Source organism: Pongo pygmaeus, chromosome 14 (genome assembly GCF_028885625.2).
Source record: "Pongo pygmaeus isolate AG05252 chromosome 14, NHGRI_mPonPyg2-v2.0_pri, whole genome shotgun sequence".
Classification (NCBI taxonomy): domain Eukaryota; kingdom Metazoa; phylum Chordata; class Mammalia; order Primates; family Hominidae; genus Pongo; species Pongo pygmaeus.
Genome location: NC_072387.2, coordinates 25,131,737 through 25,203,825, shown reverse-complemented (window position 1 = coordinate 25,203,825; position 72,089 = coordinate 25,131,737). Strand labels below are relative to the sequence as shown.

General features: G+C 38.8%; 1 long non-coding RNA gene and 1 pseudogene across 1 annotated transcript; both read left to right on the top strand.

The window, feature by feature from the left end:
• The first annotated feature begins 23,408 nt into the window (after positions 1 to 23,408).
• LOC129011857 (sine oculis-binding protein homolog) lies at positions 23,409 to 35,487 on the top strand (annotated as a pseudogene).
• A 17,100-nt stretch (positions 35,488 to 52,587) lies between these two features.
• LOC129011856 (uncharacterized) lies at positions 52,588 to 67,656 on the top strand. The gene is made up of 4 exons (XR_008493457.1): positions 52,588 to 52,652; positions 53,495 to 53,553; positions 67,191 to 67,333; positions 67,441 to 67,656. It is a non-coding gene; the product is annotated as an uncharacterized LOC129011856 (long non-coding RNA).
• The last annotated feature ends 4,433 nt before the right edge of the window (positions 67,657 to 72,089 follow it).

Here is a 72,089-nt window from a genome sequence, read left to right as displayed (position 1 = left end):
ATTTCGTTTTATTTTTGTTGTTATTTGTAAATGGGATTGTCTTCTTGATTCTGTTCTCATGCTGATTTTGATAGGAATTGGGTGGAATCTGTAGGTTGCTGCAGTAGAGAAATTCTACTGATTTTTGTGTGTTGATGCAGAAACTTACATTCTGCATCAACACACAAAAATCAGTAGAATTTCTCTACTGCAGCAACCTACAGATAAATGAATACATTATTCATTTATCAAATCTAAGGAGGTTTTTGTGGAGTCTTTAGGGTTTTCTAGGCATAAGAGCATACCATCAGTGAAGAGAGAAAATTTGATCTCTTCTTTTTTAATTTGGATGCCTTTTATTTCTTTTCTCTTTGCCAATTGCTCTGGCTAGGACTTGCAGTACTCTGTTGAGCAGGAGAGGTGAAAATGGGCACCCTTGTCTTGTTCCTGTTTATAGAGGAATGCTTTCAACTTTTTCCCTCTTCCATATGATGTTGGCTGTGGGTTTATCATATATTGCCTTTATTATTTTGAGATATGTTCCTTCTATACCTAGTTTGTTGAGTTTTTATCATGAAAGGATGCTGGATTTTATCAAATGCTTTTTCCACATGTATTGAGATGATTGAAGGTTTTTGTCCTTAATTTTGTGTGTGTGATGAATCACATTGATTGATTTGCCTATCTTGAGCCCTCCTTGCATCCCTGGAATAAAACTCATTGGATCATGATGTCCTTACTATCTTTTTGATGTGCTGTTGGATTCAGGCTGCTATCATTTTGTTGTGGATTTTTGCATATCTGTTTATCATGGATACTGGTCTGTAGTGCTCTTTTTATGTTGTGTCCTTGTTCGGTTTTGGTATCAAGTTAATATGGGCTTCATAGAATGAGTTAGTGGGGAGTCTGTCTTCGTCAACTTTTTGGAAGAGTTTCAGGAGGCTTGGTACCAGCTCTTTTTTGTATGTTTGGTAGATTTTGGCTGTGAATCCATCTGGTCCTGGGCTTTTATTTGTTCAGAGATTTTTTAGTAGTAATTCAGTTTCAGAATTCATTATTGGTTTATTCGGGATTTCTATTTCCTCCTAGTTTAATCTTGGGAGGTTATATGTTTCCAGGAATTTTTCCATTTCCTCTAGGTTTTTTAGTATGTGAGCGAATCATTGTTTATAATAAATAGTCTCTGATGATCTTTTCTATTTCTGTGGTATCAGTTGTAATGTTTTCTTTCTTATTTCTGATTTTGATTATTTGAATTTTCTCTCATTTTTTTGGTTAGTGTAGCTAGGGCTTCATCAATTATGTTCATCTTTTCAAGGAGTCAGCTGTTGGTTTTTTGATCCTAGGTATTGTTGTTTTGGTTTCTGTTTCATTTAGTTCTGCTCTGATTTTGTCATTTCTTTTTTCTGCTTTGGATTTTGTTTGTGGTTAGTTTTCTAATTTTTTAAGACCAATGTTAGGTTGTTAATTTATTCTTTGTATTATTTTAATGTAGGCATTTAATGTCATAAAATTCCAGTGGTCTTAGTATGCCATATTTCCATTGCCATTTGTGTTAAATTTTTTTTTTAATTTCCATCTTCACTTCTTTGCTGACCCAAAGATCATTCCAGTGCATGTTAATTTCTATATATTTCTATAATTTCTGATGCTTCTCTTGGTTAAGATTTCTAGTTTTATTCCACTGTGTTTTCAAAAGATACCTGATATGATTTTGATGTTTAAAAATTTATTGAGACTTATTCTGTGGCCTAACATATGGTCTGTCTTGGAGAATGATCCATGTGCTGATGAGTAGGTTGTATGGCCTTTAGTTAGTGGGTAGAATGCTCTATAAATACTGGTTAGATCGGTTTGGTCTGAAGTCCAATTTAAGTTCAAAGTTTCTTTCTTGATTTTCTGTCTCAATAATTTCTCTAGTGGTGTCAGTGGGGTATTGAAGTTCCCCACTCAGATTGTATTGCTGTCTATCTCTATATGTGGTTCTAATAATATTTGTTGTATAAATCTGAGTGCTCCAGTTTTATGTGCATATATATTTAGGATTGTTTTTATGTTGTTGCTAAATTAATCCATTTATTATAATATAATGACATTCTTTGTCTTTTTTACTTTTTTTATTTAAAGTCTGTTTTATATGATAAAAGTGTAGCTATTCCTGCTCACCTTTGGTTTCTGTTGGCATGGAGTATCTTTTTCCCTTCCACTGCTTTTGGTCTATAAGAGTCCTTACAGTTAATGTAAGATTGTTGTAAGCAACATGGAGTTCGGTTATGTTTTTAAATCTATTCCACCAATCTATATCTTTTAAGTGGAGCATTAAATCAATTTAAATCCAAGGTTAATATTGATACGTGAGATTTTATTCCTGTTGTACTGTTATGTGTTCCCTGGTTGTTTTAAAAGTTCTTTGTTTCTTGTTTCCTTCTGTCTGTGTTTGTGGTCTAAGGGAGTTCTGTCATGTTGCCATTTGATTTCTTTCTCTCACCCTTTGTGTAACTGCTTTTAGAAGTCCTGTTAATTTTATTCTATGTTATTTACTTATTTATTTTAGAGACAGGGTCACACTCTGTCACCCAGACTGGAGTGCAGTGGTGGAATCATAGCTCACTGCAGCCTCAAATTTCCAAGCTCAAGTGATCCTCTTGCCTTGGCCTCTGATATAGTTTGCATGTTTGTCCCCTTCAAATCTCATATTGAAATGTGATTCCTGATGTTGGAGGGGGGCCTGGTAAGAGGGGTTTGCATCATAGGGTCAGATCCCTCATGAATGTAAACCATTCATCCTTTGGTGAAAGTGAGTTCTTGCTCTGAGTTTACATATGGTTGTTTGAAAGTGTGTGGCACTTACCCCCTCCATGCTCTCCTACTCAACATGTGCCACACCTGCACTTTCTTTGCATTCCATCATGATTGTAAGCTTCCTGTGGCCCTCGCACTATGTTTCCTGTACAGTGTGCAGAACCATGAGCCAATTAAAGCTGTTTTCTTTACAAATTAACCAGCCTTAGGTATTTCTTTATAACAATCCAAAAATGGCCTAACACAGAAAATTGGTATCAAAGATTGAGTGTTACAATAAAAATACCAGAAAACCAGAAGCAGCTTTGGGTTTGGGCAGTGAGCAGAGACTGGCAGAGTTTGGAGGGCTCAGCAGAAGACAGGAAGATGAGAGAAAGTTTGGAACTTAGAGACTTGTTAAGTGGTCAGAACCAAAATGTGATAGGAATCTGGGCAGTGAAGGCCAGGTCTCAGATGGAATGAAAAACTTGTTGGGAAATGGAATAAAGATCACCCTTGTTATGCCTTAGGAAAAAATGTGGCTGCATTGTGTCCAAGTCCTAGGGATCTGTGGATATTGAACTTAAAAATGACGACTTAGGGTATTTGACAGAAGAAATTTCTAAGCAGCTAGGAGTTCAAGAAATAGCCTGACTGCTTCTAGCAGCCTACAGTCAGATACAGGAGAAAAGGAATGGCTTAAAGTTGCAACTTGTATTGAAACTGGAAGCAAAGTGTAAAGCTTGGAAAATCTACAACCTGGCCATGTCATAGGGAAAGAAAAAGCCTTTTCAGGAGAGAAATACAATGGGATGGGGAGCAGCCACTTGTTAGAGAGATTATCATAACTAAAACATAGCCAAGTTCTAATATCCAAAATATTGGGGAAAATGACCTGAAGGTGTTTCAGAGCTCTTCCAGGCAGCCCCTTTCATCACAGGCCCAGAGGTCTAGGAAGAAATAATGGTTTCAGGGGTCATGCCCGGGCCCTGTTAACTCTGCTCAGCCTCATGACACTGCTTCTCACATCCATGCCACTCTGGCTTCAGTGGCTCAATGGGGCTCAGGTACAGCTTGGGCTGCCACTCCAGTGAACACAAGCCATAAGCCTTGGTGGCTTCCACATGTTGTTAAACCTGCAGGTGCACAGAATCCAAGAGTGAAGGAGGCTTAGTGGCTGCCACCTAGATTTCAGAGGATGTATGGGAAAACCTGGTTGCCCAGGCGGAAGCCTGCGCAGGAGCAGAGTCCTCACGGGGAAAAAAAAAGCCTCTCCTAGGGCAATGCCAAAGGGAAATATGGGGTCGGATTCCCCACACCAAATCCCCACTGTGGTACCACCTAGCGGAGCTGTCAGAAGTGGGTTGCTGACATCCAGACCCCAGAATGGTAGATCCACTGGCATCTTGCACCCTTCACCTGGAAAAACCACAGGCATTCAACTCTAACATGTGAGAGCAGCCCCAGGGGCTGCAGCCTGCAAAGCTACAGGAGCAGAGTTGTCAAAGGCCTTGAGGGCCCACACCTTGCAACCACGTGCCTTGGATGTGAGACATGGAGTCAGAAAAAGGATTATTTCAGAGCTTCAAGATTTAATGACTTCCCTGCTGGGTTTCTGACTTGCCTGGGGCCTGTTGCCCCTTAATTTTGGCCAATTGCTCCCTTTTGGAATGGGAATGGTTGCCCAATGCCTGTAGTATTCTTGTATCTTGGAAGTAAATAACTTCTTTTTGATTTTACAGGCTCATAGGTGTAAGGAACTCATCTCCAAATGCAACTTTGGACTTGGGCCTTGTGACTTTTCAGTTAGTGCTGGAATGAGTTAAGACTTAGAGGAACTGTTTTGAATGCATGATTATATTTCAAAATGTGAGAAGGTCATGAGATTTGAGGGGCCAGAGGTGGAATGCTATGGCTTGGAAGTCTGTCCCCTTTAAATCTTCTGTTGAAATATGATTCCCAGCGTTGGAGTTGGGGCTTGATAGGAGATGATTGGATGATGGGAGCATTTGGCTCATGAAAGGTTTAGCCCATCCCCTTGCTATTAAGTGAGTTCACATGAGAGCTGCTTGTTTAAAAGTGTGTGGCACCTCCCTCCTCATGCTCCTGTTCTCACTCTTGCTACGTGATGTGCTTGCTTCCCCTTTGCCTTTTGCCATGATTGTAAGCTTCCTGAGGCTCTCACCAGGAGGAGATGCTAATGTCACACTTACTGCACAGCCTGCAGAACTGTGAGCCAATTAAACTTCCTTTTTTGTAAATTAACCAGCATCAGGTGATCCTTTATAGCAAGATAAGAATTGCCTACTAAGCCTCCAAGTCTACAGGCATACACACCACACCCAGCTAATTTATTTTAAATTATTTTTGTAGAAATGCCATCTTGTTACATAGCACAGGCTGGTCTCAAATCCCTGGCCTCAAGTCGTCCTCCTGCCTTGGCCTCCCAAAATGCTCGCATTGTATGCATGAACCACTGTACACCAGCTGTGAATTTTACACTTCAGTGTGTTTTTATGATGATGAACATTGACAGCTGTTTTCCATGTTTAGGCCTTCTTTGAGCATTTCTTGTAGGACTGATCTAGTGGTGAAGAATTCTCTCAGCATTTGCTGGTCTGGGAAAGACTTTTGTTCTCCTTCATTTATGAAGCTTTTTCTAGCTGGAGAGAAAATTCTTGGATGGCAGTTTATTTCTGAAAGCATTGTGAAGATAGGATCCCAATCTCTTCTGCCTTGTAAGACTTCTGCTGAGAAGTTGGCTGTTAGTTTGATCAGGTTTCTTTTATAGATAACTTGATGCTTTCTTCTTGATGATTATAGGATTTTTTCGTTCCTGTTGACTTTAGACAGTCTGGTATCTATATGGCATGGTATAGTCTTTCAGTGTATTCATCTGGTGTTCTTTGGGCCGACTGTGTGGGTGTGTGTGTTTGCGTGTTTGTGTGTGTATATATATATATATATATATTTCAGTGAGCACCTTCACTTTTTTGATATCCCAGGAGCCAAAAGAAAAAAGAATTATAAAAGGTGGTGGGAAACAGAATAGCTTAGTGAAGAAAGGGGAAAGCTTCCTTTCTCTTCCTGAAGCCCCAAATGTCACATCCTCTAAATCTGGCTGTTTGATGTAAAATCCAGGAGGAAAAGGCAGAAGATGACACATTTTGTGTCTTCGTCTTTTTATTTCTGTTTCTTCCCAGTTAAATGGGTGAAAATTCATATGAGGTAGCAAAGAATGGATGGAAATAAAAGGACAAAATTTAGAAGAGCCCTTTTGAAATTTTGGAAAATCCTGTCTCATTCACTCACACAGAAATGAAGCTAACTTTATACAAATGTCAGTGATAAAATTATGCTACTTATATCTTATAATTCTACATATAATCCTATATATAATGATAACATAAGCACAAAATATTTTAATGACTAAAATTTTGAAAGTTAAGCTGTGAAGCGATAAAATCAATGAAAACAGAACAATTTTTCAATGAATAAAATGATAAAAATTATCCTATCTATGAAACTTTCACTAAAGGCGGAGGGAGAAAGGAAGAAGCATGCAAGGAATGAAACAGAAGCATCAAGATACCTACATGATGTCTCCACTGATGACCATATCGATAACGGGTTAATTCAACAAGGAAAGAATGGAAAAACTGATGGTCAGCAAATTCCTAGGACAGAGGATGAAGGGTGTGATAGGTAAGACTATAGCAGTATTTAACAGTAGATCATTTCTACTGTACTATAAAAGTAATCCAAATTTGGGCAAATATTCATGATTGACAAATTTTATACTTTTACAAGGGATATTCAGCCTTGCCTGTTGATTATAAAAATGCAAAAAAAAAGAGGTGCCATTTTTTCAATTGTATCAATATTTTATTTAAAAATGATAACCAGTGTTGACAAATGTGAGGAAAAAGGGATTCTCATACGCTGTGGGTAAATGAAATTGATAAATTCTTCTTGAATGGTAATTTAGTAGTCTGTCAAAATTTCAAATATGTCATTCCTTTCACCTGACACCTTTAGTGCTGGGACTAACTAGATCCTACAGGAAGCCATGACTGGTGTTAATACGTACACATTAAGGACTTCATATTATATAATTTACAAAAATTTAGTTTCTATAATAAGATTGTTTCCTTCATTGATCCCCTTTTATTCCTGTGGAACTCAGTATTTTAATGAGTCATTACTTTGTATATTTGATGAGGATAAAATATCCTAGAGTTGAATGGCTTTTATCAAGCACAAAATACTGCCCACAAAACTTTTAGTCTTTCTGTGATATTTATTTATAAATATGAGCAAAATGATGATCAGCTTCCGCAATCTAGAAATGTTCAGGTAGTCTTTTTAGTTCTATAATTTTATGAACTTATAATACCTTGGTTTTGCATTTTTTAAATGCCATATGTATTTAATTTAAAAAATCTTCAAAATGTTAGACTGTATACTCATTATATAAGGTTTGAAAAATGCAGCTAAACCACAAGAAAATTAGATGGTTCATGATCATGCCACTTAGGTATGATGACCTTGAAAGAACTGCCTTACTCAAGGGGCTCACATTTCCTTTCCATTCACTCTAAAAGTCACTCCAGTAATTTGCCCTCCCATCACTCCTCCAAAATTGTTTTTCTCAAGGTTACCACTGATTTTCACTTTAATAAATCCAGCCATAATTTCTGAGACCTCGTTTTATTCAACCTATCGGCAACGCCTGACTCAACAGAGAACTCTCTAACTCTCTGCTCCTCAGCACTTCCCTCACTTGGCTTTCAGGATCTCGCTCCCTCACCTGGCTCCTCCTGCCTTTCCAGTCCATCCATCACAGTCTGTTTGGCTTGCTTCTCCTCATCCCCTACCTTTCACACATTGACATGTCCCACCACTCAGTCCTCAGTCTTCTTTCTCATGACTGCTACTATCCTGTATATTGAGAATGATGTCCAAATGTGTATCTCCAGCCCAGGTCTCTCTCCTTAATTTCAGACCTGAATATCAAACTGCCTCCTTGACGCCTCTCTTTGGTCACCTATTGAGTATTGCAAACTTGTCAGGTCCAAAATCAGGCTTCTGATGCTCTTCTTCATACCTTCCTCACAGGTAGTCTTTCCTACTTGGGTACATGGCAACTCATCCAGTAGCTCTGCCGATAAGCCTTGGTGTCACCCTTGACTCATCTCTCTCTCTCTTTCTCTGTCTCTCATACCTGACATCTAATGTGTCAGCATATCTTATGAAGCCTATCTTCAAAACATATCCAAAAGCCAGTCACAGCTTCCATGTTCAAGCCACTACCATAGTCTGTCTCAATGAGTGTAACAGACTAGATCCTACAGGAAGCCAATTGATCTTGTTTCTTTTTCTTAGTTCTCTGTTTATTAATTCTTAGCCCAGAGGACCTGTTAAAACATGTTATATGATGGCACTCCTCTGCTCAAAACCTAATTGCCTCTCATTTCTCTCAGAATATATGCCAATGTTCTAATATCTAAAAGGCAATGTGTGACCTGACCTGTTAGCTTTCCAACTTAAACATCTATTTTTCTATTCCTTTTGCTCTGTTCCAACCACACTGAACTTCTCGCTGTTCCTGAAGCACTCCAGACTTACCTCTGTACTTGGCAGTTCACTCTGTCTTGGATGGTTTTCCCTCAGATATCCTTCTGGCTTGCCCCCTCCATTCCTTCAGGTCTTTGCATAACAGCCACGTTCTCAGCAAGACCCTTTCTGCATTCTACTATTTCCACCAGCCCTCCTCCCTGACACATAAACCTTTCATTTCCTGCTTTAGTTTTTCTCCTCTAGCATACTATATATTTTGCCTATCGATTGTATTTGTTATTGTGTGTTTACTTCACTCTTGAGTGGGATTCCTATTCATTGCTGTACCCTCAGTGCCTAGAAAAGTGCCTAGCAGATAGTATGTATCAACTTAATAAGTATTTATTAAATGAGTGAATGGAGTTTACCCTGGGTATATTGATTAGACATTAAATGGATTCTTATTTAAAAACCAGTTTGACGTGGGTTCATTTTGACAATTTTATCTGGAAGTTATATGCATATTTTGGATTCTGTTGGCTCTTTCCATCTAGGGAGAAAAGCCCAATATTGTGGTTATTCACAAATTATTCTTTTTCTGGTAATTATGATAGTTTTAATTATGGCACTGTGGATCAAAGGAATTGCAAACTTCATTTGTATTTTATTAAGCAAAATAAAATATAGGGGTGGTAGATGTAATTGACTTGAAAACATTTTCCCAAAGCATTAGAAGCCTTCAGTGATTGAAAAAAAAAAAAAAAAAGGCAAGGTTGGAATTCATTTCCACCTATAGTAGGAGAGATGTGCTGGTCAAGCACGGTCTCTTCTGATGGAGCAGCTGCTGATCTTACACAGGGTTTTGGGAAGAGTGGAGTTGAAGAACTGGCTGAGTTTTAAAGGAATAAATGGGCTGATATCATCTGGAGCAGCATGGTTATCAGAGTGAGATTGTTGTGGATTGGTTGGCATTTCCAGGCTCACTGATTGGAGTGAGTTTGTCTCTGATTGTTTCTCTTTCAGAAGCAAGCAGCTGACATTGATTGGTTGGTGGATGAGGCCAGTGGTCATTGACTGAGTAGATTTAAAACTGGTTCTGGGTAGCTACTTGTTACCATGGCTACCGGTCAGTCCTTTCCTAAGTGGAAGGTGACTTTAACCAGATGCTTTCTGCTCATTAAAACTTTACAGAAAAGCATCTCTGTTTTTTTTGCTTCTTTCTATTTTACACTTTCTTTTCAGGTTCCTAAGAATCACCTAGATGCCATGTACCCCGTCTTTGTGCTCACATCCTGATCTCTAAGTAGGATGATTTTCGTGTACTTTTTTCCTCATGTGCTTCCCTTATATTTTGCTGCTTCTGTAAAGCCTTCTTTGTGCTCAGAAATAACTTTTCATTGATCAGCTCTTACATATTGCATTGTATTATAATTGTATATTTACCTGTCTTTTGAGGCAGAGAATATACATTTCCTTGTATTTTGTTGGTACTTCATAACAGGTTTTTGTATTAATAAATGAATTGAGATGGAAAAGAGTTGCAGTTTTATAAAAATTGGGTTTATTATTTTTTGTCCATAGAATTATTAGAAAACATTATCCTTTTAATGAATTTTTTTGAAGTAGTGTCCCTGCCTTGCATAGGAAGAAAGTAAAGAAAAATGAACATGAAGAATGGACCACAACAGAATCTGTGACTTCACTAGTATTTAAGAAGGCTGATTTAGTAACTCATGATCTGCTGCAAGTGACTGATGACAGCAGTTTAACTGAAATAGATGAGGAAGAAAGAAGGTAAAATTTATAAGTCCTTTATTTCTCTGTAAAGGAACGTTAGCAGTGATTACTTTTTCTGAAAATAGAATAAATAAATATTTCAAAGCTACAGAATACTCAACAGTAGCAATGCTGCTGAAAGATTGATTAAGATAAGGATGAGTGGGTTTGACAAGGAGTAGTTTCAATAAATGGTCACCATGGAACTCTGACTCTAGTGGATGATGGTAGACATCTCTAGAGAGAACATTGTCTGAGAAAGACAATAAAGAAATGGGTAATAAGTGAAGAGAAATATGGGATTCAAGGGTATTTTCTTCTTTTATTTTAAAATAGAAGCTTTTAGAGTATGTTTGTATTCTTTTGTAATTGATCCAGTAGAGAAGGGCATGCTTATGAGATTTAATTTGGTTTGCATGTCTAAGCATTAAAAAGCTCGATACAGTGTTATTTAAAGATTTATAGTAAACTCATTCTTTTCCCTCCTGCTATTCATGTATAATTTTATGGTAAGAGGTTTTTCCTTCAGAATTGAGTTGGAAATGGAATATTCTAATGAAATTGAACATAAAAATGATGACTGAAAAGTTAAACTATTGTAGATAGATTTTTTAAAGTAATGTAATAATAAATGTACAAACATTAGGTCATACTAAATAGTATTTACATATTTCTTGATGACTGTATATATTACAATACCTTTGACAGTAGCATCATAAATAGCTATGATTTGGTGATGTACTCAAAAATATCAGGTATGTCAACTCTATAGCTGTTTAGCTTCTGGGGAGAAGAAGATGATTTTGTTTATGTACAATAGAAAAGCAAGCTACTGATGATCTATCAAGGATTATTACTTTTAGATTATACAGTTTTCAAGTATAACAACCATATTTTCCTGGACCAACTGACATGTATTGTGTGCTCAAGAAGCAATAGTTGAATGCAGGCATAAACGGTTGAATAGATGAATGAATGCCTGTTGATGGATCTTTAGGAAAAATTGAATTGTTCGTTCATTGAAAGTAGGTTTCTAAAATTGCCTAGGTATAAGTTCTTAGAATTTTGTTTAATTGCAAGATTCAGAAAATATTACTTATAGTTTTGGCCAGAAATAGAATGAAAGTCTGGATTAATGTGCTATCATATCACTTAAAAACAGCTGAAAATAAATATTGAGTTCATGGCATGTTGTGAAACACATGTTTTGGAGTCGGAATTCCTGGGTTTGAATTCTGGGTCTGCTACCGACCAGCTGTATGGGCTAGGGAAAGTTACGTGAGTTTTCTGTGCCAGATTTCTTCCTTTATAAAATAGCTGATATGTTACCTACCTCACATAATTGCTGTGAGGATTAAAGTGCATTTTTACAAGATGTACAGTGCTTAGAAGAAAGCATCCAAACTGCTTAGTAAGGCCTGAAAAAAGCTAAGTAATGTCATTTAAGAGGAGTTTCTCTCATATAAGAGCATAAGTAATATTTTCCAAATAGCTTGTTTTCATCAAAAATGACAATAACAAAAAATGGTATATATCTTCTATCAAATAATGCAAGTAACCTGTTTTTCCTTTTGCTGTGGCTATCAGAAAGCTTACTCTAAATTTAATTTTTGGTTGTACTATTAATTAGTAGTATATTTTCTTTGTCCCTTAATGTTGCTTTTTCTGTTTGTAGTTTAATCTCCCTTGCATAAAATAATTGTATTTTCCATTCCCTGTAAAAAAATTACCTGTAGGCCGGCTGCAGTGGCTCGCACCTGTAATCCCAGCACTTTGGGAGGCCGAAGCAGGTGGATCACGAGGTCAGGAGTAAAGACCAGCCTGACCAACATGGTGAAACCCCGTCTCTACTAAAAATACAAAAATTAGCCAGGTGTGGTGGCGCCTGCCTGTAATCCCAGCTACTCGGGAGGCTGAGGCAGGAGAATCGCTTGAACCCGGAGGCGGAGGTTGCAGTGAGCCGAGATCGCACCACTGCAGTCCAGCCTGGGTGACAGAGCAAGACTCTGTCTCAAAAGAAGAAAAAAGAATTACATGTAGACTTTAAGAATAGGAGAAATACATTACAAATACAGAGATTTTATACATAAGACAACAGTTTTAGGTATTCTTTGTATTTTACGTATTTGTTGTTTGCCTGATATGAACTGTTTGTTGTTTTAGGCTCACAAAGAAAACATCTAATGAGAAGGACAAGGTATTGTTAAAAAATATGTTATCATGAATATGATTGTTAAAAAATACATTAGAAGAGGTAAAGTGAAAAAACAGAGAATCTATGATTGTAAAGACATTTACTTTGAAAAAGTAATTAGAAACAGCAGCCAGCCACCCCTCCAAAGCACTGCTGCCCAAGGAATCCCCACCTACCCTCCAAAGCATTTCCACCCCCAGCAGCCCCTCTGGAGTGCTTCTATTCGCGGCCCTCCACTGCCCCACCAGAGCCCTATCATCCCTAGCACCCAATGGAGTTCTCTTGCCAGTGGTCTGGGAGCACCTTGGTTCCCCCAGGCCATCCAGTGGTCAACCACAAGAGACCAGAGAACAAAGCCACAGGCCCAGTTGCAACCACCTAGGGTTAGAGCACTCAGCCCAGGAGTGTGGAGCTGAACTTTGGCCCTCTGAAAGCATCCAGAAATGATGCCATTTATCTATACCTACATTGCACCACAGTCAAACCCTCAAACATGAAATTGTAAAGCCAAAGGACAGCAGCTTAAAAGGACGAAAGGACATCAGCCTTCACAGATGAGAAATAACCAGCACAAGAACTCTGGCAGCTCTAAAAGCCAGTGTCTTCTTACCCCCAAATGATCATGCTAGCTCCCTGGCAATGCTGCTTAACCAGATGGAGATGGCTGAAATCTTCAAAACAGGATTCAATGTTTGTATGGCAAGGAAACTCATCAGAAAACAAGAGAAGGTTGAAACCCAATCCATGTAAAGCTGTAAAACAATCCAAGTTGAAAGATGACATAACTATTTCAAGAAAGAACCCAACTCCACTTCTGGGAGTAAAAAATTCACTACAGGAATTTCAAAATGCAATTGGAAGCATTAACAGTAGAATAGGCCAAGCTGAGGAAAGAATCTCTGACATTGAGGACTGCTCCATCAAGGCAAAATAAGCAGACAAAAATAGAAAACAAAATGTTTAATGATCAAACCTCTGAGAAATATGGGATTGTGTAAAGAGAACAAAACAATGACTCAGTAGCAATCCCGAAAGATTAGAAGAGAGCACACCCAATTTGGAGAACGTATTTTAAGATATTGCCCACAAAAACTTCCCCAGTCTCACTAGAGAGGTGAATATGCAAGTTCAAGATATTCACAGAACCCCTGTTGGATGTTACACCAGATGACCATCCCCAAGACACATAGTCATTTGGTTCTCCAAGGTCAACACAGAAGAGAAAATCTTACAGGCAGCTAGACTAGAACAGAGGCAGGTTACTGTGAAAGGAACCCCAACAGGCTAAAAGCAGACCTTTCAGCAGAAACTTTACAAGCCGAAAGGGATTGGGGGCCTATTTTGAACATTCTTAAAGAAAAGAAATTCCAACCAAGAATTTCATGTCCCACCAAAGTAAGCTTTGTAAGCAAGGGAGAAATTAAATCGTTTTCATTTGAAGTACAAACCTTGAATATAAATGGTCTAAATGCTCTACTGAAAAAACAGGGTGGCAAATTGGATAAAGAAGCAAGTCCCAACTGTCTGCAAGAGACGCGTCTCATAAGTAGTTATACCCATTGGCCCAAAGAACAGGTGAACAGAAAACAAAACAAAGGGCTGGGGTTGCTATTCTTACATAAGATAAAACAGACTTTAAACCAACAATAATCAGAAATGACAAAGAAGGGAATTATATAATGATAAAGAACTCACTCCAACAAGAAGAGTTAACTATCCTAAATACATACTCTCACCCAACCTGGAGCATGAAGATGTATAAGTTCTTAGAGATGTACAAGGAGATTTAGACAACCACACGATTATAGTGAAAGAGGTCAACCCTGCACTTACAGTGTTAGATCAAACTCGACATGTGACCAATTGTACCTAATAGACTGCTACAGAAAACTTCATCCAACAAAAATATGATATATTAATACATCCTTCTCATCTGCACATGGCACATACTCTAAGATCAACCACATGCGTGGCCATAAAGCAAGTCTCAGCAGATTCAAAAAAGCAAAATCATACCAACCACACTCTGAGGTGACAGCTCAATGAAAATAGAAATCAATACCAGAAGATATATCAAAACCATACAATTACATGGAAGTTAATAACCTGCCTCTGAATGACTTTCAGATAAAAAGTGAAATTAAGACAGAAATAAAAAATATGAAAATAATGAAAATAGAGACACAACATAGCAGGCTCTTTGGGACACAGCTAAAGCAATGTAAAGAGGAAAGTTTATAGTGCTTATTGCCTATGTATGTAGTTAGAAAATTTTCAAATTAAGAACCAATATCGCACCTGAGGAATTAGAAAAACAAGAGCAAACCAATCACAAAGCTACCTGAATAAAAGAAATATCCCAAATCAGAGCTGAAGTGAATGAATTTGAGATGCAAAAATCCATATAAAAGATTAACAAAACTGGTAATTGGTTGTTTGCAAGAATAAACAAGATTGATAGACTGTTAGCTAGGTTGATAAGGAAAAAAGGAGAGAAGATCCAAATAATGGCAATCAGAAATGACAAAGGTGACATAACCGCTGACTCCACAGAAATACAAAAAATCCTCAGAGATTATTATGCGCACCTCTATGCACACAAACTCAAAAACCACAAAAAAATGGAAAAATTTCTAGAAACATACAGCCTCCCAAGACTGAACTGGTAGAAATTGAAACCCTAGACAGATGACGAATGAATTCCAAAACGAAATCGGTAATAAAAAGTTTGCCAATGGAAAAATAAAGCTGAAGATCAGATGGATTCCCGGCTGAATTCTACCAGATGTACAAAGAAAAACTAGTTATCACTCCTACTGAAACTATTCCCAAAAGTTGAGCAAGACGGACTCCTCCCAAACTCATTCTATGAAGCCAGTGTCGTTCTGATACCAAAAACCTGCCAGGCAGACAACAAAATAAGAAAACTTTAGGCCAATATTCCTGAATAACATGGATGCAAAAATCCTAAGCAAAATACAAGCAGACTGAATCCAGCAACACATCAAAAAGTTAATACACCAGGAATGTGCAGGCTTTATTCCTGGGATGCAAAGTTGATTCAATGGTAAACCAATAAATTTGATTAACCACATAAACAAAATTAAAAGCAAAAACCACATGAGCATCTCAATAGATTCAGACAAGGCTTTAGATAAAATTTAACATCTCTTCATGTTAAAAGCTCTCAACAAAGAAAGCATCAAAAGAACACACCTCAAAATAATGAGAACCATCTATGACAAACCCATGGCAAATATTATACTGAATGGGCAAAAGGTGGGAGCATTCCCCTTGAGAGCTAGAACAAGATAAAGATGCTCACACTTACTACTCCTATTCAACATGATACTGGAAGTCCTAGCCAGAACAATGAGACAAGAGAAAAAAATAAAAGGTATTTACATATGAAGAGAGGAGGTTAAACTATCTTTTTTATTTGCAAACGATATAAATCTCCACCTAGAAAACCCCAAAAACTCTGCCGAAAATCTCCTAAATCTGATAAATGACCTCAGTGACATTGCAGGGTACAAAATTAGTGTACAAAAATTAATACCATTTTTATACACCAATAAATATCTGAGAGCCAAATCAAGAATACATGCCATTTACAATAGTCACAGAAAGAATCAAATACCTAGGAATACAGCTAACCAAGGAGGTGAAATCTCTGAAATAAAAATTACAAAATACTACTGAAGGAAATTAGGGATGACACAAACAGATGGAATAATGTTCCATGCTCGTGGATAGGAAGATTCAATATTGTTAAAAATGGCCATACTGCCCAAAGCAGTCTACGGATTCAAAGCTATTCCTATCAAACTATCAATGTCATGTTTATTTTATTTTATTTTGAAACAGGGTCCCACTCTGTCACCCAGGCTGGAGTGCAACCGTGTGATCTCGGCTCACTGCAACCTCCACCTCCTGGCCCTCAAGCCATCCTCCCACTTCAGCCTTCCGAGTAGCTGGAAATACAGGCGCATGGCACTATGCTAATTTTTGTATCTTTTGTGGAGAGGAGATTTCACCATATTGCCCAAGCTGGTCTCAAACTCCTGAGTTCAAGCGATGCACCTGCCTCAGCCTCCCAAAGTGCTGGGATTACAGACATGAGCCACCATGCTTGGCCCCAATGTCATTTTTCACAGAATAAGAAAAGACTATTCTAAAATTCAAATGGAACCAAAAAGCCTGAATCTTCCAAGCAATCTTAAGTGAACGGGACAAAGCCAGAGATGTAACACTATCCAACCTCAAAATATACTACAAAGCTACAGTAATCAAAACAGCATGGTACTGGCAAAAAACAGACACACATACCAATGAAAGAGGATAGCAAACTCAGCAATAAAGTCACATGCCTACAACCACCTGATCTTTGACAAAATTGACAATAGCAAACAATGGGGAAAGGGCTCCCTCTTCAAGAAATGATGCTGGGATAACTACCTAGCCACATGCCAAAGATTGAAACTGGACTCCTTCCTTTTACCATATACAAAAATTCACTCAAGATGGATAAAAGACTTAAATGTAAGACTGAAAATAATAAAAAATTCCAGTAGATAATCCTAGGAAATGCCATTCTCGACTTCAGCCTTGTCAAAGAATTTATGACTGAGTCTCCAAAAGTAATTGAAACAAAAACAAATATTGGCAAGTAGGTCCTATTTAAACTAAAGAGCTTCTGCCCAGCAAAGGAAACTATCCACAGAACAAAAATACAGCTTACAGAATGGGAGAAAATATTCACAAGCTATTCATCTGACAAAAGTCTAATATCCAGAATCTATAAGGAACTTAAACAATTCAAGACACATAAAACAAATAACTCCTTTAGAAATGGGCAAGAGACATGAACAAACACTTCTTAAAAGAAGACATACATTTGGTTAACAAATATGTGAAAAAGTGCTCATCACTAAGCATTAGAGAAATGCAAATCAAAACCACAATGATATACCATCTCACACCAGACAGAACGGCTATTATTAAAAAGTCAAAAAACAACAGTTGCTGGTGAGGTTGCAGATAAAAGTGAACACTTACATGCTGCTAGAGTGGGAATGTAAATTACTTCAGCCACTGTGGAAAGCAATGTGGAGATTTCTCAAAGAATGTAAAACAGGACTACCATTTGACCCAGCAATCCCACTACTGGGTATATACGCACAGTACAATAAATCCTTGTACCAAAAAGACGCTTGCACTCATATGTTCATCACAGCGCTATTCACAATAGCACAGACATGGGATCAACCAAGATGCCCATCAACAGTTGTCTGGATAAAGAAAATGTGGTACATAGCATGGAATATCACACAGCCATAAAAAGAATGAAATCATGTCCTTTGCAGCCACGTGGATTCAGCTGGAGGCCATTATCCTAAGCCTACTAATGCAGGAACAGAAAACCAAATGCCACAAGTTCTCACTTATAAGTGGGAGCTCAACATTGAATACAGATGGACACAAAGGTGGGATCAAGGCACACAGGGGAGAGGGAAAGCGGGGATAGTGTCATGGGTTGCAAGACTAACCATCAGATACTGTTCTCACTAACTGGGTGATGGGATTATTCCTACACCAAGTCTCAGTGACGTGCAATTTATCCATACAACAAGCCAGCACATGGTGCCCCCTGAACCTAAAACAAAGGCTGAAAAAAATAGTTATTGATAAAGGTATCCTTTTATCAAAAAATCAGTTCTTTTACTGACATTTTTGCTCGTATCAAAAGATGGGTGATTATCACTTCTTTACATATAGTACATGCTCTAATTATTTGTGGAAATTTTTGATATGTTGTTATTTATTTCATAGGTCAGAAACCAAATCCATTCTATGGATGGCTTTGATGACTACTTGGTCATCTGAAATAGCCTCAGAGTGTTGTGAGTTGCCTTACTCTAATTACAAAAAGTTTAAATTGCTCATTGAAGAACTTGGCGTGGATTGCAAAGGTAGGACCATTACCATTATATAAATATAAGGTCTTTTTATGTATCCTGTAGTAATGTGTGCACACTTTGCTTAGCACTGCACTATAGAGTGCTGAGGTGTTATAGTGACGTTCATCTCAGAAGGATGCCTTATGTCAAAATAGAGTAAGAATGATTGTATATTATTCACTCTCAGCCAAAGAGCTGTGATAATTCCGCTGTACTCCATGTTAAGGACTCTGCTTCTCTCCTGTGCCTTTCCTCAAGGTCAGGTTACCATTGTCCACCACCTGGAATACTGCAATAACTTCTGAACTGTTTTCCTTATTATCACACCTTCCTAAATCATGGTCTGTTAGGCAACCATAATTATATATTTTTTAAAATTCAGATCTGATCATGTTGTCCTTTGGCTTGAAAGGACCTTTTGCTTGAAACTTAGCTATTAACTTTTGCTTGAAAGCTAGCTATTACTCTCATTGCTATAAGGTTAAAGATCTCAATTTTCCAGCTGTCTGCTGCATCATTTCACACTCTTCTTTCTGTTTGTGTCCTAGCCAATGCCTTAGATGTGTGGTCCTGCTCTCAGTAGCTTTAGTGATATATAATTTATATTTGATAAAGTGCACATGTATACGATGTAGAATTTGGTAAGTTTTGACATATGTACACATTTGTGAAATTATCACTGTAATGGAGATAGTTAACATATCCATCACCCACTAAAGTCTCCTGATACCCCTGCATATCCTCTTATTAAGAAATTGCTAAACTGTTTTTCAAAGTATTTGTACCATTATCCATTCCCATCAGCTGTAAACGACAGCTCTGCTTGCTCTGTATTGTCACACACACCATGGACTTCTAGATATTTAAAATCTTTTTTTGCCTTTCTGATGGATGTGTATTGTGCATACTATTACGGTTTTGATGCACATTACCTTAATGACTACTAATGTCGAGTATCATTTCATGTGCTTATTTGCCATCTGTATCTCTGGAGAACTGTCTTTTCAAATCTATTGCCATTTAAAATATTATGCTGGTATTTGCAATGACCTGGATGAGACTGGAGACTATTATTCTAAGTGAAGTAACTCAGGAATGGAAAACCAAATATCATATGTTCTCACAGAGATGTGGGAGCTAAGCGATGAGGGCACAAAGGCATAAGAATGATGCAATGGACTTTAGGGGCTTGTGGGGAAGAATGGGAGGAGGGCAAGGGATAAAAGACAACATATATGGTGCAGTGTATACTGCTCAGGTAATGGGTGCACCAAGATCTCACAAATGACCACTAAAGAACTTACTTATGTAACCAAATACCACCTGTACTCTAATAACTTTTGGGAAATTTTTTAAAAATCAAAATAAATAAAGAAAATATTATGCTGTTGTTTTCTTATTTGTTGAGTTTTAAGAGCTCTTCATGTATTCTGGATTCCATTCCTTTGTTGGCTATGATTTTTGCAGGAATTTTTTTCCAGTTTGTGGCTTCACTTTTCATTCTCTTAATATTTTTTAAAGAGAGGTTTTTAATTTTGAAGAAGTCAATTGATCTTTGATTTTTGTGTAGCTTTTTTTCAGTAGATTGGATAAGATTTTCTCCATAGATCAAAGGTTGTCAAACCTTTTCTTTCTCGAAGTATGCTCTTATTAAAGATAGTAAATATTCTAAGATTTGCGGCAAAACAGTCTCTGTTGCAGCTAATCAACTCCTCCACTGTTAGTATAAGAGCAGCCATAGACAGTATGTAAATTAATGAACATAGCTGTGCTCCAGTAAAACTTGATTTACGAAAACAAGAAGGTGTCCCACAGGTTGAAGTTTACTCACCCCTATTATGTGATCATGGTTGTAAATACAGTTTCATCTCTTTCTTCCATTTTATTTCTTTTTCTTGCCTGAATGCACTGGCTAGAATCTTCAATGCACTGAATAAAAGTAGTGAAAGCAGACATCCCTGTGTTGTTCCCGATCTTATGGGAAAAACATTCTGTTTCTCATCATGACATGTGTTAGCTGTAGGTTTATCCTAGATATTCTTTATCACGCTAAGGAAGTTCTCTTGTATTCTTAGATTTCTGAGAGGTTTTTTTGGTCTTAATCAGTAATAAATGTTTAATTTTATCAAATGTCTCTATGTACTGAGACGATCATATAGTTCTTGTCAGTTTGTTAATGTGATGAGTAACAGTGATTTTTGAATGTGAAACCAAACCTGCATTTCTGAGATAAACCACATTAGCTTATGATATATTATCCTTTTAATATATCATTGGATTCAATTTGTTAAAAGTTTTGTTTAGAATCTTTTAAAGATCAGTTTTAGAGCAGTTTCGCGTTCACTTCAAAATTGAGAGGAAGGAACAGAGAGATTTCCCATATGCACCCCCCACTACATGCATAGCCTCCCCATTATCGATGTCCCTCACCAGTCTGATACAGTTGCAATGATGGGTGAACCTACGTGGACACATCATAATCACCCCAAGTCCATAGTCCACATTAGGGTTCACTTTTGGTGGTGTACATTTTCTGGGTTTGAACAAAGGTATAATGACATGTATCCATCATCATAGTATCACACAAAGTGTTTTCACTTCCCTAAAAATCCTCTGTGTTCTGCCTATTTGTCCTTTCCTACCCTCCTCAAGTCTTTGGCAACCACTGATCTTTCTATTATATCCATAGTCTTGCCTTTTCCGGAATGTCATATAGTTGGAACCATACAGTAAGTAGACTTTTCAAATTGGCTTCTTTTACTTGGTAATGTGCATTGAAGGCTCCTTTATGTCTTTTCATGGCTGAATAGCTCATTTTTTAACCCCTGAATAATATTTCATTGTATCGCTGTACCAGTTTATTTATTCGCCTATGGAGGATATCTTGGTTGCTTCAAAAATTGGTTGAATTTTTGTATCCATGTTCCTAAGGGAGCAGTTTTATTATTACTTTTTGTAATATAAATGTCTGATTTTGTTTAGGAGTAATGCTAGCATTTTAGAATGCATAGGGATGTACTCCTGCTCTTTACTTTTTGGGGAGAGTTTGTGTAGAATTTTTTTCTTCCTATAATGTTTGGTAAAATTCACCAGCATAGCTATCTGGGGCTGGAGTTTTCTTTGTAGGAAAGTTTTCAACTTTGATTTTATTTTCTTCTATAGATGTAAGGCAAATCAGGTTATCTATTTCTTCTTGATGGAGCTTTGGTAATTTTTGTTTTTCAAGTAATTTGTTAATTTTATCTCGGTTGTCCTGTTTATTCATATAAAGGCAATAATGTTACCTTGGGTTTTTTTTTTTTTTAGTATTTGTAGAATCTGTATACTCATTTCTGAAATTAGACAATTTTTATTTTCTCTTTTTCCTGAGTATCCTGGCTAGAGGAAGCCTTATCACTTTTATTGATCTCCTTGAAGTGTTTAGTCTTATTAATTTTCCCTATTTTTTTTGTTTCATTGGTTTCATCTTTGATGTCATAGTCCATTTGGCCCGCTATAACAAAATACTATAGGGGGTAGCTTCTAAACCACAGAAATTGATTTCTCACAGTTCAGGAGGTGTGAAATGCAAGATCAAGGTGCTGTCAGATTTGGTGCCTGTAAGGGACCATTTCCTTATTCAGAGATGCCCTTTTCTTCCCTGTGTCTTCACATGGCAGAAGGAGCAAAGAAGAGCTCTGGTGTCCCTTGTAAAAAGACACTAATCCTATTCATGAGGCTGTGGCCTCCATGTACTAACGATTTCCAAAAAGTCCTACCTCCTAATGCTATGACCTCTGTGATTAGGCTTCAGCATATGAATTTGGGGGGACACAAACATTCAGGCCATGACACAGGTTTATTTTTTCCTTTCGTCTGCATGCTTTGGGTTTAATATGCTCTTCTTTTTCTGTAGTTTCTTAAGGTAGGTGTCATGGTTATTGATTTGAGACTCTTGTAATATGACATTCAGTGTTCAAAGTGGTTATTAAGTACTGTTTTAGGTGCATTTTACAAATTCCGATATGTTGTATTTTTGTTTTTATCCAGTTTGAAATATTTTTGATTTATCTTTTTATTACCTTTTTGACCCAAGTTTATTTAGATGTAAGTTACTTAGTTTTCAAATATCTGAGTATTTTCCAGAGTTGCTTTTGTTATTGATAGAATTCTAATTTGACTACTTTGTGTTCAGGGACATACTTTGTAAGGCTTACATCCTTTTGCGTTAATCCTTTCATTGAGATGTACTGCATGGCCTGGAATGTGGTCTATTTTGATAAGTGTTCCATGGGTACTGGAGCAGGGTGATGTTGCTCAAATCTATTCTACTCTTGATGGTTTGCTGTCTCCTTGTTCTACCACTTCTTGAGCAAGGAGTATTGAAATCTGAGATGGCTTTGAATTTACCAATTTCATTTTGAAGTTCTACCTTTTTTTTTTTTTTTTTTTTAAACGGAGTCTTGCTCTGTCGCCCAGGCGGGAGTGCAGTGGCGCGATCTCGGCTCACTGCAAGCTCCACCTCCCAGGTTCACACCATTCTCCTACCTCAGCCTCCCCAGTAGCTGGGACTACAGGCGCCCGCCACCACGCCCGGCTAATTTTTTGTATTTTTAGTAGAGACGGGGTTTCACCGTGTTAGCCAGGATGGTTTCGATCTCCTGACCTCGTGATCCGCCCGTCTCAGCCTCCCAAAGTGCTGAGATTACATGCGTGAGCCACCGCGCCCGGCCCAGTTCTATCAATTTTTGCTTCACATGTTTTAAAGCCGTTATGTTGTCAGGTGCATAAACATGTATAGGATCATTCTGTCTTCTTAATCAATTAAATGTTTTCTCATTATAAAATGGCCTTGTTCATTCCTGGGAAGATTTTTTGCTATGAAATCTATTTTAGTATTAATACAGCCACTCCTGGGCCCCGGGGCTGGCGCGCCCTCCGGGGCTCACACAAAGCCGCGCACGCACAGCTGGAGAAGCTCTCGGCGCCGGCCCTCGCTCCCGGCGCCCACGCGGACGGACGGAGAGACAGGAGATAGCTGACGACTCCAAGGGGCCCGAGGATGCGGGGGCGGCGGCGGAGGCGGGAGCGGCAGGGGCAGTGGCAGCCGCGGAGGCGTTGGCGGCGGCGGCATTCCGGAGACTGCCGGAGCTACTCGGCCGCATGACAGCCACTGAAGTCTTCCGCCGCTAGAAGAGACCCCGCTTCTCCGCGGCCGGCCGGCCGCCCTCCCTCGGCCCCGCCAGCACCCTACCTCTGCCAGCCTGGCCACCATCAGCACCACCACCGCCTGCAGTAGCAGCAGCCATTTCATCTCCGCAGAAACCAGACACAAAAACATAGCAGAAATGGACAAAGAAGGGAAACATCCGGGAAATAAACGGAGCGGGAAGCCGGCTCACCCAGTGAAAAGGGAGATTAAGGAGGAGATGAAGAACTTTGCAGAAAACACCATGAATGAGTGAACTTGGCTGGTATAGCTATGATAAAGTTGAATTAAAAGGCGGTGAAGATATTGAATTCAGGAGCTACCCTACAGATGGGGAGAGCCGGCAGCACATTTCTGTTCTCAAAGAAAATTCTTTGCCAAAACCAAAATTACCTGAGGACAGTGTTATTTCACCATAAATAAAAGCACAGGTTATTCGGGGCTTGCCACTGGAAATGGACTCAGTGACTCACCCGCAGCGTCGAAGGATCATGGCAATGTGCCCATTATTGTACCTTTAATTCCACCACCTTTCAGAAAGCCACCAGCAGGAACTGTTGGAGGAGATAGATGTCCCAGCAAATACTTTCGGAATTTCCCCTCAGTCTTGGACTCCCATGAAAGTTACAAAGGGGTGGTAAATCTACAGTTTAATTGCCTGGAGTTCATTAATGCCCTACTGATTTTCTTTGGCCGCTGGTCAGAAGATGATGTGTCAAATGTACAAATAATGTGTGCCTGGTGCCAGAAAGTGGGAATCAAGCGCTATTCCCTGAGTATGGGAAGTGAGGTGAAAAGCTTCTGCAGCGAGAAGTGCTTTGCGGCCTGCCGACTAGCCTACTTAAGGCTAGAGATGAAGATGGACATGCTGAAAAATTTCCCCAGCAGCACTATGCTAAGGAAACACCAAGGCTTGCCTTCAAGAATAACTGAACTGCCTGTATGTGACTGGTGTAAGCACATAAGACACACTAAAGAATACCTGGATTTTGGGGATGAGGAAAGAAGGCTTCAGCTCTGTCTTGTAGAAAATGTCCATTTTGTATTGATTGATGTCTCCATCAAATTTCTACGTTTTCTACAAAAAGACCCAGGCCAATCTTCCAGCTGGGCTGTGCAGCACATTACACCCTCCCATGGAAAATAAAGCAGAAGGCACAGGGGTGCAGCTGCTCACTCCAGACTCTTGGAATATCCCGCTAACAGATACTCGGAGGAAGGACCCCTCCCCGGTGGCTACAGTTGGCCAAAGCCAGGGGCCTGGCCTGTCGGCGTCCACCACTGTCTCTCCACCTGACACTGCCAACTGCTCTGTCAATCCCCACGCCAGTGCCCAAGTCCATCCCCGTCAGCGAGACTCCAAATATTCCTCCTTTCTCCGTCCAGCCACCTGCTAGCATCGGGCCTCCCCTTGGCGTCCCGCCTCGCAGCCCTCCCATGGTGATGACCAACCGCGCCAGGTGCCGCTGCCCATCTTCATGGAGCAGCAGATCATGCAGCAGATCCGCCCGCCCTTCATCCGCGGGCCGCAGCACCACGCCTCCAACCCCAACAGCCCTCTGTCTAACCCCATGCTTCCCGGCATCGGGCCCCCGCCCGGCGGCCCCAGGAACCTGGACCCCACTTCCAGCCCCATGCACCGGCCCATTCTATCGCCCCACATCCACCCCCCAAGCACTTCCATCATGCCCGGGAACCCCCCAGGCCTGCTGCCCCCGCTGCCCCCGGGCGCCCCGCTGCCGAGTCTTCCCTTTCCGCCGGTCAGCGTGATGCCAAATGGCCCGATGCCGATGCCCCAGATGATGAATTTTGGGCTGTCGTCGCTGGCCCCGCTGGTTCCGCCCCCGACCCTGCTCGTGCCATACCCCGTGATCGTGCCCCTACCGGTGCCCATCCCCATCCCTATTCCTCACGTCAACGACTCCAAGCCCCCCAACGGGTTCTCCAGCAAAGGGGAGAACTTCATTATGAGCGCTCCTGGAGACTGCGGCGCAGGCGGCAAGCCAGGCGGACACTCCCTGTCCCCCCGGGGACTCCAAGCAGGGCTCGTCCAAGTCCGGGGTTCGCCCTCCGGGTGCTCGGGCCAGGCCCTGACCCTGGCGCCCATCGGGCGGAGCACGGCCGAAGCGAGGTGGTGGACCTGACGCGGCAATCAGGCAGCCCCCCCGTACCCCCGGGCGCAGGCGGCCAGCTCGGCTTCCCCGGCGTGCTGCAGGGCCCGCAGGACGGCGTCATTGACCTGACCGCGGGCCACCAGGCCCGGCTTCACAACGTGATCCACCGCGCCCTGCAAGCGCACGTCAAGGCGGAGCGCCAGGACCTGCTGCGGCTGCAGGGACGCCCACTACAGCCCGCCAGCAGCCGGCGACCCGGGCCGGGCGCCCCTGGCGGGCCCCCAGGCGGCCGCGGCTTGCAACGTCATCGTGAACTGCACCCGCGGCGCCATCGCCGAGGGCGCTAAGAACGCGGAGCCGCCTGCCTAGCAGCCGCCGCCGCCCGCGCCCCCCAAGAAGCTGCTGTAGCCTGAGGAGCCGACGGTGAGCGAGCTAGAGTCGGTCAAGGAGAACAACTGTGCTTCCAACTGCCACCTGGACGGGGAGGCGGCCAAAAAGCTGATGGGCGAGGAGGCCCTGGCGAGGGGGCGACGAGTCAGACCTGAACCTTAATGACCCCGCAGACGAGGACTATGCCTGTGCTCTGCGGATGCTGCCCAAGACCGGCTGCTGCCCAGGACCGGCTGCGTGATCCAGCCTGTGCCAAAACCCGCGGAGAAGGCTGCTATGGCGCCGTGCATCATCTCGCCCCTGCTCAGCGCCCGGCCGAGGACCTGGAGCGGCCGCTCAAAAGGAGGTGCCTCCGAATTAGAAATCAGAATAAGTAAAAGGAACGCTCACTCACAGGGTACGCTCATGGAGAGAGGGCGCTGAGCAAACCATGTCACGCCATCCAGTGACACCAGCTGGTCAGCTCACCACCCCCTCTGGCTAAAACTCAAGCAAATAAAGCCGCTTCCTGTCATTAAGCATCTCAGGGGAAGCAGCCCTCCCTCGGTGGCCTCTAGCCCAGAGAAGCGCGCGCGTCTTGGACCCACCAAGCAGGCCCAGCCTTCTTGCTGCCACCATCTCTGCTTTTCCCAGAGGAACTTAGGGATTTCACCCCTGGCTTTTAAAAATACGAAATACCAACAAGCCACAAGGACCAATGTAGGTATTCTCCCCGCCCCGTCTTCAAGGCTCAGCGGCTGAGGCTGGAAGATGATATGGATGGGAACACAAAACATCTTTTTTTAACCTTTTTAAAAACTGCTGTGGATTTGCTGCTACACTAAGAATTGTGATTTGCATTGTACGGTTTTGGACCTATACTGTTCACGTTTTGACGGCGGCGAGGGGTGGTCCTGGAGGCCCAACGCTTCAGAGTCATCTCTGTCCTGTCCGGGATGCACTTTTAAATGTAGAGTTAGAATATCTTATTGGCTAATATACTTTTCTTGTTATTTTTACAGAGGCCACTTGTATCCATTTTGATGCCATATTTTCAGTGTCACACTTTTATGGCTTTTAATTTTCGGTTTGACAGATGTAAGAAGCCGCATGAATAGTTTATACTGTGGTTTTCCAGAGACTGAATGCCAAGAGAACTCGGTAAATGTTTATTCTTCTCAGCTTTCTCTTTAAATTCCCCTAAATAGCGCCCCATTTGGGAACAGAGCAAGAGTGTTGAACTGAAGACCAAAATGCCCTCAAGGTGTAAAATAATCCAAGGGGGAATATTTGCTGGGCATCAGGAAAGACGCGGATGAAATTTCAACCCTGATGGTTTTCGGTGATCCAGGAAGTCAGTGAGACAGTCTCTCCATACGCAGAGCCCTTTCATGATAATTAGAGTGGTATGGACAAACCAATGAAAACAAGAGGGAAAGTGAGAAAAATCACCCATGATTCTGTGTCACTGTTTGCTTTCTCCTGTCATGGTTAAGAGAAATGTGCAATTCAATCCTCAATCAGTAGGTGGAGGATAACAGGGTGGATTCACTTGTGTGCACTTGTACAGTTGTAGCTGCGAGTCCAGAAGTCCTCTAGAGCATGTGTACTGGCACTGAGTTGGTGAGACAGTTGTGGAGTATCCCATTCTGATGAGTACAGGGAAAAAATAAAAAGGAGAGAAAATTAAGAAAAAAATCAAAAAAGGAAGAAAAGTAAAAAAAAAAAATAATAAAATCACCTTGTGATTCAGTGTATCTGTTTACTAACTCAAATAAAGCAATTGTTCCCTCTGGAGGGGTCCAGGTGCCCCCGCCCCACAAGGAGCCTCAGCAGGAGGGGTGGCCAGTCGCAGATGGGCAGGGCCAGGACAGTGTGGCGCCGGCCTTGAAGCACCAGGGCCTGAGGATGCGGTGTACCTACAGTATTTCTAGATTCTCCTTTGTACAGAGTCACTTCACAAGTCAAGCTACTGTTTTACAGGTGCGCCTTATTTATTACAGCTATGAGAGCTTGGGGGACACACTCGGCGAGCAAGCTCGCTTTTTAAAAATGAAATTTGGGGGCAGGGGAAGGGGAGGCGGGAGGGAGGGGAAGCTCACAAGCCTGGGGAGAGATTTATAAAAGTAATCAAAAGAAAAACTTCCAGCAACAAATTAAAAAATAATGACAAATAAACTCCAGCACCAAACCCACCCAGGCAGGAAGAAGCTGCCCCTCCTCTGGGGCCGTAATCTTCTGCTGGGTCACATTCTCCTCTCCCTGACTGGTGTCGGATTCATCAAACAAAAAGTTGGTGGGTGCAGCCCACCAGCATGGCACATGTATACATATGTAACTTACCTGCACATTGCGCACATGTACCATAAAACCTAAAGTATAATAATAATAATAATAATAAAAGAAAAAAAATAAAAAAAATAAATATCGAAGAAAAAAATAATAATAATACAGCCACTCCTGCTGAGCCTTCTTTTGTCAAGTGTTAGCATGGTCTATCATTTTCCGTTTTTAACCAATTTGTGTCTTTACATTTAAAGTGCATTTCTTAGAGGTAGCATGTAATTGGGTTTTGCTTTTTAATCCAGTGTGATAATTTGCTTTTTAATTGAGATTTTTAAGGGCAGTTTTATTTATGATGCAATTATTAATATAGTCAGGTTTGTCTGTGATCATGCTATTTGATTTCTATTCGTCCCAGCTCTTTTTTCCCTCTGCTTTCTTCTTCTGTTTTATTTTAGATTAGTCAGGTAATTTTTATGAGTCATTTAAATCTCTTTTTTGGCTTATTACCTGTAACTCTTAGTTTTGTTATGTTGGTGGTTGCTTAAGGATTTATAGTATATTATATTAACTTATCACAGTCCACTTTCAAGTAATATCGTACCGCATCATAGATGGTATACGAAAATTAGAATAGTATACTTTCGTTTCCTGTCACCAAGCCAGATCCTTCCTCTATCTGTGGGATTATAAGTTTAACTAAATTTAGAAAGTTCCTGGCCATTTTCTCTTCAAATATCTTGTTCTGTCTCTCTTCCTCCCTCTTATGGGACTTATCTATGAGCTGCCTGAAGTTTTCTCACAGTTCACTGACGTCTCAAATTTATGAATCTTGTTTTTTGTGATGTCTGATTTGTGTTTATTTCCATTCAGTTTAGTTTTGTCTCAGACGTTGTACTTTGTATTTCTGTAAGTGTAATTTCATTTTTAAAAATATCTTCCATGCCCCTACTTATCTTCTCAAGCTTTACTTTGAGCTCCAGTTCAGTTACTTATAAACAGCCAGATCCTTTTTAGTCTTATGTTTATGATTGAGCAATTGCCCAGTCTTGAAGCGAGACCTTTCTGATTATCCACTGTCCTATATAAAGTAAGAGCTTTTCCATCCTGGCTCATGGAAATGGACACTCCTCTGGCACTGTGTGACTACCAAGCATGGTTCCCTCTAATTTTTCGGATGGTTTTCTTCTTTGGTCTCGGGTAGTTTTCTAGCACCAAATACCTGAGAAGAGATTTCTGCAGATCTCCACAGTTCTTTCCCTGCACTGTGCTCTCCCGTCCAGTGTTCTTTCCCGTGGTCTCTGTCTGCTTTGGTTTTACGAGTCTCTCAGCTTCATCACTCCAACTCAAGGCATCTGGTAGACTCCACCTCAGTCTTGTTCTTCCTATGTCATGGCCTGGAAAGTGTCAAGGCAGCTTGGGGCATTCATAAGGCTTACTGTGTTTCCTGTCTTTCTGGGATGAGTGTCTTCTCTGCCTGAAGTTTTTGAAAATTGTTGCTTTTGAAAATTAATATATGTTGTCTGTTTTGTTTTTGGTTGTTTCAGGTAAGAAGGAAGATCAGTACCTGTTGCTCCCTCTTGGCTAGAAGCGGATTGCAGCAGAGCTTCAGCACATGCCGCAGAGTGGCAAGAATGCCTTTTTTCCCCCTTTGCTTAACTGCTTCCTTTTCATCCTTCGTTGCTCAGGGTAGCCATCTCTTCCTCAGAGAAATAGGTCAAGTTCTCTTATGTGTCATAAAACTCTTCTCTCTGACAACATCTATCTGGATTTAAAATTGCCATATTTTTTGTCTTTATCCTTCACTACCCTTGAAGCTAAACAAGAGCAGAGGTCTTGTCTGTTTCATTGCAGAACTTAGCATAATGTCTTCCACATTGTAGGCAATATATATTTATTCAGGGAGGAATGACTGAATGCTAAAGTGCAGTTTTTTATATCCAAAAAGTACTCATTTATCTTATGTCTATCTTGTTTTCTTTCTGATACAGATCCTGTTAACCTACTGAAAATTCAGGATGCAGTTCATTCATGGGAAAGATCAATAGAAGCTGAAAAAAATCACTGTGAACTACTTACAGTAAAAATGAAAAAAATGGAAAATGAGGTCCATGTACTACAAAAGGAGTTATCTGAAGCAATAGAAATAAAATTACAGTTAGAATATCAAAATGATGAATGGGAACGAGATTTCTACAGTTTGAGGCATGACACCCTAGTTTTAAAGAAATGGTTGAAGTATTTTCTTTATGCTAAAAATATGTAGAAGAATTCTGGTAATTACTGACTTACCTTCTGGGGCTGAACAGGGGAGAGAACTTCTGAGTCTTCTGGAGTGTGAAATTCTTTGATATGATATAACAAGTTCTTTACTGTGAATACTTCTACAAATAACTAAATGCTTAATCTTTTAAATCATCATTTTTATGACTATATAGGAGTTTACCATATGGAAATCTCATCATTGATTTAGCAAATTGAATTGGGGGTTTTAAAGTTTTTTATATTTAAATAATGTTGCAAGGAACATGTTTTATACAAATCTTTTTCTACATTTTTGGTTATTTACTTTGAATAAATTCTTCAATATAGATTTTTGTTGTTGTTCAATTATAGAAACTTTTAACAAATGGCCTTTAATCAATATTTCTTAGCTGTTCACAAGAAAATTTATATTAACTTACAGTTTAGCCAACACAGTATGAAATGTCCATTTTTTAAAAACTCAGATTCTTTTAAATTTATAGTTTTATTCTTACTATGCATGAAATAAAAGTTGAAATGGAAAGTGATTTCTGATTAGTTTATTCCACATCTCTCACTTTTCCACAGATAAAATTAATTCAGAGTTCTATGTGAAAAACACACACTGTCCAAAGTGTCACCCAAAAAAGAAACCTCAAAAGTGTGGAGCAGCGGATTAGACTCCTTAGCCTAGTTTTGCATTATAGTAATCTGCTGATACATGTGTGAAAAACAGCTGAAGGTGCTCTTTTACACTGTAAATCATTTTTAGGGATACCTGCACTATTTCATGAAGATGAACATTTATTTCCAGTGAATTTATAAACATGTTTATAAATGGCAACTTCTTTTTAATTAGCTAACTCTAAATTACTTGCCCTAATTGAGGAGCAATTACAACTGTATAGGGGAAAAAAAGTTAATTTTTCTACCTGTAATGTTGCTGAATAATTTCCAATATCCTTTTCTATAATATTTGCCAGAGTTACTAGGAACAGAAACTTCCCAGTTACCAGGATTTTCTTTCCTCATTACCTTTCAAGTATACATCCTTTGGAAGAGATGGAAGTAAGAAATTGGAAATATAAGAACTAGAAAGGAAAAACACTCACAAGCACAGACATTTTACTAAGACAGCAACCAACATGTGCAGAGCCAGATCACAAAATGAACTTTTTATTTTCTAATGAAACTAATATCAAGATAAACATATTTCACTGCAGATCTACCTTAAGACAAGAAGAAGAGAAGAGAGAAAATGCCAATGCATTGTATGAAAAAATCAGGGGACACTTAAGAAGAAAAGAAGAGCAGTACAGGAAAGAAGTTGAAGCAAACAAACAACTTCAAATGACGCTAAGAACACAAGATACGGAATTGAGGACAGTAAGAAATCATTTGAACCAGCTAAAATCATCTTTGGTAAAAAGTTTCCATTTCTAATTTTACTTCATCAGTATTACTTATAATATCCCTTTGTTTTACTATCTTAGGCTTAAAAAAATCAAAAATTAAAAATAACCTATGACATTTATAGCTAAATTTATTTATTATATCCTTGGTATCAAATAGATGCTCAGTATGTTTCCTGAGTGAAGGGTACGTTGAGTTTGATCACTAACATAAATGTTCATTTAGGCATTTTTAAGTTAAAAGACAGGCTAAATAGCTTTAAAACTGTATTGAAACTAGTTAAATATTTTGCGAAGAAATTTTACCTCACCATACTATATCTGCTTGTATTTAAAAACTGTTTTTGCTCTTTGATGAATTTAGCTGTTACTTATACCATTAAAGCTTGTGTAATTCTTCAAGGAAAAAGGTTCTTGTGGTTTTTGTTGTTGTTGTTGTTTGTTTGTTTTTTGAGATCGAGTCTCACTCTGTCGCCCAGGCTGGAGTGCAGTGGTGGGATCTCGGCTCACTGCAAGCTCCGCCTCCCGGGTTCACGCCATTCTCCTGCCTCAGCCTCCCTAGTAGCTGAGACTATAGGCGTCTGCCACCACGCCCGGCTAATTTTTTGTATTTTGTTGGAGATGGGGTTTCACCGTGTTAGCCAGGATGGTCTCGATCTCCTGACCTCGTGATCCTCCCGCCTCGGCCTCCCAAAGTGCTGGGGCTACAGGCGTGAGCCAGTGTGCCCGGCCGGTTCTTATGTTTTAATAGGGTACTTATTAAATAGTTTGTTTTTTTTTAAAGGTTCTGCTCTCAATGTTTTAGACTTCTTTTTCAATGTTTATTAGACCAAAAATCTAATGTATCTCTAGGTTGTACAAGAGCTAAATGACACCCAGAGGCAACTTTCTCGAGAACAGAACGCCAGAATATTACAAGATGAAATTCTGACCAATCACCTTTGCAAACAAAAGGAGATAGCACTGGCTCGAAGGAAAAGGAATTCTCAGGTATTTTTTTCCAGTTATTTTCAAATATGTGTGCATATACATATTTGTATGTGTATATATATTTAAAATCCAACCATATGTATCTTTGCAAATAGGGAGTATTTTAAAACCATTGATGTGTGTCTATATAGTTGGTGGGGGGAGTGGTGGTGGTGGCATTTTTGGCCGTTGGATAAAGTCATGTTTTAAATTCAACTCCATCTGTGTGCAGTGGTCAAGCAGTGACTCTCGTGATGGCCTCATCCTAAGGAGAGGCTTTGAATATTTTCCATAGGAATTGATGATCTCCCCATTATCTCCAAACCCTTGCTACTAACAACAGATGTTCTAGTTTTTGGAAGTGATTTCATCCCCTTGATTTATTAGTGGAGAGGTTAGTTTATTATTTGCAGAAAAGTACAGCCAATTCAGAGACCATTATTTTGAATGTGATTCTCCTCACTTTTCAGAATAGCAGTTTTCTCCAAGTGGTATCTTATTTCAGTACAAAAAGCTTTTCAAAACGGTAAGATACCATAATGTATACTTAGTGGTGATTTATTGATAAGTAGTATTTTGTTCCTAGTGAGATAGTTTAGTGTTTTCTCCTATTTCACATTTAATACTGTTTCCAACATTGTGAAGGAAACAAAAATTATTGCAACAGCAAGTAATCTCATGATTTTCTAAGAAGAGCTCTGTAAATTTCATCTATTTACCATCGGTGTCTTGGAGAAATAAGCTTCTTTTGTTTTTACATATTTACACCACAGAAGGAACAGTGATGTGGGGGAGGAGCACTAGAAGTAGAATCAGAAGACCGGGGGAAAATCTTGCAGCTTGCTCCTATTTGTAACCTCTCCTTTTCAGAGTTGTGGTAAATGAGTTTATTGATGTATGTAGAAGTGCTTAGTACAATGACTTGATGGATCATTTATCAGTAAATGTAACTATTACAACATTATAAAAATGATAGAAAAGTAGAATGCCTGTAGAATATTAAATGTTACAAAAGTAGAATATCTATAGAATATTCTCGGGAAAATGAACTTGAAGAACTTTGGGAAATTTCATCTGTCCAAAGATACCCAGAGCTAAGGCTCTTGCTATGGGGTGGTGTACAGGTTGGATATCAGTGTAAACCCAATTTTTTAATGGATTCAAATTTATTAATATTTTATGTTATGCCTTTGAATTTTTTGTAATTTAGGGAAAAACTTTTCTTACTGTGAGATTCTTAAACATTCTCTAGAGGTTTAGTTTTTAACTTTCACGAATTTGTTGTCTTCAAATAAACTTTTGGACATTGAGGAATTTATGTTTAATAAGGTTTGAGGTTTTGATACAACTTTTTATCCCATTGCATATCAACTGATGGCAACCCTTTCATTATATAAATGTATACGGTATGATTTAATTTCAGAGGAAACCAAGACATGTCCTTTTACTGAGTGCTAGCTAGTGAGTGCTTCCTTTGTTTCATTTAGATTTCTCACAGCCATGACAAAGTACAAGATCTGTTGCACGAAAATCACACGTTGCAGGGCGAAATTGCCACCCTCAGACTGGAAATAGACACAATAGAAAAACAGAACCAGGAAAATAAAAAGAAATATTTCGAGGACATTGGTGACCTGCAAAAGACAATAAAACGGAATGGGGAAATATTAACAGCAATGATATCCGAGTATACTGCACAGCTTGGTGTCCTGACAGCTGAGAATACCATGCTCCATTCTCAACTGGAGAGGGAAAAACAAAAGAAGGAAAGCCTGGAGACAGAAGTTGAATCACACCGTTGCAGACTGGCTGCTGCTAGATGTGATTGTGTGACATCAAAAAGAGATGTGGAACTTGCTTTCCAGAGAGGAAGAGATGAATGGTTTCATTTACAGGAGAAAATGAATTTTGATATGTCGGACCTAAAAGCTAACAGTGTCCTTCGTTCTCAGCAACTGTCTAGAACTCAAAGTAACTTGGAAAGCCTAAGCCTTAAGTTCCAACACACAAGAGATGCTCTTACAGAAAAGCAGAAAAGAGGTTTGTTTCAGAATGCACGGAAGAGACCTACGCCAAACCCAGTGTCAAATCCAGGAAATTCAACAAATGTATCAAAATAAACAATGTAACTGAAGGAATTCATTGGAAAGCAGGAATCTATAGAGGCGAGGCTGTCTCAACTACAGAGTGAAAATATGTTGCTTCCACAGCAACTGGATGATGCTTACAACAAAGCTGACAATCAAGAAAAGACAATAATTAATATCCAAGACCAATCTCGTGCTACTGTGAAAAATCTTCAAGCTGAGAAAGAAAAGCTAGAAGAGAAAAATCAGGCATTAATCAACGAATGCAATCATTTTTTTAAAAGGCTTCAACAACAGGGAAAGGAGAAAGCAGAAAGAGAAGTAAATATCAAGAAAGATAAATACTTTTTAAACTTTCTGAAAGAAAATGTAAAGTAATATCTGGTTATGGCTAAATGTTGAATGGAGTTGAATATGAAGCTAGATGGATTGTCAAGGTATTTTCTATATCAGCCTAGAAACATACCTTATTCCCAGTAAATAAAAGTTAGACGTGAGAGATGCTTTACTTTGAGTAAAGACATTCTGTCACCTATGAAATTTTAGGAGGTTGTTACAAGTTGTTAATAGATATAGACTAGTATTAATAAAGTAGTCTTATACTGCTGATAGAATAATTTTAATGTCTTTATGTGAAGACCATGATGAAACAGATGAATGGAAATGATCACTCCTAGAAGGAGTACTTCTGAACTTAAGATTCAGTTCAGGGAGTTATTTTGACAGTTAATTCCAGTTTTCCCAGGTGAACTGGAGTGTATTACTGAATCTCATAATATTTTTATATCAGTAGCTTTTTATGTATTTTATTTGGCATAATTTTATTTTTATTTATGTCCATTTGACTTGAATCTGAAAATATGTCCATCTCAAATTATGTGTTGTAATGACCACTCAATTTTTTTTTTTTTTTTTTTGAGATGGAGTCTCGCTCTTTTGCCCAGGCCAGAGTGCAGTGGCGCGATCTCGGCTCACTGCAAGCTCCACCTCCCAGGTTCATGCCATTCTCCCGCCTCAGCCTCCCGAGTAGCTGGGACTACAGGCACCCACCACCACGCCTGGCTAATTTTTTGTATTTTTAGTAGAGATGGGGTTTCACCGTGTTAGCCAGGATGGTCTTAATCTCCTGACCTTGTGATCCGCCCACCTCGGCCTCCCAAAGTGCTGGGATTACAGGCGTGAGCCACTGTTCCTGGCCAACCACTCAATTCTTTAAAGGCATATACTTTTCATTAAATCAACATTTGGGACAAATGTGGTGAATGTTATCAAAGCCTTGTTTGATTTAATCTTCTCACTGTTATGTGTAATTTACTTTGAATATTTTTACAAATAATTTGTTCATAATTTTCATCTCAAGGCTCCATGACTATCATTTGAATATCACTTTGTCCAGTACAAAGATCATTGTATCTCTATGTGATTTATTAGTTTAGCATTGGAACCCTATTTTCAGACTAGTGAGGGGTGACAGGGATACACGTATAGTGGGAAAGGAGTGGCCTAATACACGTGCCAAGTGAAAGAAGTCAGTCATAAAAAACTGCGTTTTGTATGATGCTATTTGTATGAAATGGTCAGACAGGTATAACCTACAGAGACAAAAAGTAGAGGGTGGTTGCCTAGGACCAGGCAAGGTGGAAAGACTTGAGTAGGGGATACAGCCAGTGATGGCGAAGTGAAACTAAGCTAAGGGGCTTTCATTTCAGGGAGATAAAAAATGTTCCATAATTAATTGTGGTGATGGTACACAACTCTGAATATACTGAGACGGTGAACAGAGTTGTAGGAGCTGAGGCCAGGGATGAAGGTGGAGGCCACTTTACCTAGGGCCTCGAAGGCCTTTGGAACTTTCCTTTTATTCTGAGATAGGAATCTATCGGAAAGATTTCAGCAGGTGATTGACTATGTGAGGAGCTCTGAGGTTGATTTGAGCTTCTAATAAAAAAGAGGGAAAACATTTCACAGTGCAGAACTAACCACCACCAGACCCTCCCACGTACCCATTTCTTTGTGAGACTTCAGTAGGTTGTTAGGCATTGAATATTCATCAGGGTATGAATGAATAGTGGGGTGAATCTGTTGTCTAAGTAACACAATAGAGATTTGGCAGGAAGATAACACCTTCTGTGTCCTTAACTGAATTCAGTAATGAACAGGAACGTGAACCCATGAAGAAAAAAAGGTAAGTCAATGTACATGGTGATACATTTGTTATGTATATATGTTAGAGTTAAATGTTAACATAATTTAATAATAAGGTGATTTATAAAATTAGTAGAAAAAAATATCGGGTAGTTGCAAGATAACTTCAACAAGAATTGGCAGATACCCTTAAAAACGATCTATGCCAGAGGCTTCACTAGAGGTTACATCCCATTGTCACATCCATTTAGAAGAGGGCACACAAGAGTCAAAGAAGAAATGAGGGCAAACCAGAAGTCATGTACAAAGGAAATTGAACATGTCAACAGTTAATCTACAGCTGGTTAAACAATACAAAGTGTTTTTGAAGACCAAATTCAACATTCAATAGAATGTTCTAGAAAATTATAATATTTCTAGTATGGGAGCAGTGGCTCACGCCTGTAATCCCAGCACTTTGGGAGGCTGAGGCAGGTGGATCACCTGAGGTTGGGAGTTCGAGACCAGCCTGACCAACATAGAGAAACCCCGTCTCTACTAAAAATACAATATTATCCTAGTGCGGTGGCACATGCCTGTAATCCCAACTGCTTGGGAGGCTGAGGCAGGAGAATCGCTTGAATCTGGGAGGCGGAGTTTGCGGTGAGCCGAGATGGCGCCATTGCACTCCAGCCTGGGCAACAAGAGCGAGACTCTGTCTCAAAAAAAAAATTATAATATTTCTTGTCTTTACTTTTATAAATGGATACAGACAAAACAGTATCTGTATTCATTCAGATACACAATCTGTATCCATTCACAAAAGTAAAGACAAGAAATAGGATGATTGTATATTTATTTAACGGATGTCAGGATAACTTATACAGAAAGACCATTATCCTCTTGGCCAAAATGCTAATATTTTAGATTAATTTACAAGCTATTTGAAAAGTTAGGCATTTTCTTTATGTTCCTTTTATTTTAAATATATTGTAAAAGCATAGAAATATTCAGATCATATATAGTATGTACATGAAAAATAGAGAAATAAGAATTAAGAAAAGAACTAAGATGGAAGAAAATTATCTAGATCCCACCACTGGATTTTTTTAAGACAACTTTATTGAGCTATAATTCACATACCATACCATTCAACCATTTAAAGTATATGATTCACTGTCTCAGTATATTCAGAGTTGTGTAACCATCACCACAAATAATTTTAGAGCATTTTTTTTCTCCCTGAAATGAAACCCGCTTAGCTTAGTTTCACTTAGCCATCACCAGCTGCATTCCCTACTCATGTCTTTCCACGTTGCCTGGTCCTAGGCAACCACCCTCTACTTTTTGTCTCCATAGGTTATACCTGCCTGACCATTTCATACAAATAGCATCATACAAAATGCAGTTTTTTATGACTGACTTCTTTCACTTTGCACGTGTATTAGGCCATTTTTGTGTTACAAGGCAGGGATTCCCAACTCCCAGGCCAAGGACCGGTACTGATCCATGGTCTGTTAGCAACCAGGCCACACAGCAGGAGTTGAGCAGCGCTTCATCTGTATTTACAGCCACTCCCCATCACTTTCATTACCCCCTGAGCGTGGCCTCCTGTCAAATCAGCTGTGACATTAGATTCTCATAGTGGCATGAACCCTATTGTGAACTACCCACATGCAAGGGATGTAGGTTGCACGCTCCTTCTGAGAATCTAATGCCTGATGATCTGTCACTGTCTCCTATCACCCCCAGATGGGACACTCTAGTTGCAGGAAAAGAAGCTCAGGGCTCCCACTGATTCAACTTTATGGTGAGTGGTATAATTATTTCATTATATATTATAATATAATAATAGAAATAAAGTGTGCAATAAATGTAATGTGCATGAAACATCTTGAAACCATCCCTCTGCTCTTTGGTCCATGGAAAAATTGTCTTCCATGAAACCAGTCCCTTGTGCCAAAAAGGTTGAGGTTGGCTGCTATAAAGGAATAACTGAGGCTGGGTCATTTATAAAGACAAGAGGTTTAACTGACTCATGGTACTGCAGGCTGTATGCACATGGCCACAACATCTGTTCAGCTTCTGGTGAGGCCCCAGAAAGCTTATAAGCATGGTGGAGGGGGAAGGGGAGCAGGCACATCACCTGGCAAGAAGAGGAGCAAGAGAGAGGGGGAGGTGCCACACACAGTTAAACAAACAGATCTCGCATGAATTCACTCATCGCTAAGGGGGATGGTGCTAAGCCATTCATTCCCCCATGATCCAGACACCTCCCATCAGGCCCCACCTCCAACACTGACAGCTACATTTCAACATGAGATTTGGAGGGAACATGTATCAAAACCATCTTAGAATGTTTTCAGGGTTCATTTGTGTCATACCATGCATGAGTACTTTATTTCTTTTTATGGTTGAATAATATTCTATTGTATGGACATACCAGTTGTCCATTCATCAGTTGAATATTATTGTGTGTGGACATAAGTTTATTTTTTTCCCACTGCTGTTGGATTTTATCCTCAAGTTATTGGGCTGATTTCACCATCTGTTTGCGTTACCCATGCTGTCCTTCCTGACTTTTCAGCTTCTGTTTATCTAGCCTCATTCTTTCAGACCTGGCGCCCAATTTTCCCTTTTTCATGAAGCTTTCCCTCACTGTTCTGTCACTGACCATATGACTTAGCACCTGTCTAGTCTGTGCAAAACACTTATCCCTTAATTTTACATTGCTTTTCACTTTTCTCACAGTCTCACAGATATCTCAATGATATTTTTTATCTATTTTCTTGCCGATTTGTACATGTTCTTTGGACAAATATCTCTTCAGACCCTTAGTTTAACCATTAATTGGACTTTTTAAAATTGTTGTTTGAGACCCTTGTGTATTCCAGATATTAGTCCCTAGTCAGATGAATTGTTTGTGAATACTTTCACCCATTCTGCAGATTGCCTCTTCACTCTGTTGGTTGTTTCCTTTGTTTGCAGCAGGTTTTTATTTCACCGTAGTCTCAATGGTCTATTTTGAGGATTTGGGCTGTGCTTTTGAATCATAACCATAAAATCATTACCTAGACCAATGTTCTGAAGCATTTCTCCTAGGTTTTCTTCTAGTAATTTTATAATGTTGGGTTTTATGTTTAAGTCTTTAATCCATTCTGCCTGCATTTTGTATATAATGAGAGGAAGGGACCCAGGTTCATTCTTCTGCCTATGGATATCCAGTTTTCCCAGTATCATTTATTGAAAACGGTGTTTTTCCCCAGTGTATCTTCTTGGCACCTTTGTTGACTATCAGTTGGCTGTAAATACATGGATTTATTTCTCAGTTTTCAGATCTGTTTCACTGATGTATCTGTCTTCATATCAACACTATGCTATTTTGGGTACTATAGCCTCTTAATGTATTTTGAAGTCAGGTAGTGCAATTTCTCCAGCTTTGTTCTTTTTGCTCAGAAGTGGTTTGGCTATTCAGGATCTTCTTTCAGTTCCACACGAATTTTAAGATTGTTTTTTCAATTTCTATGAAAAACAATGGTATTTTGATAAGGATTGCATTGAATCTGTGGATTGCTTTGGGTAGTATTCTTATTTTAACAGTATGATTTTTTCCAGTTCATGACCATGGGATGTCTGTCCATTTGTATCTTCTTCAATTTCTTTCATTAGTATTGTTTAGTATTCCTCATAGAGATCTTTTACCTTATTTATTCCTATTTAATCTTTTTGTAGGTATTATAAGTGGGATTGCTTTCTTGATTGTTTTCCAGCTAGTTCATTTGATGTACAGAAGCACTACTGATTTTTGTATGCTGATTTGGTGTCCTGCAACTTTACTAAATTTGTATATCAGTTCTAAGACTTTTTTGTAGAGTCTTTAGGTTTTTCTTTCTGTAAGATAAGGTCATCTACAAAGAGATATCGTTTGACTTCTTTTTTCCAATGTGGACGCCCTTTCTTTCTTTTTCTCACCCACTTGCTCTGGCTAGGAATTCTAGTACTGTGTTGAATACAAATGGTGAGAGTGAGTATCTTTGTCTTGTTCCAGTTCTTAGAGGAAAGGCTTTCAGCTTTTTGCTATTCAGTATAATGTTAGCTGTGGCTTTGCTTATGTGACCTTTATTTTGTTGAGAGATGTTCCTTGTATGCTTGATTTGTTGAGAGTTTTCCTCATGAATCTTATCAGATGATTTTCTGCATCTGTTGAGATAGTTGTATGTGTTTTTCCCTTCATTTTGTTGATGAGATGTATCATATTTATTGATTTACATATGTTGAACCATCCTTGCATCCCAGGGAGAAGTCCTACTTTATCCTAGGGTATTAACTTTTTGTTGTCTTACTGGATTCAGTTTGCTAGTATTTTGTGGAGAGTTTTTGCATCTGTGTTCATCAGGGATATTGGCCTGTAGTTTTGTTGTTGTCATGCCCTTTCTAGTCTTGATATCAGAATAATGCTGGCCTTATAGAACAAACTAGGAAGAATTTGAAGTGGTTTGAGAAGAATTGGCATTAGTTTTCCTGTAAACGATTAGTAGAATTCATCAGTGAAGTTATCTAGTTTGGGGACTTTCTTTTTTTCTGAACTTGTTATTACTGGTTCAATCTCATTACCTGTGATTCCTCTGATCAGGTCTTCTAGATTTTCCTTGTCAAATCTTGTAAGTTATATGTGTTCAGGAATTTATCAGTTTCCTCTAGATTTTCCAATTCATTGTCATATAGTTGTTCATAAAGGTCTGTAATAAGCATTTCTATTTTTGTGGTATCAGTTGTAATATCTCCTTTTTTGTTTCTGATTTTATTTACCTAGGTCTCTTCTGTTTTTCTTCTTGAGCATAAGTAGCAGTTCATTAATTTTTTTTATCTTTTGAAAAAACAACTATTTATTTTGTTGATCCTTTGTATTTTTTGTTAGTCTCTACTTCATTCAGTTCTGCTCTTATCTTTGCTATGTCTTTCCTTCTAGTAATTTTGACTTGGCTTTGTTCTTGCTTTTCTGATTTATTTATGTGCATCATTAGGTTGTTTATTTGAAGTCTTTTTAGCTTTTTGATATGGGCGTTTGTTGATATAAATTTTCCTCTTAGCACTGTTTTTGCTGTATCCCATAGGTTTTGGTATTTTGTGTTTCTGTTTTCATTTGCTTGAAAACATTTTTTTTTTAATTTTCTTCTTAATTTCTTCATGGATCCAGTGTTCGTCCAGGAGCATGTTGTTTAATTTCCATGTAATTGTATGGTTTCTAAAGTTGCTCTTATTATTGATGTCTAGTTTAATTCTTTTGTGGTGTGAGAAGATACTCTATATGATTTTGAGGTTTTATATGTTGAGCCTTTTATTGTGGCCTAATGTATGTTTTATCCTGGAGAATGTCCTGTGTGTTCATGAGAAGGATATATATTCTGTAGTTGTTTGAGCAAACGTTATTTAAATGTCTCTTATGTTCATTTGGCCTATAGAGGAGATTATGTCTGATGTTTCTTTGTTGATCTTCTGTTTAGATGTGCTGTCCACTGCTAAACATGGGCTGTTGAAGTATTCAATGATTATAGTATTGGGCTGTGCCTTTCTCTTTAGTTCTAAAGATATTTGCCTTATTCATCTGGGTGCTCGAGTGTTGGATGCATGTACGTTTATAACTGTTATGTCCTCATGCTGAATGAATCTCTTTATCATTATGTAATAACCTTCTTTTTCTCCTTTTATGTTTTTTGACTTAAAGTCCATTTTGCCTGATGTAGATACAGCTACTCCTGCATGCTTTCAAAGGTTTTCCATTTGCATGAAATGTTTTTTCCATCCCTTCACTTTCAGTGTTGTATTCAGGGTGTGGGTATGTCTCTACAGGTGACATGAGTTTTTCATTGGCACTCAGGTGAACTAACTTACTTTCTTTCTTTCTTTCTTTCTCTTTCTTTCTCTCTCTCTCTCCCTCCCTCCCTTCCTTCTTCTCTCTCTTTCTTCCTTTCTCTCTTTTCTTTCTTTGTTTCTTTCTTTCTTTTCCTTCCCTTCCTTCCTTCCCTCCTTCCTTCCTTCCTTCCTTTCTTTCTTTCTCTTTCTTTCTTTCTTTTCTTTCTTTTTCTCTCTCTCTCTCTTTCTTTCTTTCTTTTCATATTCTCTTCCCTTATCCTCTTCTCTTTCCTTCCTCTCCCCTCCTCTCTCCTCCCCTCCTCTCCCCTCCCCTTCTCTCTTCTTTTTCTTTTTGATGCAGTCTCACTCTGTTACCCAGGCAGGAGTGCAGTGGAGCGATCTCGGCTCACTGCAGCCTCCACCTCACGAGTTCAAGCAATTCTTGCACCTCAGCCTCCTGAATAGCTGGGATTACAGACATGCACCAACATGCCCAGCTAATTTTTTTTTGTGTGTGTGTGGATTTCTAGTAGAGATGGGTTTCTTCATGTTGTCCAGGCTGGTCTTGAACTCCTGACCTCAAGTGACCTGCCCACTTCAGCCTCCCAAAGTGCTAAGACTGCAGGTATGAGCCACTGCACCCAGCCTGAAGTGAGTTTCTTAGGTACTGTTTTTTGATTCACTCATCCAAGCTGTATCTTTTAACTGGAGAATTTAAGACATTTATGTTCAAGGTTGTATTGACAGCTGAAGAATTATTGCTGTTGTCATTTTGTTCGTTGTTTAATGTTTGTCTTGCATATCCTTTGGTCCTTTCTTTCTTTTTATTATTTACCTATATGAATTAGTGGTTTTCTGTAGTGGTAACATTGGATTCCTGTCTCTTTCTCAATTGTGTATCTGTTCTACCAGTGAGTTTTAGACTTTTGTGTGTTTTTATGATGGTAGATATTGTCTTTTCACCTTCAGATTTAGGACTCCCTGAAGCATTTCTACTATGGCTGGTTTGGGGTGATGAATTCGCTCAGTGTTTGCTTGTCCGAGAAAAACTTTATTTCTCATTCATTTTTCAAAGGTAGCTTTGCTGGATATCATATTCAGGCTCATAATTTTCTTTCAGCACATTGAATGCATCATCTGCTTTTCTCATGACAGTAAAGGTTTCTGCTCAATGGCCATCAGGCTTCTACTAACAGTGTCTTCAAAGTCCTTTGGATTTCCATTTTCATTCATCTCTAGATCCTTTCTCTACCCACCTGCTGGCACAAAGGTATCCTACATGTTTTAGTACTTATTATTATTGTTTCTTTAGTGACAATAACTTTTATTTTGTATCTGTACTACCTCAAAAATGTGTTCAGAATCTGCAGTTTTAGGCAAGGTTCAGTGGGGCCAGCTCATTTCTCTTCCAATTGGCAACAGCTAAAGTGACTTGAAGCTGAGGACTAGAATTATCAGGGCTTGTTCATTCACGTGTGTGACAGTTGAAGCTGGTTTTTGGCTGAGACTTTAGCTGGGACAGTCAGCGGAAGAGCTACATAAGGATTCACCGTGTACCTTGGGCTTCCTCAGAGCATATGGTGGCTGGATTATAAGGGCAAACTTCTCTAGAGAGGGAAAGTCAACTGGAAACTGTATTACATTTTCTAACCTAGCCTTCAAAGTGACACCATAGTTCCATTACATTATATTCACTAGAAGCTAGTTATGAAGGCCAGCTTGTATTCAACAGGGGGAAATTCATGGGAGAAATATATCCACCAATTAGTAGATGTGTTTTAAAACCACCACTCTCCTCACCTTTGTAAAATCAAATTCTTCAACAGAATTCATTATCTATGAAAACAATGCAAAAGAAATGTGAAAAACTTCAGAAGCATAAAAAGAAGTTGGAACAAGTAGTAGTAAATCTTAAAAGTCATATGGAAAGAAATATGGTGAAACATGGACAATTTGAACATTATAAAAGGGAGACTAAAGAACAACCAAGACAGGAGATAATAAAAAATTAGAAGAACTGAATCTATTCTTAAAGTTTAGTTTATTTATCTTTAATGTTCTTTCATTCATTTCACTGCAAATTATATTTTGGATATGTACATTGAATGTGTTTCCTCTATTTATCTTAGAGCAATTTGTTTTGTAGATTTCTAGAAGGAAGCTAGCACTTGTTTCTCTGTTTCAGTTTCTTCATTTCCATCATTATTACAACAAACTGATCTTTCAGAATAATGAGTCTCATTAGAAAATCATTTGCTTATTAAGAAGAGTTGGCACAAAACTGGAATGTGAGGAAAAAACAAATTGTTATTTAGAAATTAGACCATACCTTTGAATTGCTCTTAAGCCAGTCACATTGTTCAGTTGTTTACATTTGAAATGGATTCTGTTGGTCTTTGGATCATGAGATTACATGAGTACTCACATAAGAATGATTCAATTTTTAATAATTCAGATTATATTATCAATTTAGTTGATAGTGATGATAAATATCTTTCATTTCAGCTTCTTTTTTCACATATTTAAAACTGCTCTCTGAGGTGCTGACTCAAAACTAAAGTAAACAAACATACAGTAATCATTCAGGTCATAATTATTTTAAAATTGTATCCCTTTAACTTGTTTTAGTCACAAACAGCCTCTCAAGAAGAGTTATAATTTCTGTTCTTTTACATTTGCTGAGGAGAGCTTTACTTCCAACTATGTGGTCAATTTTGGAATAGGTGTGGTGTGGTGTGGTGCTGAAAAAAATGTATATTCTGTTGATTTGGGGTGGAGAGTTCTGTAGATATCTATTAGGTCTGCTTGGTGCAGAGCTGAGTTCAATTCCTGGGTATCCTTGTTAACTTTCTGTCTCGTTGATCTGTCTAATGTTGACAGTGGGGTGTTAAAGTCTCCCATTATTATTGTGTGGGAGTCTAAGTCTCTTTGTAGGTCACTCAGGACTTGCTTTATGAATCTGGGTGCTCCTGTATTGGGTGCATATATATTTAGGATAGTTAGCTCTTCTTCTTGAATTGATCCCTTTACCATTATGTAATGGCCTTCTTTGTCTCTTTTGATCTTTGTTGGTTTAAAGTCTGTTTTTCAGAGACTAGGATTGCAACCCCTGCCTTTTTCTGTTTTCCATTTGCTTGGTAGATCTTCCTCCATCCTTTTATTTTGAGCCTATGTGTGTCTCTGCACGTGAGATGGGTTTCCTGAATACAGCACACTGATGGGTCTTGACTCTTTATCCAATTTGCCAGTCTGTGTCTTTTAATTGGAGCATTTAGTCCATTTACAGTTAAAGTTAATATTGTTATGTGTGAATTTGATCCCGTCATTATGATGTTAGCTGGTTATTTTGCTCGTTAATTGATGCACTTTCTTCCTAGTCTCGGTGGTCTTTACATTTTGGCATGATTTTGCAGCAGCTGGTACTGGTTGTGCTTTTCCATGTTTAGTGCTTCCTTCAGGAGCTCTTTTAGGGCAGGCCTGGTGGTGACAAAATCTCTCAGCATTTGCTTGTCTGTAAAGTATTTTATTTCTCCTTCACTTATGAAGCTTAGTTTGGCTGGATATGAAATTCTGGCTTGAAAATTCTTTTCTTTAAGAATGTTGAATATTGGTCCCCACTCTCTTCTGGCTTGTAGAGTTTCTGCCAAGAGATCTGCTGTTAGCCTGATGGGCTTCCCTTTGTGGGTAACCCGATCTTTCTCTCTGGCTGCCCTTAAGATTTTTTCCTTCATTTCAACTTTGGTGAATCTGACAATCATGTGTCTTGGAGTTGCTCTTCTCGAGGAGTATCTTTGTGGCATTCTCTGTATTTCCTGAATCTGAATGTTGGCCTGCCTTGCTAGATTTGGGAAGTTCTCCTGGATAATATCCTGTAGAGTGTTTTCCAACTTGGTTTCATTCTCCCTGTCACTTTCAGGTACACCAATCAGATGCAGATTTGGTCTTTTCACATAGTCCCATATTTCTTGGAGGCTTTGTTTGTTTCTTTTATTCTTTTTTCTCTAAATTTCCCTTCTCGCTTCATTTCATTCATTTCATCTTCCATCACTGATACCCTTTCTTCCAGTTGGTCGCATTGGCTCCTGAGGCTTCTGCATTCTTCACGTAGTTCTCAAGCCTTGGCTTTCAGCTCCATCAGCTCCTTTAAGCACTTCTCTGTATTGGTTATTCTAGTTATACATTCGTCTAAAGTTTTTTCAAAGTTTTCAACTTCTTTGCCTTTGGTTTGAATTTCCTCCTGTAGCTCGGAGTAGTTTGATCGTCTGAAACCTTCTTCTCTCAACTCGTCAAAGTCATTCTCCATCCAGCTTTGTTCCATTGCTGGTGAGGAACTGCGTTCCTTTGGGGGAGGAGAGGCACTCTGCTTTTTAGAGTTTCCAGTTTTTCTGCTCTGTTTTTTCCCCATCTTTGTGGTTTTAACTACTTTTGGTCTTTAATGATGGTGTTGTACAGATGGGTTTTTGATGTGGATGTCCTTTCTGTTTGTTAGTTTTCCTTCTAACAGACAGGACCCTCAGCTGCAGGTCTGTTGGAGTTTGTTAGAGGTCCACTCCAGACGCTGTTTGCCTGGGTATCAGCAGCGGTGTATGCAGAACTGCAGATTTTCGTGATCTGCAAATGCTGCTGTCTGATCGTTCCTCTGGAAGTTTTGTCTCAGAGGAGTACCCGGCCGTGTGAGGTGTCAGTCTGCCCCTACTGGAGGATGCCTCCCATTTAGGCTGTTTGGGGGTCAGGGGTCAGGGACCCACTTGAGGAGGCAATTTGCCCGTTCTCAGATCTTCAGCTGCATGCTGGGAGAACCACTGCTCTCCTCAAAGCTGTCAGACAGGGACATTGAAGTCTGCAGAGGTTACTGCTGTCTTTTTGTTTGTTTGTTCCCTGCCTCCAGAGGTGGAGCCTACAGAGGCACGCAGACATATCTCAAAATAATAAGAGCTATCTATGACAAACCCACAGCCAATATCATACTGAATGGGCAAAAACTGGAAGCATTCCCTTTGAAAACTGGCACAAGACAGGGATGCTCTCTCTCACCACTCCTATTCAACATAGTGTTGGAAGTTCTGGCCAGGGCAATTAGGCAGGAGAAGGAAATAAAGGGTATTCAATTAGGAAAAGAGGAAATCAAATTGTCCCTGTGTGCAGACGACATGATTGTATATCTAGAAAACCCCATTGTCTCAGCCCAAAATCTCCTTAAGCTGATAAGCAACTTCAGCAAAGTCTCAGGATACAAAATCAATGTACAAAAATCACAAGCATTCTTATACACCAATAACAGACGAACAGACAGCCAAATCATGAGTGAACTCCCATTCACAATTGCTTCAAAGAGAATAAAATACCTAGGAATCCAACTTACAAGGGACGTGAAGGACCTCTTCAAGGAGAACTACAAACCACTGCTCAATGAAATAAAAGAGGATACAAACAAATGGAAGAATATTCCATGCTCATGGGTAGGAAGAATCGATATCGAGAAAATGGCCATACTGCCCAAGGTAATTTATAGATTCAATGCCATCCCCATCAAGTTACCAATGACTTTCTTCACAGAATTGGAAAAAACTACTTTAAAGTCCATATGGAACCAAAAAAGAGCCCGCATCACCAAGTCAATCCTAAGCCAAAAGAACAGAGTTGAAGGCCTCACACTACCTGACTTCAAACTACACTACAAGGCTACAGTAACCAAAACAGCATGGTACTGGTACCAAAACAGAGATATAGATGAATGGAACAGAACAGAGCCCTCAGAAATAATGCCACATATCTACAACTATCTGATCTTTGACAAACCTGAGAAAAACAAGCAATGGGGAAAGGATTCCCTATTTAATAAATGGTGCTGGGAAAACTGGCTAGCCATATGTAGAAAGCCATATGTAGAAAGCTGAAACTGGATCCCTTCCTTACACCTTATACAAAAATTAACTCAAGATGTATTAAAGACTTAAACGTTAGACCTAAAACCATAAAAACCCTAGAAGAAAACCTAGGCATTACCATTCAGGACAAAGGCATGGGCAAGGACTTCATGTCTAAAACACCAAAAGCAATGGCAACAAAAGCCAAAATTGACAAATGGGATCTAATTAAACTAAAGAGCTTCTGCACAGCAAAAGAAAATACCGTCAGAGTGAACAGGCAACCTACAAAATGGGAGAAAATTTTCGCAACCTACTCATCTGACAAAGGGCTAATATCCAGAATCTACAATGAACTCAAACAAATTTACAAGAAAAAAACAAACAACCCCATCAAAAAGTGGGCAAAGGATATGAACAGACACTTCTCAAAAGAAGACATTTATGCAGCCAAAAGACATGAAAAAATGCTCATCATCACTGGCCATCAGAGAAATGCAAATCAAAACCACAATGAGATACCATCTCACACCAGTTAGAATGGCAATCATTAAAAAGTCAGGAAACAATAGGTGCTGGAGAGGATGTGGAGAAATAGGAACACTTTTACACTGTTGGTGGGACTGTAAACTAGTTCAGCCATTGTGGAAGTCAGCGTGGTGATTCCTCAGGGATCTAGAACTAGAAATACCATTTGACCCAGACATCCCATTACTGGGTATATACCCAAAGGACTATAAGTCATGCTGCTATAAAGACACATGCATTCGCATGTTTATTGTGGCTCTATTCAGAATAGCAAAGACTTGGATCCAACCCAAATGTCCAACAATGATAGACTGGATTAAGAAAATATGGCACATATACACCATGGAATACTATGCAGCCATAAAAAATGATGTGTTCATGTCCTTTGTAGGGACACGGATGAAATTGGAAATCATCATTCTCAGTAAACTATGGCAAGGACAAAAAACCAAACACCACATGTTCTCACTCATAGATGGGAATTGAACAATGAGAACACATGGACACAGGAAGGGGAACATCACAGTCTGGGGACTGTTGTGGGGTGGAGGGAGGGGGGAGGGATAGCATTAGGAGATATACCTAATGCTAAATGGTGAGTTAATGCGTGCAGCACACCAGCATGGCACACGTATACACATGTAACTAACCTGCACAGGTGCACATGTACCCTAAAACTTAAAGTATAATAATAATAATTTAAAAAAGAAGAGTTAGAGCAGTTAAGAGCACATAATATTGCATCAATATGATATGAGAGGGAACTGAAAATTAAAAATCTAGAATCCAAGCTCTCCAATATGAAAACTGAAGGATACTTTGATAAAACAGAATCGAAAAAACACAAGCAGCTGTATTTTGAAGAATTCTAAGTTAGAGAATCCTTGTCCAGTGAACTAAACAAATAAGTCAAAACATAGAATCATGGAAAATAAATTAAGCTCATTAATTTGCCTCGAAAGCATAATTTTTAGTGAGATGGGCTTATGAGATTACTGGGAACTGAAAGCTAACTAGATTATACAATTTTGGGAAAAGATATTGTTAAATGAACTTACCTTTCAAATGTTACTCCAGGACAGTTGATGTCTCTCCCCCAGATTGTTGATTTATATGATTTTTTTTTTTTTGCTTAATATTCTTATTTAGTTTACCTGACTTATTAGTCTCTCAGCTAAGTATATTTTGAAGCTTTATAATTCAGACAGTGATATTGTTATAAAATTGCTAGTTAGCATTCCCCTAAATACAAATATTAATTAATTTACTGTTTTCTGGATGATTACAACTTAAATTGAAAGGGTCAAGTCCTGCTACTCTTGGCACATTCTGGCACTTGATAAATTAACTTTCCTTGATTTTGATCTTTGGTATTATCACAAGAGGTCACCTGGAGACAAAATATTCTGTCTAGTTTTGCCATTCTACATAAAGATATACTTGTGAAATAGGGAATGGTTAACACAGGAATAAAGGGAAGTATAATTCACAAATGGCTAAAAATAACACCTCAGTCAGCCTGAGGGGATATATGGAAGCCAGAATGGGCAGGCCCCACCTCCAATAGCTTGCTCACAATGTTAGGAGCTAATTGCCTTTGGAGCTGCTTTAGATCTCTTTGGTCACCAGCTCCACTATCTCATCCTCCCCTAGGAGGTGTTGCTCTGAATTATACCTCAGTGCCAAATGCTTAATTTTTCCCACATAATGAGTGAAATGTACAAACATGGTAAAAACAAATGCTTGAAAATGTCTTTGAGGGATTTGTTTCTTAAATCTCTACACTGGTTTACTAAATACAAGTATCTCTAGCTTATTTTCATCTAATTTATTTTATTGCATATATTTAAGGAATACAACATGAGATTTTGATACATTTATACACAGTGAAGTGGTTATAGTCAAGCAAATTAACATATTCATCATCTCACATAGTTCTCCTTTATATATCGGTATTTCTAATGGCATTCTCAGAACCAGAAGGCAGCAAATGTTATCTGTTAAGCCATATATCATTGATAGTCATTTCTCCCCACTGCCTACTTTTTTGAATTACTTATTTGTTAGAAATCCCCCTAGAAGTATATATACCTCTTTAGGACAACTTCAAAACTATAATTGCATACAGTAGTCACACTCTGACCTATTTTCATAGTTAAAACACTGTTGCTGGGAATGCCATCAAAAATGCAAATTTTGGAGGAATTATTTAGGAAAAAAAATGAAATACTAAGCATTCGTCTCTTGTACTCTTCACAGAACTCATGAGAGGGTAGTAGAGGCGACCAAGCCTCTGATGTAGAGAGAGAAGACCAGATCTTTATCCACTGCTCATAGTACAAGGCCAGTCCTAGAGTCACCTTGTATGTGAAATGTTAATAATGGCTTAGCTCTCAACAGAAATCATATTCCAAGAGGAAACCTGAGGATCCCTACCTACCTCGTGCTCGTGAACTTCAAATAACAGTGTAGACGACTGCTTGTGTAAGGTTGGCTATATAATCTTTTTCTTTAGCTTTCAGATTTCTGATGGAATTCTTGCCATTTATTTAGTGAAATATATTGAGTTGCTTAATTGCCTCACAATAGTTAAGTAAAGGTCATAATTATCTGTGTTAATAAAGGGAGGAAAAAATTTTACAGTTTAAGTCCCTGGAGCTCTCATTTTCAGGAGCGACCCATTTGCTAATTCTATTCAATAACTGTAAGTAAATGGATGCATTTAAATCCTTTAAAAGCTGTATTTGTTAGGTTTTAGAAATTGAATGTTATTGCCTAATAACTAGAGGGAAACTTAGAGATGCTTTGGCTTACTTTCTAATTGATGTTAATATAGCTGTTGTTCACAACACTTGTAAAGCTTTCCACTCCTAATCTTATGTAAATGATTGGTACCTTAACATTTAATCACAAATGGTTATTATTTAAAGGAGTCTAAGATAAACAATTTTTATGAATTAAATACACCTGTGACACTATAAAAGATTATGTTTTTAAGTTAAAAGTTTTGTCATTTTCTTACATAACAGTACATCGTTAATTGCTATTGTACTTACAACATTTTCATCTCGATTTTTGTAAAAGATGTCTATTGCTGGGCAATTGTACAACAACTTTTAAGTAGTTAAATCAAGCAAATAGTTGAATTTTTAAAAGAAAGTTCACAGATGTCTCTCTATCTTGTCATCACTTGAACGATTGGCAACTAATATGGTAGTGATATAAAGTCGTTAAATCGCCAATACACCAAACAGAATTAATTATATTCTTCCTTCCCAGAATTCCATGAAGAGCCATGCATGGTTGCCATCTGTCCTGCAGATGTGACAGGAACCTTCCAGTTCAACCATGTGATTTCACTCATAGTAAGAGTCCATTTCTGGGAATCTAAAAATAAATCCAACAATGACAAGCTATAGCAATTGTAGAGATTGTAAGGGAAAGGATAGTTCAATCATGCTTGACCCAGTTTAAGACACTTGTATAACGTTTGACCATTTTTCAAGTGGGGGAAAATTACAAAAGCCAGTCACAGTGGCACATGCTTAAAAGTCCTCACTATTCCAGAAACTGAGGCAAGAAGATCACTTGAGCTGAAGAGTTCAAGGTTGTTGCATACCGTGATTCTGTGTTTATAGCCACTGTACTTCAGCCTGGATCATGTAGTGAGACCCTGTCTCTTAAAAAAATTACAGAAACCATAAAACTTTTTTTAAGACAGGGTCTTACTCTGTCACCCAGGCTGGCTTATAGTGGCACAATAATGGCTCACTGTTGATTCAGCCTCCTGGACTCAAGCAATTCTCCCACCTCAACCTCCTGAGTAGCTGGGACTACAGGCATGTGCCACCATGCGTGACCATTTTTTTTTTTTTTTTTTGTAGAGATGGAGTCTCACTATGTTGCCCATGCTGGTCTCAAACTCCTGGCCTCATGCAATTCTCTCTCCTCAGCCTCCAAAAGTGCCAGAATTACTGGTGTGAACCACCATGCCTGGCCCCTTAAATCACTGGTTGAACAAAAATAAATAAACAGCAACTAGTTTTCTTTATGTATCAGTTACTAAAATAATCATTTCAATCAATGAACATTGGCTTATAATTTTGGTGGGGTTTTTATGACCTCCTTAATGCAGAGAAAAGTAGCATAGGCCCATGTTAAATGAAGACTCAACCTTGTTTCTTTTCTTGGCTTTATATCCTAACAGATCATAGAAGAGCAAACTGAGGGTTTCTTGGACAGCATTGCAGCCAAAGAGCTTAAAAGGTAACAAAGAAAATGATTGGTTTTGTACATATATAGGAGATTCTAGCTAGCTGATTTTATTTTCATCATTTTGCTAGCTTATTTTGTTTTTCTGAAAATATGAGATGATTGAAGTCTAAGTGCTTCAGAGTCATGAAATTTTACTACTGGGCATGAAAAGATGAATGTTATATACCTCTGTAAATTGTTAAGGATGAGGCAAATATAAAATGTTCTCATTAGTTCTTACTAGAAAAATCAGGTCATATATCTATGATTTTACCAGAGGATGATGTGTGTAAATGCAGATGTGATTCAAGTGATGATTTTTATTAACTTTAGATTCTGGGATAAATGTGCAGAGCGTGCAGGTTTGTTACATAGGGATAATTGTGCCATGGTGGTTTGCTGCACCTATTAGCCCGTCATCTAAGTTTTAAGCCCCGCTTGGATTAGGTATTTGTCCTAATGCTCTCCCTCCCCTTGCCCCCGACCCCCGGCAGGCCCCAGTGTGTGATGTTCCCCTCCCTGTGTCCATGTGTTCTCATTGTTTAACTCCCACTTATGAGTGAGAACATGTGGTGTTTGGTTTTCTGTTCCTGTGTTAGTTTGCTGAGAATTATTGTTTCCAGCTTCCTTCATGTCCCTGCAAAGGACATGAACTCATTCTTTTTTATGGCTGCATAATATTTCATGGTGTATATATGCCACATTTTCTTTATCCAGTCTATCATTGATGGGCATTTGGGTTGGTTCAAAGTCTTTGCTATTGTGAATAGCACTGCAATAAACATACATGTGTGTGTGTCTTTGTAGTAGAATGATTTATAATCCTTTGGGTATATGCCCAGTAATGGGATTACTGGATCAAATGATATTTCTGGTTCAAGAGGCTTGAGGAATTGCCACACTGTCTTCCAGAATAGTTTAACTAATTTACACTCCCACCAACAGTGTAAAAGCATTCCTATTTCTCCACATCCTCTCCAGCATCTGTTGCTTCCTGACTTTTTAATGACTGCCATTCTAACTGGAGTGAGATGGTATCTCATTGTAGTTTTGATTTGCATTTCTCTAATGACCTGTGATGATGAGCTTTTTTTCATATGTTTGTCAGCCACATAAATATCTTCTTTTGAGAGGTATCTGTTCATATCCTTCACCCCCTTTTTGATTGGGTTGTTTTTTCTTGTAAATTTGTTTAAATTCCTTGCAGATTCTGGATATTAGACCTTTGTCAGATAGATAGATTGCAGAAATTTTCTCCCATTCTGTAGGTTGTTTGGTCACTCTGATGATAGTTTCTTTTTCTGTGCAGAAGCTCTTTAGTTTAATTAGATCCCATTTGTCAATTTTGGCTTTAGTTGCAATTGCTTTTGGTGTTTTAGTTATGAAGTCTTTGCCCATGCCTCTGCCCTGAATAGTATTGCCTAGGTTTTCTTCTAGGGTTTTTATGGTTTTAGGTTTTATGTTTAAGTCTGTAATCCATCTTGAGTTAATTTTTGTATAAAGTGTAAGGAAGGAGTCCAGTTTCTGTTTTCTGCATATAGTTACCCAGTTTTCCCAGCATTATTTATTAAATAGGGAATCCTTTCCCCACTGCTTGTTTTTGTCAGGTTTGTTGAAGATCAGATGGTTGTAGATGTGTGGTGTTGTTTCCGAGGCTTCTGTTCTGTTCTGTTGTTCTATATATCTGTTTTTGTACCAGTACCATGCTGTTTCGGTTACTGAAGCCTTGTAGTATAGTTTGAAGTCAGGTAGCATGATGTCTCCAGCTTTGTTCTTTTTGCTTGGGATTGTCTTGGCTATGAAAGCTCTTTTTTGGTTCCATATGAAATTTAAAGTAGTTTATTATAATTCTGTCAAGAAAGTCAATAGTAGCTTGATGGGAATAGCATTGAATCTATTAATTACCTTGGGCAGTATGGCCATTTTTACGATATTGATTCTTCCTACCCATGAGCATGGAATGTTCTTCCGTTTGTTTGTATCCTCTTTTATTTCATTGAGCAGTGGTTTATAGTTCTCCTTGAAGAGGTCCTTCACGTCCCTTGTAAGTTGGATTCCTAGGTATTTTTTTCTCTTTGAAGCAATTGTGAATGGGAGTTCACTCATGATTTGGCTCTCTGCTTGTCTATTTGTGTATAAGAATGATTGTGATTTTTGCACATTGATTTTATAGGCTGAGACTTTGCTGAAGTTGCTTATCAGCTTAAGGTGTTTTTGGACTGAGATGATGGGGTTTTCTAAATATTCAATCATGTCATCTGCAAATAGGGACAATTTGACTTTCTCTTCCTCTACTTGAATACCCTTTATTTCTTTATCTTGCCTGATTGCCCTGGATGTAACTTCCAATACTTTGTTGAATAGGAGTGGTGAGAGAGAGCATCTTTGTCTTGTGCTGGTTTTCAGTGGGAATGCTTCCAGCTTTTGCCCATTCAGTATGATATTGGTATGTGTTTGTCATAAATACCTTTTATTCTTTTGAGGTATTTTGCATCACCACCTAGTTTATTGAGAGTTTTTAGCATGAAGGGTGTTGAATTTTATTGAAGGCCTTTTCTGCATCTATTAAGATAATCATGTGGTTTTTGTCATTGGTTCTGTTTATGTGATGGATTACATTTATTGATTTGTGTATGTTGAACCAGCCTTGCATCCCAGGGATGAAACTGACTTGATTGTGGTGGATAAGCTTTTTGATTTGCTGCTGGTTTCGATTTGCCAGTATTTTATTGAGGATTTTCGCATCAATGTTCATCAGGGATATTGGCCTGAAACTTTCTTTTTTTGTTGTGTCTCTGCCAGGTTTTGGTGTCGGTATGATGGTGGCCTCATAAAATGAGTTAAGGAGGAGTCCTTTTTCTGTTGTTTGGAATAGTTTCAGAAGGGATGGTACCAACTCCTCTTTGTAACCCTGGTGGAATTACACTGTGAATCTGTCTGGTCCTGGGCTTTTTTTGGTTGGTAGGCTATTAATTACTGCCTCAATTTCAGAACTTGTTATTGGTCTATTCGGGGATTCAACTTCTTCCTGGTTTAGTCTTAGGAGCGTGTATGTGTCCAGGAATTTATCCATTTCTTCTAGATTTTCTAGTTTGTTTGTGTAGAGGTGTTTATAGTATTATCTGATGGTAATTTGTATTTCTGTGGGATCAGTGGTGATATCCCCTTTGTCATTTTCATCATGTCTATTTGATTCTTCTCTCTTTTCTTCTTTATTAATTTAGCTAGTGGTCCTTCTATTTTGTTGATCTTTTCAAAAAACCAGCTCCTGGATTCATTGATGTTTTAAAGGGTTTTTCATGTCTCTGTCTCCTTCAGTTCCACTCTGATCTTAGTTATTTCTTGTCTTCTGCTAGCTTTTGAATTTATTTGCTCTTGCTTCTCTAGTTCTTTTAATTGTGATGTTAGGGAGCTGATTTTAGATCTTTCCTGCCTTCTTTTGTGGGCATTTAGTGCTATAAATTTCCCTCTAAACGCTCCTTTAAATGTGTCCCAGAGATTCTGATCATTGTGTCTTTGTTCTTGTTGGTTTCAAATAACTTATTTATTTCTGCCTTAATTTCGTTATTTACCCACTAGTCATTCAGATTCAGGAGCAGGTTGTTCAATTTCCATGTAGTTGTGTGGTTTTGAGTGAGTTTCTTAATCCTGAGTTCTAATTTGATTGCACTGTGGTCTGAGAGACACTGTTTGTTATGATTTCAGTTCTTTTGCATTTGCTGAGGAATGTTCTACTTCCAATTATGTGCTGAGGAATGTTCTATTTCCAATTATGTGGTCGATTTTAGAATATGTGCTATGTGGTGCTGAGAAGAATGTATATTCTGTTGATTTGGGGTGGAGAGTTCTGTAGATGTGTATTAGGTCTGCTTGGTCCAGAGCTGAGTTCAAGTCCTGAATATCCTTGTTGATTTGCTGTCTCATTGATTTGTCTAATATTGACAGTGGGGTGTTAAAGTCTGCCACTATTATTGTGTGGGAGTCTAGGTCTCTTTGTAGGTCTCTAAGAACTTGCTTTATGAATCTTGGTGCCTCTGTATTGGGTGCATATATATTTAGAATAGTTAGCTCTTCTTGTTGCGTTGATACCTTTACCATTATTTAATGCCTTTCTTTGTCCTTTTTGATCTTTGTAGGTTTAAAGTCTGTTTGATCAGAGACTAGAATTGCAAACCCGGCTTTTTTTGCTTTCCATTTGCTTGGTATATATTCCCCTATCCATTTATTTTGAGCCTATGTGTGTCTTTGCATGAGATGGGTCTCCTGAATACAGCACACCTATGGGTCTTGACTTTATCCAATTTGCCAATCTGTATCTTTTAATTGTGGCATTTAGCCCATTTACATTTAAGGTTAATATTGTTATGTGTGAATCTGATCCTGTCATCATGATGCTTGTTGGTTATTTTGCCCGCTAGTTGATGCAGTTTCTTCATAGTGTCAATGGCCTTTACAATTTGGTATGTTTTTGCAGTGGCTGGTACCAGTTGTTCCTTTCCATATTGAGTACTTCCTTCAGGAGCTCTTGTAAGGCAGGCCTAGTGGTGACAAAATCTCTCAGCATTTCCTTGTCTGTAAAGGATTTTATTTCTCCCTCACTTATGGAGCTTAGTTTGGCTGGATATGAAATTCTGGGTTGACATCATTCTTAGCAAACTATCACAAAGGCAGAAAACCAAACACCACATGTTCTCTCTCATAGGTGGGAATTGAACAATGAGAATACTTGGGCACAGGATGGGGAACATCACATACCAAGATCTGTTGGGGAGTGGGAGGCTGGGGGAGGGATAGCATTAGGAGAAATACCTAATGTAAATGATGAGTTGATGGGTGCAGCAAACCAACATGGCACATGTATACCTATGTAACAAACCTGCACATTGTGCACACATACCCTAGAACTTAAAGTATAATTTTAAAAAAAGAAATTCTGGGTTGAAAATTCTTTTCTTTAAGAATGCTGAATATTGGCCTCCATTCTTTTCTGGCTTGTAGGGTTTCTGCAGTGAGATCTGTTGTGAGTCTGATGGGCTTCTCTTTGTAGGTAACCTGACCTTTCTCTCTGGCTGCCCTTAACATTTTTTCCTTTGTTTCAATCTTGGAGAATCTTATGATTATGTGTCTTGTGGTTACTCTTCTTGAGGAGTATCTTAATGGTGTTGTCTGTATTTCCTGAATTTGAATGTTGGCCTGTCTTGCTAGGTTGGGGATGTTCTCCTGGATTATCAGGGGAACCAGCCCCCAATATTTCAACGTAGGTTCTTTTATATTTTCCCTAAGTGTCAGCCAGTCTGAGAAATAAAGAGAAAGAGTACAAAAGAAAGAAATTTTACAGCTGGGTCTCTTGGGGTGACGTCACAGGTCGGCAGGTTCCGTGATGTCCCCCTGAGCCGCAAAACCAGCAAGTTTTTATTAGTGATTTTCAAAGGGGAGGGAGTGCATGAATAGGGTGTGGGTCACAGAGATCACGTGCTTCAAAGGCAGTAAAATATCACAAGGCAAATGGGGGCAGAGCAAGATCACAAGGCCAGGGTGAAATTAGAATTACTAATGAGGTTCCATGTCCCACTGTGCACGCATTGTCATTGATAAACATCTTAACAGGAAACAGGGTTCAAGAGCAGAGAACCGCTCTGACTAGAATTTGCCAGGCTGGAATTTCCTAATCCTAGCAAGCCTGGGGCTGCTGCAGGAGACCAGGGCGTATTTCATCCCTTATCTACAACTGCATAAGACAGACACTCCCAGAGCAGCCATTTTAGAGGCTGCCCCCTGGGAATGCATTCTTTTCCCAGGGCTGTTCCTTGCTGAAAAAAAGAATTCAGTGACATTTCTCCTATTCACTTTTGCAAGAAGAGAAATACAACTCTGTCCTGCCCAGCCCCGCAGGCAGTCAGGCTTTATGGTTATCTCCCTTGTTCCCTGAAAATCGCTGTTATCCTGTTCTTTTAGGATGCCCAGATTTCGTATTGTTCAAACACACATGTTTTACAAACAATTTGTACAGATAACGCAATCATCATGGGGTCCTGAGGTGACATACGTCCTCAGCTTACGAAGATGACGGGATTAAGAGATTAAAGTAAAGACAGGCATAGGAAATTATAAGAGTATTGATTGGGGAAGTGATAAATGTCCATGAAATCTTCACAATTTATGTTCAGAGATTGCAGTAAAGACAGGCGTAAGAAATTGTAAAAGTATTAATTTGGGGAACTAACAAATGTCCATGAAATCTTCACAATTTATGTTCTTCTGCCATGGCTTCAGCCGGTCCCTCCATTCAGGTTCCCTGACTTCCCACAGTACTGGATGATATCCTGAAGAGTGTTTTCCAACTTGGTTCCATTCTCCCCATCACTTTCAGGTACACCAATCTATCGTAGGTTTGGTCTTCTCACAGAGTCCCATATTTCTTGGAGGTTTGTTTATTCCTTTTCATTCTTTTTTCTCTAAGCTTGTCTTCATGCCTTATTTCAGTAAGTTGATCTTTGATCTCTGATATCCTTTCTTCCACTTGATTGATTCAGCTATTGATACTTCTGTATGCTTCACGAAGTTCTCATGCTGTGTTTTTCAGCTCCATAAGGTCATTTATGCTCTTCTCAAAACTAGTTATACTAGCTAGCAATTCCTGTAACCTTTTATCAAGGTTCTTGGTTAGCTTCCTTGCACTGGGTTAGAGCATGCTGCTTTAGCTCAGAGGAGTTTGTTATTACCCACCTTCTGAAGCCTGCTACTGTCAATTTGTCAATCTCATTCTCCATCCAGTTTTGTGCCCTTGCTGGAGAGGAGTTGTGAATATTTGGACGAGAAGAGGCATTCTGGTTTTGAGAATTTTCAGCATTTTTATGCTGTTTTTTCCTCATCTTTGTGGATTTATCTACTATTGATCTTTGAGGCTGATGACCTTTGTGTGGGGTTTCTGTGTGTGTGGGGGTCCTTTTTTTTGATGTTGATGTTGTTACTTTCTGTTTGTTAGTTTTCCTTCTAACAGTCAGGCCCCTCTTCTGCAGGTCTGCTGCAGTTTTCTGGAGGTCCACTCCAGACCTGTTTGCCTGGGTATCACCAGTGGAGGCTGCAGAACAGCAAAGATTGCTGCCTGTTTCTTCCTCTGGAAGCTTCATCCCAGAGGGTCACTGGCCTGATGCCAGCCAGATCTCTACTATATGAGGTGTCTGTCGACCTCTGCTGGGAGGTCTCTCCCAGTCAAGAGGCATGGGGGTCAGGGACCCGCTTGTGGAGGCAGTCTGCCCCTTAGCGGAGCTTGAGCTCTGTGCTGGGGGAATCTCCCTTGTCAGGATCCGCTGCTCTCTTCAGAGCCAGCAGGCAGAAACATTGAAGTCTGCTGAAGCTGTGCCCACAGCTGCCCCGTCCCCCAGGTGCTCTGTCCCAGGGAGATGGGCGTTTTATCTGTAAGCCCCTCACTGGGGCTGCTGCCTTTCTTTCAGAGGTGCCCTGCCCCGGGAGGAGGAATCTAGAGAAGCAGTCTGGCCACAGCCACTTTGCTGTGCTGTGGTGAGGTCCCCCTAGTCTAAACTTCCCAGCTTCCTTAGCAATGTCATGGGAAAGCTGCCTACTCAAGCCTCAGTAATGGCAGACGCCCCTCCTCTCACCAAGTTCGAGCATCCCAGGTTGACTTCAGACTGCTGTGCTGGCAACGAGAATTTCAAGCCAGTGTTTCAAAGCTTGCTGGACTCCATGGGAGTAGGACCTGCTGAGTGGGACCACTTGGCTCCCTGGCTTCAGCCCCCTTTCCATGGGAGTGAACGGTTCTGTCTCTCTGGGGTTCTGGGTGCCACTGGGGTATGAAAAAAAAAACTCCTGTAGCTAGCTCAGTGTCTGCCCAAACTGCTGCCCAGTTTTGGGCCTGAAACCCCAGGGCCCTGGTGGTGTAGGCACATGAGGGAATCTCCTGGTCTGTGGATTGCAAAAACCATGGGAAAAGCATAGTATCTGGGCCGGATAGTACAGTCTGTCATGGCTTCCCTTGGCTGGGGAGGGATGTCCCAGCTCCTTGCACTTTCCTGGTGAGGTGACACCTCACACTGCTTCTGCTTGCCCTCCATGGTCTGCACCCACTGCCTAACCAGTCCCAATGAGATGAACTGGGTACCTCAGTTGGAAATGCAGAAATCACCCACCTTCTGCGTTGGTCTCACTGGGAGCTGCAGACTGGAGGTGTTCCTATTCAGCCATCTTGCCAGATCTGCCAAGGGAAGATTTTTATATTGGAGGGGGGATGAAATGGGTGTTTATTTTTAGGATTTCTCAGTAAGTTGAACGACAGTTTATTGTACACTTAATGTAGCAGTTTCAAGGTGTAATGGTGTCCTTATGAGGCATTGGTTTGCCAAATCGTATTAGACAATAAAAAAGATTAAAAAGTACTTTCTATCAAGATACAAAGAGACATGTCTCCACAATTACTGCAGAATGCCTTGAAAGATTTCTTACAGTTTACAAAATGCTTAGAGTTACAGAAAGAAGGTGACTCCTAGAGTTGCTAGGAATGTAAGTATCTCCACTAGGGAAACATCAAATAACACTACGAGAGGTGGTAACATGCTAACTAAAATGATAGAAAAGGGTGGGTTTCTGGATGGAGCATGAAAAAACAAGGTGTTTAGAGATTTTTAGCTCTGATGCTAGAAAGTAAAATGTTAACACTACATTAATACTTATTAGCCATTGTTTTTATTTGCAAGCTTTTAACATTTTGAACTATTCCTACTATGAAGTTTTACCTTACTGAGCATTTCCATAACTTTAAGGAAAATTACTATAATGACTTATTTCTCTAGTACATGATTTCAGTTGTACTGGTGGCTGAAGCAGTTTTTTTCTATGTTCATAATGTTTAGCCTTAAAGGCATCTCTCAGTATTCCGTGAAGTCTAGCTTTGCCACTAATCGATTAGCGATGGAGGGATTAGAGATTCCTGCACAAATACTTTGCTAATTTTTACTTTCCGCTTGTACATTCTACTTTATTACTGGTATGCTTTGTTTTATATATCAGAAGTAATTTTAAAATTTGATTGGTTCCTCTTTTAAATGTATATTGTTGTAAAAAGGAAACTTAAAATTAGCCTGAACAGCTACTTCACTGTGGGACTTTTTTGAACATTCAATAATTTTCTGATCACTGGAATCTTAAAAAATGATTCCAATTTTATAAAAGGTAAAACTTACCTGGTTTAAAAATTACGTATGTTCAAGCGTTATTCTTCTAAATGCAGTTATACAGGTACATTCAAGCTAAAACAACATTTCTAAATCTTTGATTTTTTTTCATGGTGGAGCATTGTGTCTCAACAGAGTGAGCTGCTTTTCTTCCTAACTAAAAAGAGGGTTGTTTGCATCATGAAGGCAGTGACTGTCTATTCCAAATTTTAACTCCAATGAAACTATCATAATAGTTATGCTGTTTATTCAGGATACAAAGACAGTGTTTGATAAACCTTTTGTTACATCAGTTATATATGTCCTATGTAATCCCTTCTGTCTGCACTTTATTGTACTTTCTTACCAAATGTCCAGTACTCATTTTATCCTTTGAAAGTTTCAGGCAATCTCTCACCTTCTTCCCATTCTTTCCCTTCACTTTTTTCACAAGGTCTTTAAATATATGTGTGGCTCTGTGCTGAATCCTTTAGCTCCTCAATCACCAGACTGTTCCCCACTCATTTTCTCTGTGACAAAATATGTGTATTTCATAATTACAGACTGACAAGTATCATTTCCTCCATTCATTAGCCTATTTAAATTTATATTGAATTGCAGTGGTTTAAATAGGCAAACATATTTGATTCTATGACACTTGAGTGCATATTTACTTTTACAACACTTGAATGGTCCTTAAAATAAAGAATGCTATCACAGTTTAATTTGAAAACATCAAAAGTTACTGAAAATATAGTAGCTATAAAAATGTGTGTGTGTGTGTGTGTGTGTGTGTGGTATGCATGTATTTATTAAATCATTCTTGAAAAATGCAGCAGTATTTTCCAGCCAGTAATCTCAAGTGTTATTTGACAGTAGCCTGTACTAGACACTATTGTTGAATGAATGAACTATATATTTGTATTTACTGGGCTTTCCCTTTGTTATTGATTTCACTATATTTCTTTTTCTAAAATTTTCCTTTTGACTCTTCTCCTCTTAAAGTATGGGATGTGTTGGAGAATGTACAGTAAGAGCATGTAACTGAGGAAGAAGGAAACATTGGTATACATGCTGTAAGGTCAGCTTTCTTGCTGAGGCTGTGGGGAGGTAGGCAGCAAATCCCCTTTGAAGTTGAGAACATAGGAGTCAGACAGATGAGCAGCAGCATACTAGCTTTTATTACTGACTCAGAATAACTAATGGGGGATGTGGCTCAGATGTGCAGGCACAGCAACACTTCATCCCAGATTAGGCACTCACCCACACAGTTATAAGTGGAGAAAGCTTGATACCCATCCCCAAAGCAGGCTGCCTGCTGCAGAGATGACAGCTGACTTGAATTCATGTCACTGTGGGCAGACACATCATTTCACAGGACAGACATAGAACCAAGCGAGCACAAATTCACCCTTTTGGTAAATCTTTCCAAGAGGAAGGTAGAGAGAGTATAAGTCCTCATGTGGAAATGTGAGGCCAGGGAAACCAAGGTTCTCCTATCATTTCTGCCTGGATTTAAATTGTAATTGAAATTAAATCCATGTCTTTGTAATGATGAGGCAGTGGACAGAAGTGTGCTAGATGAAAAAGAGAAATCTGTTTTGTGTCTTCAATTTTGCTATAAAAAACCCACAACATGGATAATTGACTTATTGACTGATTGTGGTAAACCATGTTTTATTTGGAGAAAATTAATAGTCCTTCTGAGGAAGAATTTTTCTCAACTTCAGCTTGCTTAGTTCAACTAAAGGCTCTTTATTTTATGTTCCCTGTCCTGTGACTTAAAAAAAAATGTTCTTTATACATTAGGTATATTTATTGCTCCTAACAAAAGTTTTGACGTTAATTGCTGTTTCTAATTTTTTCATAATTTTTGAGCTTACAATTTAGAGAAGTACTCTTTTCTGTCTCATGCCTAAACATTATTGAGCTATGTGACAGTTTTACATATGCATTTCCTCTGAGTTATATTTTTAAATCTATGTCTGTTTTCTAAATAAGAAGGAAGCAGCTGGCATAGAACTCCAGGCTCAGTAAGGAGACCTGAAGCCCATTCCCGGCCTGTATGTAGCTAATTCACTACGTGACCTCAGGCAAGCTACAATCTCTCTGAGCCTGTGTTGCCTTCTATGAAAAGTTAGGGACTTTTACTACATTGGTGGCATACCTTAAAAAATTGAAGAATAGCACTTTCCTTTTTAATAAAATGTCTATGAAACTGTATTCTGTAAGACAGAAGTCCAGCTGTCTGGCTAAGGGAGGGATGGGAGCTCTAAACTGTGACTTCCTTATCTTTTAATCCTGCAGTGTCCTGTGTGGAACCTTAGATTTCTTTGGGACATAGTTTGAAAACTACCAGTTATGAGGGAATTTTTCTCATTAGCTAAAATTTGCTGGTGCATTTTTCTCCTGTGTATAATTTTGTCACCTACTGATTTTTTAAATGAAAAAGTACAAATGAAGTTTCAAATGTGCTCCCCTTATTAATGTTGGACTTGAAGCCACCTCCACCATCTGAAACATAATCTCCACCTGGAAATAAACAGAAAGACCACAGAGAAAGGAAGAATGTGTTTAATGAAAAGTTTATGTATTTTAATTCATTAGGAGCTAATGTAGCTTTTGATTTGGTTGGTATGTTGCATAAAATGAAGACGAGCAGTTTACTAAGCTTTTTTATTTCCTCTGACAACGTTCAGTTTCTCCTAAGCTGTTGCTCTACACACTTCCAAAGCCATTGATGCCACCTTTGTCTCTAACTGAATAGGACAGTGATTAATGTCACCAAGATGCTTTTCTCACCATTTTCCTTCTATAACCTGTACCAGGCACTGTATTAAGTCATTCAATGGGTGACAACAGTTCTGAATTTCTATTAAGGGAATTATTAGGAAAATATATTATTTAATGGAAAAGCAAGAATAAAATGAAAGGGATTTTGAAAAGTCATTTCATATTTGCCAGTTTTCACTGCTGAGTACGGGCAGAACTGCCCCAGCCTGCCACCAGCCAGGACAAAACTGGGGCCATCAACCCTTCTGACAGCTCTTGGAAGCCCCTTTCAGAACAGCTCCCTCCTTGTGTTATGGTCTGTCCCTTTTCCCTCTGACCCTGCAAATCTGACCTGGTATCTCTTCCCAAAGGCAGTTGCCCTCAGCAGTCATTTGTGTGGTAAAATATTCAAAAGTCGGCAAAAGGCTGGAAGAGGATTTATGTAGGGAGAGGCAGCTCCAAGATTGGACTAGAGGCAACTACTTCTACCCTGTACTCTTTCAGAGTTAGGAGGGAAAAGAATGACCTTTACTTACATCTATTATACGAAAAGTTTCCTCTATCTAGAGAGTTAAAACTTCTTAGGATAAAAGAAAGAAGCCTGTCAAGAAAAGTATTTGATTTGTAATCTAAGTAACATGTAAGTATTATGAAAGCATTTGTGACTGGGGTATAATGAACTAATAAAATCTATCACACAAAGGAAATATTTAGAAGAATTTTGGAAGAAAAGAAAATAATAACATTACATTAGTAGGTTCTTAGTTCAAATCATGAAAAACTGCACATTTTACACAGTGTTAATAAATGATAACATAAGATTTTTTCGTTAAAGGCTTCTCCCTTTATCCGGTATTGAGTTATTACTTTTACAAGGTCTGGCTAGTAACGATTTTGTCATGTTACTCATTTTATAAAGTCTATCTATAATGTTATTGTCACAAAAACGTTATAGAAAACTGTCTCTCTATTCCTAAACCTCTTAGTCTGAAAAATGTCTTTGCACCCAAAATATGTGAAGGCATTGGATATCATATTATCATGATAACTGTGGACAAAGAGTCAAACTCTGTAAAATATTTGAAGAGATTTATTCTGAGCCAAATTTGAGTGACTGTGGCCTGTGACACAGCCCTCAGGAGATCTTGAGAACATGTGCCCGAGGTGGTTGGGGTACAGCTTGGTTTTATGTATTTTAGGAAGTCATGAAACATCAATCAAATACAGAGAAATACATGGGTTTGGCTAGGGAATATATTTTAGGGTTAATTTTTTTCCTTGTCTCATAATGTTATGCCAGAGTCAGATTGAAAAGAAAGTCACAATATATAGAGTTAAATAAAACCCATCTGATGAGAATTTATGGTTTCTGGGGCATGACTCCCCAGACTCCTAGGTAGGAATTTGGAAAAGATAAAAACCAGAGCTTAGTTCTTATCACCATGATATAGTTGTTATTTTTAATATATCAATATTAATTGTACTTTTTATCAGATTAATCTAAACAGCATAACATATATGTTTTCTGTTACCTAAACATAAGTGGGAATTTTATTTATGTGGTTATTATTTATTTAAGCAATTCTCAAGTTAGATCTAGTCTTTGAAATTATTGTATAAAAGGTTACATTTTTATAAGTGGTGTATAATTCTCATAATAATGTTTCCTGTTTAACTTAAACATAATAAATAATATCTGACATATTTCAGATGCCGCAGGAGTTTCAAGACAGTATAACTAGAGAGCTACAAAAAGGTATGTTGCCAAAGTTTATGAATTAAATTTAATTCATCGATTTCCGAAACAAACTACAAATAGCAAATAACATCCCTTGCCATAATTTAGTTAACAGGTAATATGTTAAATATTTTTTCATTCACACCACTAATGAAAGATGTGAAAGCAACATTTATAATGAAAAGTATACTTAACCCATCATTAATTCATCATGTTCCATAGCTTCAGAGAAATCTCAAGAAGTCTGTGTATCTTTTTTCCTCTGGCTCTACACTTTCTTCACTTCTGCCATCCCTATGGACCTGCCAGCCAGCACACTGAAACTGTTCTCAGAAAACAAAGGCATCATCGACTGCCCAGGTTTATGGTGGTGATTTAAGGCCAAGAGACAGACTCCAGGCTCATCTACTAACACTCAGGCTACTCCAGTTCAAAGGCAGCCACGTGACAGGTGACATTTTAAATCTCCAGTCATTTACTTTGTCATTGGTTTACTTTTGCCCACAGGAAAGGTTCCAGATTCCTAGCATGGAGTAAAAACACCCAAATCAGTTTGGCTCCTGTCAAGTTATTCTGCCTCATCTCTCATCACTTGCCATACTCTGTCCCTTTGCTCTAGCGTCTCACCAAAGTCAGCTACTCAGAACACAGGGACCTTCCTCGGCTCCAGCTCTCTGCACGTGTTCTTCCCTCCATCAGCCGTTCTTCTTTCTTGTCCTTCGGGTATCAACCTACATATTTTCTCCAGCAAACAGCCTACAATATTGGCATGAAACAGAGATACATGTCTCTTCTGTGTGTTCCAACAGTGCCCTGTTTAATACCTGCCATTGTGTCTGTGACTGTCTGTGGAAATTGCCTGTGCGTCTGCTTGCTTTTCAGGTTGTAGCATGCAATGTTGAGGGGTGGACTGTATAATCTTCATCTTGTAATTTCGGTGCTTGTCCTAGTTCCTGACCATATGGTTGTTGAATAAATGAATGAAAAAATGAGAAAACCAGGAGCTCTGATATTTAACCACAATGATAATTCAATCTGTGACTATGACCAAATTATATTTCACAGTAATTTTGTATTGTAATATTGCATATGTATTTTTTATTCTTATGAACACTGATGAAGTTCTCACTTCATGTTACTGACTTACACTTAGTTAACTATGGAATATTTGAGATAAGTAATTCTTTCTTTTTTTTTCCAGATGCTGCTGAATTTGAATTGGGATCATATGTGATTCCTCATCTAGGACCTACTGATGAGTCAAATATAAATTAAGATATAGTTTGGAAATATTAAGAAATATGTATTGATTTTAACCAGAAATATATGACCTGAAAGATAGTAAAATGTAATTTTTGGTCTGTTTACCTGACATTTTGCTTCCCATTATGTATATGACATGTGAAAATCTTTATTAAAGGAAAGTATTTTTGTATCATGTATGTCTGATGAAAACTTATATAGTACTTAAAGTAATGATTCTTGGTCTTCTTGACTAACTTTCAAGTGGATCTTACAAATGAAAACTAGTACTACTGGCCAGGCATGGTGGCTCACTCCTGTAATCCCAGTGCTTTGGGAGGCCCAGGTGGGTGGATCACGAGGTCAGACATTTGAGACCAGCCTGACCAACGTGGTGAAACCCTGTGTCTACTAAAAATACAAAAATTAGCTGGGTGTGGTGGCACGCACCTGTAATCCCAGCTACTCAGGAGGCTGAGGCAGGAGAATCGCTTGAGCCCAGGAGGTGGAGGTTACAGTGAGCCAAGATCGTGCCACTGCACTCTAGCTTGGGTGACAGAGCAAGACAACATGTCAAAAAAAAAAAAAAAAAAAAAAAAGAAAAAAAAAGAAAAAAGAAAAAGAAAACTAGTATTATTGAGTTTTACATACTCAAACTTTCAAAATGCCAACTGGTTAAACAGCCAAACAGCTAAGTTGTCATTAATACTTCAGTGGAGTTAGATGGTTTATTCTTATTTTATAATTTTTATATGGTGATAGATTTTAATTTAGACAGACATCCTTTTGACATATTGATACTGTGGTCATTGTCAATGTTTGGATGTATGTCAGCTGTTACAGTGCCATCGAACTTACATAATCTTAATTTTAAGCACTGGTGTATGTAGATCTTTTCTCCTGGAAGTATATGAATTGCCTTAGGCTTTTCACCTTTTCTATTTATTTATTTTTATTTGTGAACCTTTTGGAAACACTCTTAAAATTATAGAAAAGTTCCAAGTTATATTACAAATAATTTCCCCCCAAACCCTGTGAGAGTAAATTGCTGACATTAGGCCAGCACTCCTGATTACTTTAGTAGGTATTCCATCTTCAATTTATTCATTTACTTGGATCAACATGGATGCATGGTTTATTTCATACAATGGGATATAATTTGTTGATATTTTTAAAAATTTGTTTTTCTTGTTAGACATGTTTTGTTTTGACAATTTCCGACTTAAGGAAAAATGATAAAAATAGTACAAAGAATCTTTGGGTCTCATTCCTCAAATGTTAACATTTTACTGCATTCGCTTTACTTCTTCACCCACTTTTTTTCTTCTCTTTTAAAATAAATATAAATTTAGGTACATAATATAGATTTCTCTTCCTGAACCATTTGTTAGTCACAGACATGATGCCTCTTTATTTCTAAATATTTTACTGTCTATTTCCTAAAAAGAAGAAATTTTCTTACATAACTATGATTATCATTATCAAAATCAGGAAATTGAAATTGATTCAATATTAATATCTAATTGACAGACCTTATTAAGAGTTTGCCAATTTCCCCAATAATATCTTTTATAGCCAAGGAAAATCCAAGATGGGGGATTTTCACATTCCATGATGTATTGGGTCCAGTTGTCCTCTTTCTTTGTTCTCCTTTAATCTGGGGCTGTTGTTGAGCCTTTCTTTGATTTTCATAACATTCACGTTTTTGAAGAGTATGGGTCAATTATTTTATGGATTTTTCTCTCAGTTTGTGTTCATATGATGTTTCCTCATTATTAGATTCAGGTTATGTCATTCAGGCAGGAATGTCACACAGGTGATGCTGACTTCTTCCCAGTACAACGTATCTGGAGGCTTATGCGGCACATCTGGAGGCTGTCACTTGGTTTCATTGCTGGCCAGTGTTGCCTTTGCTTCTTTGGTTAAGGAGTATCTGTCAGGTTTGTCCATGGTAAAGTTACTGTTTACCTTTTGTATTTTACTGATATCTTGTGTGACAATACTTTGTGGCTCTATAAATGTCTAGTTATGCCTCAAAATTTCACCCACTAGATTTAGCATTGCATTGATGACTTTTTCTTTCTTTTTCTTTGCTGTTCTGTTTTTTTTTTTTTTTTTTAAGACAGGGTCATGCTCTGTACCCTAGGTTAGAGTGCAGTGGCACAAGCTCAGCTCACTGCAGCCTCAGACTTCCTCCTGGGCTCAAGCGATCCTCTTATTCAGCCTCCCAAGCAGCTATGATTACAGTGGCACACCACCGTGCCTGGCTGATGTTTTTATTTTTTGTAGAAATGGGATGTTGCCATTTGCCCAGGCTGGTCTCAAACTCCTGGGCTCAAGGGATCCGCCCAGTCTCAGCTTCCCAAAGTGCTGGAATTACAGGCATGAGCCACCACACCTGGCTGCATTGATGGTTCTTGCTTGAATTAATTATGATGACGCTGGCCTAATGGTGGCCACATGATGATTTTCTTATTCTTTCATGCCTTCTACATGGATTGAAAAATGAAACAACAAAACAAACAGACAGGGGAGAAGGGAAAACATTATTTTGGTGTTCAGTACTCCCAGACTTGGCCAGTGATAGCCATTTCAGGCTGACTTCATGTCTTTTTGATGCTTTGCCATTATTCTTTCAGTATTTCTTTATTTTATGGCATACAATCTTCCAAGTTTATCATCTGCTTTCTCTCCCCTAGCCGTGAAATCAGCCATTTTTCTAGCAGACCAGATTTTTTTAGGGGAGAATGATATTTAGAAACCAAGATCTGGCCACTAGTTGAAGCAGATGTGTATATGGCTATTGGCGTTCTCATTGCTCACAGGCTTCCTCCTGGAACAGAGAGAGAAATACGTGCATATACATAAATCCACATGCATACATGTTTACATTAATCCAAATTTCAGTATCAAAATATGTTGAAAATCCCAAGTTCTTACTGACACTCTCCATTTCAGTCCAATCCCACATGGTTCATTCTAGTGTTTTCCTTTCCTTTCCTCTTGAACAATGTGGGGTTTAGGGGCATAGTAGAAAATTCACATATAAATTTGGACTCCCACAAAACTTAACTACTAACAGCCAGCTGTTGACCAGAAGCCTTATTCATAACATAAACAGTCAAAGAACACATATTTTGTAGGTTCAGTGTATTATATACTATATTCTTTTTTTTTTTCATTTTTTGAGACAGAGTCTCACTCTTGTTGCCCAGGCTGGTATACAATGGTGCAATCTCAGCTTACTGCAACCTCTGTCTTCTGGGTTCAAGCCATTCTCCTGCCTCAGCCTCCTGAGCAGCTGGGAATACGGGCATGTGCCACCATGCCTGGCTAATATTTTGTTATATACTATATTCTTACAAAAATAAGGTGGACAAAAGAAAATGTCACTAAGAAAATTACAAGGAAGATAAAATGTATTTACAGTACTATACTGAAGTCATCGGTAACATAAGTTTACTTCATATTTTTCTGAGATGAGTCATCTGTCTGAAATGGCAAGCAAACAAAGATGCAGACCTCAATGTATGATACATATGAAGTATCATGGCTTTCTTTTATAGGGTGATGATATTTCTCTGCTTCTTGGGAGCACTTTATGCATCACTAGTCGTACTTTCTTTGGG